General features: G+C 61.6%; 2 protein-coding genes across 6 annotated transcripts; both read left to right on the plus strand.

Annotated features, from left to right (window-relative positions):
• Positions 1 to 5,707: 5,707 nt before the first annotated feature.
• On the plus strand, positions 5,708 to 48,108 carry SDK2 (sidekick cell adhesion molecule 2). The gene is made up of 45 exons (XM_030461982.1): positions 5,708 to 5,786; positions 22,096 to 22,255; positions 29,577 to 29,683; positions 30,423 to 30,570; positions 31,319 to 31,452; positions 32,412 to 32,523; positions 32,721 to 32,911; positions 33,063 to 33,146; positions 33,214 to 33,408; positions 33,590 to 33,706; positions 33,853 to 34,020; positions 34,314 to 34,416; positions 34,653 to 34,829; positions 34,920 to 35,056; positions 35,206 to 35,353; positions 35,431 to 35,571; positions 35,661 to 35,842; positions 36,117 to 36,232; positions 36,892 to 37,087; positions 37,298 to 37,396; positions 37,622 to 37,813; positions 37,890 to 38,011; positions 38,082 to 38,191; positions 38,306 to 38,456; positions 38,610 to 38,847; positions 38,931 to 39,046; positions 39,179 to 39,368; positions 39,551 to 39,649; positions 39,914 to 40,108; positions 40,276 to 40,477; positions 40,656 to 40,759; positions 40,873 to 40,943; positions 41,057 to 41,177; positions 41,818 to 41,874; positions 42,072 to 42,173; positions 42,360 to 42,475; positions 42,929 to 43,115; positions 43,551 to 43,688; positions 43,775 to 43,936; positions 44,082 to 44,207; positions 44,830 to 44,994; positions 45,298 to 45,438; positions 46,039 to 46,177; positions 46,482 to 46,608; positions 47,689 to 48,108. Exons 1-45 carry the CDS (start codon positions 5,708 to 5,710, stop codon positions 48,040 to 48,042), a joined length of 6,519 nt encoding a protein of 2,172 aa, XP_030317842.1. The 3' UTR covers positions 48,043 to 48,108.
• A 5,194-nt stretch (positions 48,109 to 53,302) lies between these two features.
• On the plus strand, positions 53,303 to 60,310 carry CDC42EP4 (CDC42 effector protein 4). Of its 5 annotated transcripts, none has more exons than XM_030461990.1 (2): positions 53,303 to 53,392; positions 58,479 to 60,310. In XM_030461990.1, the coding sequence occupies exon 2, from the start codon at positions 58,614 to 58,616 to the stop codon at positions 59,478 to 59,480; it is 867 nt and encodes a 288-aa protein (XP_030317850.1). In that variant the 5' UTR covers positions 53,303 to 53,392; positions 58,479 to 58,613; the 3' UTR covers positions 59,481 to 60,310. The 5 variants fall into 5 exon arrangements, with proteins under 5 accessions (XP_030317850.1, XP_030317852.1, XP_030317851.1 ...); XM_030461992.1 differs by lacking the exon at positions 53,303 to 53,392 and adding an exon at positions 53,467 to 53,484; XM_030461991.1 differs by lacking the exon at positions 53,303 to 53,392 and adding an exon at positions 53,496 to 53,516.
• Positions 60,311 to 60,948: the final 638 nt, after the last annotated feature.

Consider the following 60,948-nt stretch of genomic DNA (forward strand, 5'->3'; position numbering starts at 1 on the left):
CTTCGCTCCCGGCCAGCCTGGTGGTGGCACAAACCACTTGTCAAAGGCTCCAGGTGATCCCACACCGGTCCCCAGCTCCCCAGCACACAGTGACAGCTGTGGGACATCACCCAGCTGAGGGCTGCCAGCCCTGGGGAAACTGAGGCACAAAGGGTGCTTTGTCTGCAGGGCTGGGCTGGGCACGTCCCGTTGTGGCCCATGAGGTGGGAAGAGCTGCCCTGTCCTGCTCCCCAGCAGCATCCCCTTGTTGTTCATGAGTCAGCAGCTCCCACGCAGCCACCCCCCTGCCCCACAGGGTGATGGTTGGGAGCCAGTCCCATCCTCAGCTCCTTATTGACTGGAATTACTCAGCAGGAACCACAGGATCCATTTCCCCGGCATCTCCACACTCCTCAGCCCCCCCAGGGTAAGGTGGGGAGATGCTGGGGGTGCAGCCATGCTGAGGGCACAGCTGTGACCCTCAGGGTGCTGTGGGACCCCTCTCCCTCCATGCCAACCCCAACACTAATTCCTGCCCCCCAGCAGGCAGGACTTCACTGGGAGGTTTTGCTGTTGCTCTCAGGGCTGGTGACTGCACCTCCCTAAAATGTCCCTGGAGCTTTGTGGGCACTCAGGCTGGGCAGTGAATGGCTGATGTGTGTGTGGGGACAGGAAGGGGAGCCCTACAGAACCCCTCAGCCCCTTCCCCACTGGCTCCCACTCCCCTTTGCTGGCTCAGTACTGCAGTCAGCTCTGCAGTCTCCTGAGCAGCCCCACCTCAGTGCTATTCATTATGCACATCTGTAAATATATTATTTACTATTTCCCCTATTATTATCCATTATTTATCACCCAGTCCTGTCGTGCTGGAAATCAGCACAGCACCTGAAGCCCCCCCAGTGCTGGAACACTGCCCCAGGGATGATGGAAACCCCCAAGTGGGTATGGAGAGGCTGGGGTGTGTGGGGTGAGGATGTGGGGGTGGCCTCTGCCCCCCTCCTGGGGGCCCAGGGGAGCAGCTGTGACTCTGGGGCTTTCCCTGCAGCTTCCTAATGATGTCCCACCAGGGAGCAGTGTGTGCTGCAGATCCTGCCCTGCTTTGAGCTGGGGCTGCCCCCTCCCCCCTAACAGCTGGGAAGCTGGGGGGCTGCAGTCACTCCCCCCCACACCTGGAGGGGTTTAACTTGGAGGTGGATTAAAATCACTGGCTTAATGAAGAGGGGTTAAATAAGCCTGAAAGGGCAGAGCTGGGGGGTTTGGTGTCTTCTCTAAGATCCTGGAGAGTTTGGGATTGCCATGGCAAGGAGGTGCTGGAGCTGCCCCTCTCCATGAGGGAGGAGTCAGGAGCAATGGCTGCTGGGGACAGGGACAGGTAAGGGGGGATTTGGGCTCTGCTGGTTTTGTGGGGACCCTGAGCTGTGAGATGTGGGTGCTGGGGCTGCCATGGGTGCAGTGTGTGTGTGTTTCAGTGCAGTGAGTGTGAAGGAGGAGGGGGCTGTGAGATGGGTGCTCCTCAAACTGAGCTCCCTTGGCTTTTAGGTCTGGGGTGTCCAGCAAACCCCCCTTCTCTGAGCAGCAAGTACTGTGGGGAGCTGGGGGTCAGAGAGGGGCTCAGTGTGGGTGCTCTGGACAAGGGGAGCAGAGCTGGGGGGCTCCTGGTGTCCCTATCTCATCCTTGGCCTCTTGGGGGGGTGTCCAACCCATGAAAACCCCAAATCCTGGAAGTTTGAGTAAGTGAGAGTCTGGAACTTGGTGCCTTGCAACCCCGGCTGCTCCCCAGCTGCTGGTCTGGGGATGTGCTCAGGACTTTGGCCTTTAAATGTTAAGAAATCCTGTGAAAACAAGCCAGAGCCTTAGTTGAAATTTCTAATCTGATGAAAAAAAAATAATCAGCTGGGATGGCTGCTGCTGAGAGGCTGTTTCTGTGCTGGTGGTCCTGGGGTTCTGGGGTCAGCACTGAGCTCCTTGCAGAGCAGAGAAGATCCAGCTTTCCCTCTGGCCCATCCCCAGGGCTCCTCTTGGCTCTTTCCAACCAGCAGAAAAAGCCAAACTCAGCTTTGTGACTGTGGTAGAAGAAGATCCCCGCAGCCCAGGGGTGTCCATCCCATCCCACAGTTCTCCTGGGGAGAAGGGATCTGGCCTAAACCCAGTTTAAGGAGAGGAGTTCAGAGATCACAGGGGTTGCTTGTGGCTTCCACCACTACCTTGCATCAGCTCCTCCTGGAGAGCAGATGCTTCTGGAGGAATTAAAATGCCCCTTCCAATCTGAATTATATGAAAAAATAAGTATTGGGGGAGCCTTGCTGCATCCAGGTAATGATCCCCACTGTGTCCCTTATTGTCAGTCTGGGGAGGTCTGGCTGCAGCTTCTGGCTGTGGGAGCTTGTTATACCTCTGCAAGGCTGCAGAGCCTCCCTTAGCCCAGTTCCTTCTGCTCCATGCTGGTGCTGGCAGCCTCTGGTTCCGTCTGCCTCCTCTCCCCCTTCCACAGCAGAAAATGAGTGAGCTCCTGGAGCCTCTCAACCCCGGGCAACACTTCCAGCCTTGTCTCTCCTTCCACTTCCCAGACCAGGGAGCTCAGAGGGGGCACGGTGCTCCCCATGGGACGCTGCTCTGGTGCTTGGGGACCAGGGCTGCTGCTGAGAAAGGGCCAGGGGCTCAGCTGAGGAAGATGAGGGATGCTGAGGGTGGCTGAAGGAAGCTCTTGGCTGTTGTCCTGTAGCCTTTGGATAGCTCTGTCCCCAAAGCGTCTGACATCCCAGCAGAGACTTTTACATTTCAAATAGAGCCTTGATCTTTTTTTGGAGCTTGCCTTGGTTTCAGACAAGAGTTTTTAATTCGAGCCCAGCGACGTATTTTTGGGTTTGACTTTGATGCGCCCTCTTCAAGCAAGAGGCAAAATAACAGCTTTGAAATCTGCAAATAGGCCTGAAGTGGATTTCTGCTGCCCACGGGGCCTGGCTGGCAGCTCTGCAAGGCCAACCCCTCATTAGCTGAGGTCTCCAGCAGCAGCCAAAGGATGAGCTGCTGCTGTTTTGGGGTCTGAGACCCCCGCGTTGGGGGAGGCAGAGGAGAGCTCGAAAGCCTCAACTCAACCCCGATGTGCACTTGGAGACCTGCAGCATCTTCCAGAAGAGTCTGGGAGAGGTGAGAGTCATGCAGCACAGCTTGCAGCTGCTCTGTGTGTGTCGTTGTGATTCTTGGTGTAATTACCAGTGATGCTGCCCCAAACCACAGCTCAGAGCAGGGATTCACCATAAACCATGGGATGCTGCTGGAGGATGGGGCCTGAACTCATGGGAGATGGAGACATGGGGTGACCCAATAGCATGTGGGGCCCACAGCCTCCCAGCTGGGCATCACCTGGTGACCCTGAGGACGTGCCAGGGTGCCACCAGAGCCTGCTGCCTTCTCTGATCCCTGGGATGTGCCAACGCTGTGCAGGGCATCTCTTGGTTCTTCCACCTGTATCTGTTGTTGCATGCTAGAGCTTGTTCCTGCCTGGATGGATTTGGGCAGGGGAGAGGTGGTTATGGAATGAGTGGAGCTGGGAGGGAGGACCTGCTCTGCTGGGAGCATTGCTCTGAGATCAAAACTCAACCAGGCTGCCTGGGTGACTGTGGGGAGCCAGGTACCTGCACAAGTGGGTAATGAACGGCTCACACCTCGGCAAGATTAATTGTAATAACTGTAAATCAGCACAGGCACCAGGAGCAGGCACTGAATTTATGGCCCTGAAGACAGGAATTCCTGTTCTCTGTGGATCAAAGCTGTGATCCCGCTGGGGCTTGGGATTGTGCTGAGCTTTCTCAGGGCTGCTCCCCGCTGGAGCAAGTGTGTCAGCACCTGGGGAGCGGGGCCCAAGCCCCCCTCGTGGGCTGAGCTCACCCCCTGGCAGAGCAACCTCTCTGCCTCTGCTTGTTCCAGCCCGTACTGGGAAACACCTCCTCGAGGGGCGAGCCAGGATTGCAGCCTCCCACAGCATCGATCCCCGTCATCTCGGTTGAGAATGCCAGCCACGGAGCTGATTAATGCCGGGGTGGGCAAGTGCTGGGTTATTGTTCAGTCTCTCTTCAAGAGGTCGATGGGAAATTTGGCAGTAGCTCTTCAAAGAGGCGGTGTGAGCACAGGCATTGTCCCCCCGAGGACTCTGCATGATTTACACACATAATGTAGTGGAAATGCACACCGGTGCCAGGGCATTAATGCACACGGTTGTACTGAGGCTCGTGGAGAATGATCCCTCTGTCCCTGCCCTGGTTTGACCTGGTGGTGCTGGGCCTGGCTTCAGGATAAGCTGCTCACGCTTTCGTTTCACCCGGATCCTTGTAGGTTCCTTGGCTCAGAGGCAGCTCAGGAGTCTGATCCAGCATTCAGGCTGGATATTTCCTTCTGTGCAGATGGTGCAGGTCCTTGGGTGCTAATGCTCGGTAGCAGCCGTGACTGAGCTGTTCTTCCTCACCAAACGCGAGGCTCTGTACTGGCACGGAACACAAACATCTTTGAAGGACGTGCGTTAACAGCCTGATCCCGTTGGGAGATCTGGCCTTGAGGAACTGCAGGATCGGGCCTGAAGAAGTGGTATCATTCATTATCTGGGAGGTGCCGTTGGCTCACGTCTGAGGCTAGGGGCTAGGGCTTTCATTTCTTAGAGCCCCAAAATATTTGCTTTGATGATCTTGCGGCAGTGAGTTGAGCTCTGCTTTGGAGCTGCCTCAGGGACACGCTGTGTCCCCTTTCCGGCGACAGAGCGCCGATGCTCTGACTGCTGCCGGAGGGGCTGGGAGCAGCGTGGGGTGGGAGGCGGCTCCAGCCTCTTGGAGAAGTGAAAGCTGCAAGGGGACCTACAGCTCCCACAGCCCGGCGAGCGGGGGACGGACTCGCACGAACCGGGGGCGGCCGAGGGGACGCGCCCGCTCCCCCCGCGGCTCCGTGCTCAGCCACTGGGTAGCGCTCGGAGCCGCGCCGTCTCCCCGCCTCCCCGGCTCGGGCTGCCCCCGGTTCCGCCGAACCTCGCCGCTGCAGCTCACTCCGCCGCCGCGCCGTGCAGGAGGAGCAGAGCAGAGCAGGCGGCCAGAGCTCCGAAAGGGGTCGGCGCGGCGCCTCCAGCCCGCCCGCCGCGCATCACCGGCGGCACCCAGCGGGACCCCGCACCGCTCAGCGCCGCCGCCGCACTTTCCCCCGTTCCCCGCGGGTGCCGGGGTGCAAAGGGGGGAAAAACCTCCCCCGCAGCCCCGAGCCGCCGAGCCGGGGATGTCCCCAGGCAGCAGCTGAGCTCTGGGGAGGGGCACCCTGCTGGCCCCTGCCCCCGGAACCCAAACTTTTCAGCGGCTGCGGGGCGCTCGGTTCTGGGAGCGGCGGGGATCCGGCCCCCATGGTGCCCGGGCGGGCAGGAGGGGCCGGGGGGGCTCAGCCCTGCCCTTCCCGTTCCCTTCCCTGACGCGGGGCGCAACGCTTGGGGAGGGGCTCGGCTGCCGGCCCCGCTCCGGACCGGGGGGGTTCCGGCTCCACACGTCCTTTAGGAAGTTGCACATGGTGGGGACCTGCCTGCGGATCCCCCTACCCCGCGACAAGCCTTCCACCCCATCGTCTTTGCCTCCCTCCGAGCAACGCTGCTGCGGGGGTCCCTGCGTCGGATCCCGCAGGACGCCAGCGGGGACTCTCGCCGCATCCGCCCGGATTATAAAGTCGGGGAAGTTGCCCCTCTCGTCCTCGTCTCGGTGGTGCCATGGCTCGGCTCGGGAGCTGGGGGCTGCTGTTCTTCGCGGTGCTCGCCCTGCCCGGCCCCCCGGGAGCCGGTGCCCAAGGTAAGGGGATGTGGGGGGGGGGGGCACCCTCCAGCTCCGACTTAGATGCTGGAGATGGATCGCGGCGGGTTGGGGAGGGGGGTCCCTTTAGCTGAACTCCCACCCTCCCGGGCCGGGGAAGCTTTATGCTAGCTGGGCGGTCGGGTACCGAGGCGTCCCCGGAGCCCCTGCCAAAGGGGGGGACACACACAAACAGTACGGATGGTGGTCAAGCCGCTCCGGAGCTGGGGTCCTGGGTCACCCTGTGCCACAGGCAGGGGGTGTCCTGGAAGGTTCGGCGGGGGCAAGGAGCACATTTAACTCTGCCGCCTTCTCCATGCCCCACAACTGCCCTGGGGCTGGGGCGGGGGGGAAATATTGGTCTGAGCATGGGACGAAGACTGCCCTGAACCACTTTGGAGAGGCTGAGCATTCCCTGGAATTGGCAGGGTTGAAGGCACCCATTTCACCCCCCTCCGGGCGGATCCCCCAGCACCACAAGACCTGGGGCGCAAGTTTGAGGAGCTCCCAGGGAACAGCTTTTGCCCTGGGGTCTCCCCCATCGCCCTCCAGGTTCTGGATCAGACCGGGCAGGATGCTGGGGCTGGAGGGGGTCTGCAGCCCTTGAGCCCCCGTGGGTGCCCGGGGCTCCCTGTGCACCCAGCGGGCCTTCCTTGCTCCTCGCCTCCACGCCTCCGGTACCGTGCGGTTTGTTTTTAGCTGCTCCTCTACCCAAGAAGGATGTAGAAATAGTTTGCGGCCCCTGGGGGTGCGGCGGGGTTCAGGGGTGCCAGGGGGGGCCCTGGGGTCCCTCCCCAGCAGCGAAGCTCCAGGCAGGGCTGCAGAGAAGGCTTCTGGCTGGCAGAGCTGCAGCGCAGCCGCCTCCGTCCCCGCTGCTTGGACCGAGCGGATCCAGGCTGTGAAATGGGGAGGGGGCAGCACACACGCAGCGGGGCGCAGCGCCGGGGTCCTCACCCGTGACATTTCTTGCCCTTGTTTGCGGCAGCAAACGGAGCCAGAAGTCCCCGTGCGCTCCCGTCCTCCTGCTCCCCCTGAGCCTCCCCCAGCGCTGCTATAATTTCTCCGTAATTAAGTTCAGAACATAACATCTAAAGCGGCAGTATATTATCCGGGCAGGCCCTGTGTGGGGAGCTGTGAAGGTCTCTTTGATTGATTCACTCCCTTGCCGAGTTTCTCTTCTCCGGGCTGGCGTCTCCTCCCGGCGGGTCCCCCGTGGTCCGTTTGTTCCCCGCCTGCGGGACGGGCTCCCGGTGGAACCAGTTGTCCGTGGGACTCCGGGGTCTCGCTGTGGGGTGGGAGATATGGGGCTGGCTGTGCCTCAGCCTCCCCCCGAAGGGTGGAGAAGGGGCTTTGCTCCCCTCTCCTGGTGCAGGAGCAGAGCTTTGCTGCTTCAGCTCCCTGTAGCCCGTGTCACGTCCTCACGAGTGGCTGTGACATTGCTCGGGGCTGGCCCTGGCGCTGCGTGGCAGGCGGTAGCCACGGGCAAGCGTGGCTGCCCACGGGAGGGGAGGAGGAGGCATTGCTAAAGCTTGGCGTGTGCCCGTGTCCTCTGCCTTGGCCAGCACAGGGGACACAAACCAGCAGGGTCACCTCCCTGCCTGCTGCCACTTCGGGCCACGCTGCTTTGTTCCGCCGCTATTGATTCCGGGAGCCAAAGAATATGGGATCAATAGAGAAGGGGAGGAGGAGGGGGAGGAGGGGAGGTGTGAGACCTCCGGGGCGGGGGGGCTCCCCGGGCTGAAGCACTTTGATACCTGCAGTGGGGAAAACAAAAGGTCCCCGAGCTGCCCGGGAGAGGAGGGGATGGAAGTTTAATTACAGTCCGGCATGGGCTGTGTAATTATTAATTACCCACGGCAAAAAAATAACTTATTGATTAGGGGCCTTGCGCTAATCACCTGGAGCCGACTGCGGTGCTGGTGGGAGGATAATCCCTCAGCACTGCCCGGACAGGAGCTGTGTCGCAGTGCGACCTGTGCTGCTGCCACATCGGGGGGGCTGTGCCCCAGCTGGGGGGGGCACGGGCAGCCCACGCCTAAAGGTGCCTTTAGCTTCTTAAGACAATAAAAGGAATAAAAGGCTCCCTGGCAGCTGGGGATGGACGGACTGAGGTTTCTGAGGGGGAGTCCAAGCTGCTCCTCTTCACTTTTTGTCAGTCGGGACCCTCAGGGATGTGGTTTCCCCCATCCAGAGCTGGGGGCACAGCCCAGGACCCCCTGTGTTGGCCCAGCACCTCTAATGGGATTGAGGAGGCTGTGGCCAGTCCCAGGAGGGATTTGGGAGGCTTAAGGTTCCAGATGGGATTTGGGGCAGGGCCTGAGATGGGCAGCTTCCACCAAAGAGGCTTATTAGGGGCTGGAGCAGGGGGGTTCCAGCACCTTCTGGCACCCAGGCCTGGTGCCTGGGCACGTCCACATGCGTGGGGCTGAGCAGGAGGGGGCTGAGCCCCTGCTCCCTGCTGGGATGTGATGCTGGTGCCAGGCTCAGGCCAGGACTGCTCTGCGGGGTGATGCTGGTGGCAGTGGGGAAGGGATGGCTGAGTGTGGGTGTCCCCTGCCCCATCTCCCCCCTTCCCTGTGAGCGTGGCAGGCGTGCTGGCCCATGGCCTCGTGCAAAGCTCCAGCTCAGGAAGGAAAAGTGGCTTTTAGGGTAGAGGAAGATTAAAATTTGATGTTTCTTGTGAAGCCATTAGTGACCAGGCACAGAGATGAAATTTTGATGACCTGATAACCATAAGGGGAAGTGGGGGATGCGTTCTGATGCTGAGCAGCCCTTGTCCCTGTACCCCAGTGCTGTGCTGGGTGCCCTGGCTGGTCCCCAAAGGTTTGGGGTGACAGCACTCCTTGCTGAAGCCACAGCAGGGCACGTTGTGATGGTGCCCATGGGAAGCAGGTCCCAGGGGGAGGACAGGGAGGACTGCTGGGTTCTCCCCAGCACTTCTGGGCAGGTGTCAGTGAGCTGGGGGCAGCCAGGTGCTCCCTGCCCAGCAGGACCATCCAGGGTGGCAGCATCAAGTGCTGCTCATCCCTTAGCACTGGGAAATAGGCTGCAGTGACATTTCTGCTCAGCGGGAGCAAATGAAGGAGCTGGAAGAGAGAGGGAAGGAGGGAGGATGCAGGTTGCTTGTGAACCTGGGAAATGCTGATAATTAAACCTGGGAGGAGGGCAGCTGGCTGGCCCTGGGGGTGGTGTGTGATGAGGAGTGACCCTGAATCTGCTTTTGCAGGTCTTTACGTGTCCTTGACCCCAGCCCCTTGCCTGGATAGCCCAATGAGGCTTGTTCCTGCCTCAGGATGTGCTCCAGCCACCACACACGTTACTGTAGGCCCTACACAAACTGTTTGGGGCTGCAGCATTGTGCTTTTCTGGCACAATTGCAGGTTGTTACCTGGGGTAAATAAGGCCCTGCTCAGGCGAGGGTGCTGGGTCCCAGCTGGGGTGTGTGTGCTGTGGCCTCTAAACCCTCATTACCTCCCCCAGCTTGTTAGCAAGCTGCGTGTGGCTGGGTGAGAAATGGTCAGTACCGGGCCAGTAATAAATATGCTGCTGTCAGTGGTGATGTGATCGTGCTAATGAAGGGTGATCACAAACCCCACAGTGCCCGGGGTCTTGCTGGGGCTGGTGTGTGGGCACAGAGTGATGCAGAGGTGCTGGTGGCTGTGCTGGTGCCACGCTGCTTCTGTGTGTGACACCAGACCTGAGTCTTCCAAAGCACCCAGAGGGCTCCGGCAGCCTCATGTGGCTGGGCTGGCTCAGGGTGGTGGGTGCTGGGGGCAAAGGGGATGTCCTGGGAGCTCCTGAGGGATGGGATATCACTCTTCTGTGCAGGAGAGCATGGCATGGAGCTGCTGGAGGAGACAGGGTGCCAGGGTCACTCGGAGGGAATGGAGATGTGGTGGTGATGCCAGGAACCTCCCTCACCCCTGTTGCTGTTCTGATTTGGGGTTCCCATCCTCTGCATCCCTAGAGCCATCCAGGGAGATAGATGGATGAGATCTGGACTTGAGGAGCATTCCTGATACCCTTTTCCCCTGCCAGCCGGCAGGAATGTGCAGGAGCAGCTCCCTGCCTTGGCATCCCACACACCCTGTCCAGGCTGGTGCTGCCGTGGGTATGGGCACAGCCCTGGGTGTCCTCCGTGGGGCTGGGTTGGCAGCATGTGTCCTGCTCCCAGAGATGCTCTGGGGGTGCATCCCGTTCTTAGCGATGTTTCACCTTCCTCCTCCCCCCCTGCCTGTCGCCGACCCCCCGCCTGAGCTCGGTGGGGGGGCCGGGGGCCCTCTCGGAAGCCCCCTCCCCTTGCCCCCAGCCCCGCGGGGTACAGGAATGCCTCTGCCTGCAGAGCCGTGCCGGGCTCGGGTTGCCTGGGAACTGGGTAACCTGATCCCTGGGAGCGGGGCCGGGGGCAGGGGACATTCCCGGGCTGCAGCTGGTCCCCCGGCCCCCTTTGTCTCCCTGCTCTGCTGGGGAGGCTGCGCCCCCCGCCCTTCCCCCCCCAGGAATGGAGAATTGGGGTGCGGGGGGCTCTAGAGCAGCCCTGGGGACGCCGGGACCGGCAGCTGCTCCGGATTGTCACCTCCCCGCCTGTATCAGTGTCACCTCCTGGCCGGCAGCCACCACGGGCACCAGGACCAGCCAGCAGCTGGGCATCCCGGCCGGCAGCAGGGACAGCCCGGGGGCAATTTCAGGAATGCCGGGGCCCCCAGTGCCAAAGCCACCATCCCTCCCCTCCCCGCCAGCAGTCATCGTCTCCATCATCATCCAACTTGGGGCATGGCAGCTCCCCCCGTCCCGAGCCTCCCCGGGACAGCTGGGGGTAAACTGAGGCACCGAGCAGAAGTGTGGAGGGGATGGGGATGAAGTGCTGGCTGGTGTCCTGGTGCCCAGCAGCTCCGTCATCTCTCATCCATCTCCTGCATCCCAGGCGGAGGTGCCGAGGCCCCCGGTGGAGGGAAGCCTTGATGAGTTTGACCATTAGCAGAAAGAAACCGCTGAGCTAATTTTAGTTAATTGGTTTTTGCAGTGCTGGGTGAGATGACAGCCTGAGAGCCTCCGTGTGTAACCTTCAGCCCTGGGCAGCAGCGATGCCAGGGTGAGGAGTGGGATGTGGATTTGTTTGGAAGTGGCTGGTGGTCTCTGGAGGGGTTTCTCCAGGACACTGGGGGCTGTGTGTGAAGCTGGCAGGTGTTGGGGTGCCTGCACCCCTGGTTTGCAAGGAGAAGTGTCCCTCTGGGGATTGGGGACGTGTGGCATGGAGGGTGACTCTGGCTGTTCCCCGAGGCCAGCGGGTGATCCCAGCCCATGGGAGACCGGGGTGTTTGGAGAAGCCCCCAACCCTCAGTGGTTGTGTTTGTGGCTCACAACAAGCTGGTGAAGGGAAACACTGTTTGTAGGATCCCTACATTGATCAGGACGTGTGCCTGCTCCTGGGTGTGTGGATTGCTTGTCCTGGAGGCCCATTTCCCTGGGAAAGCAGGGCTGGGAACCTGTTTGCTCCCATATCCTCAGGGCTGGGGTGTGCTTACCAGGATGGTTGGAAGAGCCTGTCCCTCTGTCCCCATCCTGCCCTGGAATGGCCCTGCTGTGCTCCTTGGGGCCAGATCTGGGCTCATCTGCAGCTGCTGGGTGAGGGAACCAGCTTGAATCTAGGGCACTAACTCGAGTTTTATGGGGTCATTTATGTTCTTTACTCATTGCCCTTCTTCTGGGAGCCATCGAGTGCTGGGCTGTCCCTGGGGCTCAGCTGGATCCCATGGATCTCAGCACAGTGGGATCCTCAGTGCTTCCCTTTCTCCACGGGGTCTGAGTGGGAGCTTGGGGTCAGATGGAGGGGAGTGGGTCCTGTGTAGCTCTGGCATCCCCATCTCTGGGCACTTCACCAAGATCTGGTGGGGAATGGTGCTGGGGTGGGGATGTGCTGCTGGTGCCTGGCCCGGCGTGACATGGATGGATGGGTGGATGGATGGGTGGGTGGATAGGTGGATGGATGGAGGGGGCTGGGGCACAGCGGACACAATAGCTCGGGTTTCAGCGGCCCGCCTCCTGCATGCCTGAAAAACAGCTGATGGCCGTGAAGGGGGATGAAATGGGATTAGCTGCTGTTCCCAAAGGGAGCGAGTCCAGCCCGGCCAGACAATGCCCCTGCTGCACGCCTGGGGGTGTGGAGAGGGGCTCAGTGCTGGCTCCCCAGGGCCAGACGGGGGGGCCTCCTGCCCTGGCTGTCCCCGGGGGAGTCTGCCAAGCCCCCAGTGCTCCAGCCCTGGGTGCAGGACAGGCTTCAGAGGGATGAAGCCCTTGGGGCAGGGTGAGGGCTTCTTGCCCCACAGTAGTGCCAAGGGGGTCCCTGGTGCAGATGAAAAGGAGAAGCAAAGCTTCACGGGGTGAGGGGCTTTGCCTCTCACCCCCTGTTGGTGCTGGGGAGGGGGTGCAGAGGGGTCCCATGGTGTGTCTTGGGGCGGGAGCCGTGTGCGGCCCCAGCTGCGGTGCTGGCGGGGGGTGTGCGTGTGTGCTCAGTGGAGTGAATTGATGTTTATTTTGATAATGAGTTCTTGATGCATTCGCAAACTAATAAAATCAACTCATTAGGGTGGTGTGTTTAATTCAGAGCTCTGCCGTTGGGAGAAGCCCTCTCCTCTGGCTGAGCACCGGCAAGCGCTGAGCACCCAGTCCCTGCCTGCACGCAGGGGGTGCCAGGGGATGGAGGTGATGGGTGCCTCCATCTCCCCGTTTTCTTCATTTTCCTCTCCTGCACGGTGGGAAGAAGGGCTGGGAGGGCAGCGGAGCTGTGCAGAGGAGGGTGGAAACAAGGCAGGAGCAGAGCCAGCGAGCTACCGGAGCGCTTCACCTGGGGCGATGCTGGAGCTTTGCTCGCTTGGCTTCTCCCCAGAAGCTTCACGTCAGGCTGGGCAGCAGTGCTGCCTTCCCACTGGAATTGCTGGCCTGGCATCACAGGGTTGGCTGGAAAAGCCCCTCTGGCTGAGAAAGCCACAAGTGTGTAAAGAAGTGCAATGACCGGAGTTTGCTTTCCTAGCCTGGAAACTCAGGGCTGTGGTGGAGGGATGGAGGGATGGATGGATGGATGGGGTGAGGGGGTGATTGCCAGGCTGGGAGTTATTCATGTTCCCCATCTGCAAACGGGTGTGTGGGAAGGAGAAGCTTTGGAAATGGTGCTTTTTTTGTTTGTTTGTTTGTTTGTTTTCCCCTAGGAAAACTCCTGTTTGCTGTCATGCTACAGCTATTTGTGTTTCAAGTGAGCAATGCAATGACTAATTAATACTTTGGAAAAAGGATGTCTGGGCAACACCCCACTAAATTGGCAAGGCTCAGGGCTGTGTAACAGGGAGGGGGACTGTGGCCACCAGCACCTTCGTCCTGCAAGGCATGGGGGGCAGGGAGCTGAGGAAGTGTTTTCCATCCCTCAGGGCTGGCGACTTAATTGCGTCAGCGCCATGGGAAAGGCTGAGTGGGGTTTTTCTTGTGGTTTCTCTCTGCTGTTTTTCTTTCCCCGCCGTATTTTTTCAGTTGGGATGTGCCGCCTGGTTGAGATTCTTGCAGGCAGCCTGGAAAGCAGCTGTCTGTCTGTCTGTCTGTCTGGAAGGATGGTTGCAGGCTGAGGGCCATGCTCAGCATCCCGTTGGGCTGGGGGGTGGCAGGATGGGGACACTGAGGCTGGGAGATGGATGCCCCTTGCAGCAGTGATGTCCCAGGTGCTCTCAGGGCTCTGTTGGTGGCTTTGTTTTTCTCAGACCTCCTTAGCTGTGGTTGCCATCCAGGAATATCTGAAGGATAAGCTCAAAATGCGCCTCCCCCAGGGCCATATCCAGACTGGAGCTGCTGTTATGTGCCATCCATCCCACCCAGCGTGGGACCACCCTGAGGGTGGGGTGCCAGGGCTGTCGGGATCCCCACCTTGCTCTGCAGTGGGGTGTGGAACTGGTTCCTCATGAAGAATGCCCAATCCTGGCTGCTAAGCCTTGGGGGCAGGGGCTGGGAAGGGTCCCCCATATCCCTCTGAGGCTGTGGGGAGGGGGATGTGTGTTCTCCTTCTCAGAGTGTCTTGCTGGCGGCTGTGCAGGGTCTGGAGGTGATGTCTGTCTGTCCTTCCCCTCCTCACAGTTTTGGAGTCTTTCCTGGGAAAACTGGCGTCAGGATCCAGCCCCTCTCTGGCAGAGCCCTGGTGGCATTGAGTCACTCCTCGGGGCGGGGGGGCGGTGGGGGTGGCTGGGGGTGACTCACAGCACTGACCCAGATTCGGCAGAGCTGCGGAATCGCGGGGTCGGGAGGATTCGTGGCATCACCGGGAGTTTGCTGGGGAGGGAGCTGCAGCCGGAGCCTGGAGCTCATTAAACAACCCCGGCTGGGGACGAGGCTGTGTCCGGCTTGGGGACACACTTGGTGTCACTGTGATGTCTGGCTGTGATGGGGACGGGAGCACCCCAGTGCTCCTGGTCCCTCCCCAGGAGCATCGCGTGGCCCCTTTGCTGGGGGTCCCACAGATCCGGGTGTTTATGTCCCCCCCACCCCGTCCTGGGATCTGTGGGCATGGGGACACGTCTGGACCTGTGGTCTGTGTGCTCGGAGCCAGGCATGGAGGGGTCCACAGGGGCTGCAGGATGCTTGGCAACACAAAGCTCTGCTTGTCGGGCCCCCTCGGGCTGGGAACACCCAGCGCTCCGTGTCTGCGGGGTTCCTTGCAAAGGGAAATGTTTTTTTTTCCAGCCGCAGGGTCGGGCAGCGGGGTTGGGCAGGCAGGGCAGGCAGGAACGGGCCGGCACACAGCCCCATTCTGTTCCCCAGGCCTCGGGGCTGAATGAGATGCTGTTCCCCGGCCAGGGCTGGCGGCTCTCCCTTGGCTCTGGGAGCAGCTCCAGCCTTACCTGGCTCCTTGGCACCGGGGTGGGTTCCTGGTGCCACTGGGGCTGGAGGTGGGCTCCCTGGGCAAAAGTATTGGAGCTGAGAAGGGATGATGCTCAATGGGCAGAGGTCGGGGGTCAGCCTCAACGTTTGGGACCCTCGGATGGACGGGATTGCCAGGATGAGGCCGCAAATGGAGGTGGATTCATCCCCAGCATCGCTGCGGGGAGAAGACCGGAGCAGGCGCCGCGGTGCTGCCGAGCTCCGTGTCCCTTTCTGCAAAACACCCCTTGTCCTGGGGGAGGGGGGGGGCTGCGGTCACCCCTCCCCGTGTCCCCTGTCCCTGGGGGGGCTCAGCCAGGCGTGGCGAGGCTGCCGGCTCAGCCGATGGCTCGCTGAGCCCTCCGAGAGCCCGGCTGCGGAAAAGGAGCTTGTTATGGAGCCATCCTGCTTTTAATTAACAAATTAAAATCCTAGTTAACAATCCAGCCCCAGGGCTGTTGGAGGCTGGGAGAAGCTGGAGCGTTTGTTATGGAAACAGCAGTTAATTAACAAATAAATAAATAACGATAGGCCTGGAGACAGATCCGGGAGGAGGAAGAGGAGATGGCAGTGCGGTCTGAGTGTCCCGCCGGCCTGGGGAGGGGGGAGGGTGTCCGTCAGTCCATCTGTCTGTCCTGGGGGGTGCTACGGCCCGGGTGGGCAGTGCCAACCATTCTTGGGGTACAAGGGGCTGGGTCCTGCTTCGTGCTGGCCGTGTCACAGCAGATCTGGCCACGTACCACGCCGGGACCACCTCGCTCGGGTTCGGTGCTCCTGCTCTCTGCCTGGGTTTTGCCGCTGGCGCTGGGAGCATCTCCCGGTGCCTCAAGCCCTCCCCCCTTGCCCCGAGGCCTCGGGAAGAGCCGCGGCAGAGATCCGGCAGAGATGGATGAAGCGTGACACCAGCAAAACTGCCGTGCAGTTCGCAGGTGGCACCGGTGCTGGGCTGGGGACAGCGGGAGGAGGTGGGGGACGTCCGTGCCGCACCACTCCCCGCATCCCGGGAGGATGGGATCGCTGCTGTCCCCATCCGTGTCCCCTTTGGGCTGGGCTGGGGGGTTTGGGTAGCTCCCTAGCTGGGGAGGGGATGCTGAGGCCGTGCCCTCCTCCCCCCCGGCCGTGCCCTGCAGTGGTCACCTTCCATTAAGCGCTGGGCTGTCACCCGGAGCCGGTGCCTGCTGCCCGCGGGGATTATCGCCGCGGGGGCTCGGGGTCACCGTGCTGCCACCCGAGGCGGTGCCGTGTCACCCTGGGCAGGGGTGTCCTGCGTGGGGATGTGCTGTGCTGCTGCTGGGGTGCCCTGCAGGTATTTTGCAAGGGGGGGGGGAAAGGAAGGAGGAAGGAGCGAGGAGAAGGTAGGGGCCCTGTCCCTCCCTCAGCTCCACCTTTCCGAAGGCTTAAAAGGAAGAAAATCAGTTGAAAAGCCGGCTCTGCAAATCCTGCCAGCCTCAGCCGGGCAGAGCAGCTCTGCCAGGTCCGCAGCACTCAGCCTCTCACCTAATCCAGTTACCACACCTCTGCAATCAGCTTACGGCGTGTAAGAAACCCCAAATCTCCTCCGGGGGGGGGGGGGGGGGGGGCACAGGGGAACGGGGCCGTGGTGCCGGTGCTGTGTGCTCCATCGGGTCCAGCCTGGCAGTGCCAGATCCCTCTCCTTGGCCAGACCCCTCAGGTGAGGTGCACACACACACACACAAACACTCCCCAAGCTGGGCCCTCTGTCCTCAGGGCTCCCCCACCACCCAGAAAACTTTTTCCTCTGCTAAAGCAATGGCACAAACACGTGGAGGGCCCGAGGGAGGTGGAAAGGTGTTCAGCTCTGTCTTATATCTCCCTGGTGTGGGGACAGGAACTGTGCCTATAAAAGGGGCATCGTGGCCTCTGCTGTGTCAGGACAGGAGGTTCCTGTGCTCCAAGCAGTCTGATGGGTTCAGTTGGAAGCCTGAGAACAAAGATGGGTGATTTTTTTGGCAATGAGATTGTTGGGGGCTTTGTACATGGCTGGGGGGCACAGTGCATCCCCAGGGGGCTGCTGGAGCAATCTCTTCATGATGCAAATGATTTTCTCTGGGGCTCCTGGACGCATCTCCCTCATCCTTCTGATGCTCAGGACTTGGCTTGGACTGTGGTGCTTTGTGTAGGGGGGTCCCGAGCTGAATCCCCCCCTTGCCTGCCCCAGACCATTGGGGAGAAATCACAGGAAAATCACAGTCAGGTTTCTGAGCAAGGCTGTAATGGAGCAGTGAGGGAAGGGAGACCTGGGGGGACAGGGATGGGGGACCAGAGGGATGATGCTCTCCAGCTTGTAGGTCCAAGAGCATCACTCTTGGCCAACTCCCCCCCATCCCCGAGAAGCTGCACCCCCTCCCCCAGCAGGAGGATTTCCCAGGGTTGCTCTCGCAGCTTCATGCAGCCTTCAAGCACCGAACCTTCCCCCCCACCCCCGCCCCGGTTCGGGCTGTGCCCTCTAAATAATGCAAGCCGACGAGTACCGTCCGCGGGGGCTGCGGATAAATGCGGTAAATGGCTGAGAAATGGAGCGTGTCTTTTGGGAGCCACCTCCGCGGTTACTGGGCCGGGCTGCGGGCCGGGGCGGTGCTGCCGGGCCGGCCCAGGTCCGGGCAGGGAGGAGAGGAGATGGAGTGGAGCTGCCGAGTCCATCGGAGCATTGGAAATTGCATTTCATGGCCGAGCGGATTGGGATACCAACCCCAGCGCCGGGTGCTCAGAGAGGAGATAAGATTTGATTAAGAAGGCCGCTCTTAATTTATGGCAAGTACACTCCCGATAGCAGAGAGGTTGGTTTTAATTAATAGCCAGAAGGAGAGTTTTAAAGCTCTTGGTCTCAGTAGGGGGAGAAGCAGAGGGAGGGGAAAAGTGGGGAAGGAAGGGAACAAAGTAAGTTGCAAGGATTAACAGATGCATCTGCACTTACAAGTATTTTTCTGAGTAAAAGCAAATTTTTGAAAAAGAAAAAGATCAGAACTCAAGGCATAGGAGGGGGGTGTTGGGCAGGACTGTACCAGGTGCCTTTGGCACTGCCAGCAGGGACTGAGGCCAGCCTGTGGCACCCCATGGCCACCAGCCCAACCTGGGGAAAAGATGGGAAGCTGGGATGTCCCCTGTGACTGCTCCTGTAGAGCAGATGGACCCCCCCCGAGGTTCTTATTTGGGGGGGTCTGTGCTTGGTGGTGCAAATGCTTTGGTCCCCACTGAGGGAGGGCAAATGGGACTTGGTGAGGATGCCCACCAAGGATGCTTCATCCTTGGCATCCCCTGGGGATGTCAGGGGTCCCTCTGTGTCCCTGCTGGGCAGCACGTTGTGCTCCGTGGCTTCCCGGCTGCCAGGAGCATTCGGCATTTCTGTTCCGTGTTCGGTTTTTTTTCCAGAGGGGATGAAGCTTTGTCTCAGGAATACTAATGGCTCTGGCTGTGTGAGAGCACTGCTAATCCCCACCCCCTCCCCAACCTGCCGCCCACCTGCCCTGACCCTCCCCCAGTGGCAGTGCCTCCTGTCCCCATGTCCCCGCCGTGTCCCGGCCGTGTCCCCGCTGCCCACGGGGACGTGTGCCATTTAATCACCCGGATGATTTTACCAAGGGCCACTGAAAAATTGATGCCTCCCACCTGCCACGCTGGTGTGTGACAAGCAGGAAGTGTAACGTAGCCAAGGGATGGCATCTCGGGGGCTTCACCTGTCCCCAGCCGTGTCCCTCAGCGTGGGGACACTGTGCCATGGCCAGGATGGGTGCCCTGGGCGTTGCACCCAACCAGAGCTGTGACCCCAGCAGGGTGCAGGGGGATGTGTCGCCCGTGGGTGCTGTGTCTGGGGGCCACAGGGGCTCCCCAGGGAGGGATGTTAACCCCTGCCAGGCCAGTACAGGCCTCCTTGTCTTCTGCTGTGGCACCGGGGAGCTGCGCCACGAATATGTTACCCAAATGAATAACAAAAACAAAGGAAAATTACCCTCTTTATTGAAGCCCATTTTATGAATAAAACAATTATTCTGGTAATTGAAAAAATGTGTCGTTAAATTAAATGCAGTGGTTCCTATTAAAATTTTAGTGGATTTCTTCTTCTCTCTTTCTTTTTCCCTTCCCTCCCTCCCTGCCTGCCTCTGCTGGCAGCTAAAGGCTGGTAATTATAGCAGAGGGTTTTGCTTTCTCTTTATTGTTTTTTAATCTCTTCGTGCTGTGGAGCACCAGTGATAGTCTGATGCAGGGGAGATTTACTCCGTGCTGGGGGACAGACGGGGGGGCTGGAGTGGCACTGGGGGGCTGCTTGGTGGCAGTGCCAGGTGGCTGTGCCACTGGGCTGGTCAGCTTGCCACGAGAGAGCTGGGGAGGGGTGAGATGTCACCTGTGTCCCCAGGGTGGTGACTCTGTGCTGAACGAGTGCTGGAGGACAGGGGGACCGTGTTGTCACTGTGTCACTGTGCCAAGCAGGACAGGACGTAGGATCCTGGGGGAAGCAGAGATGGGAGAAGGACCCTGGTGTCCCACCACCTGCTGGTTCTTTCTGGGGGGACCCATGAGCCCCTTTCCTCCATTTTGTCTCCACTTGCTGGGGTTTGCTGAGCATGAGGAGGGGGGGTCACACCCTCGTCCATCCTCTCCCCCCCCCCTGCATCAGCAGCTGCCCAGCAGAGCCCTGCCCCTGGCAGGCATTTGGGGATTCCTCTGGGCTTAAAACTCCCCATCCCTTCCCATCAAGAGGGATTTAAAGCTGGGGAGAGGGGAGCTTAATTCCCGGCTCACCCATTACACCCAGGAATTAGGATCCATTACTGCTCTCTCGGTGAGACGGGGCCCCCTGCCCTACATCCCAACACTCCCCCCACACTAATGCACCGGGCTCAGCCCCAGCTCCTGGCAGCCCTGATGTAAATAAAGTGCAGGGGCAAAGATTTTGATCCCATTAGGCAGGATTAGTGCTGTGGGAGGCCCTGGCATTAAATGTCATCAGCGACAGAGGGAGAGAGGTGGCCTTGTCCCCTTTCCCATCCCCTTCCCGTGTTCCTGGCACTTGGCATCCCATTTATCCCATCCGGCACTGCCAGCAGCAGTTGGTGGCATGGTTTGGTGGCACTTTTCTACACGGAAGGGACAATACTGGGCTGGAAGGGACAATGGCCTGGCTGGTGGCTGTGGGGGACTCAGCACCGGCCCCCACAGCTGCCAGATGTGCAGATGTTCCCTGGGACGCCTCTCCCTGCCGCCTGGGTTTGGGAAGTGATGAATTTCTGCAGCAACTAATTAGACTCTAATTAGCAAGTGGAGGGTAAACAGTCACAACAGATGGGGGAGAGGCGGAATTAGCAGTAATGACCCTTCGTTTGGGGGGGGGCTGTCACGCACCCAGAAACCTCTCTCTGGGCCCAGGAGTGGGGGAGTTGAAGCCCCCGTTGGTGCTGGCTCCGTGGTGGGGGTGAGGTGATGGGCACCCCCGGGCACCCGTGGGTGGGAGCCGTGGCCTGTTCTGCTGCTGGGCTGGGGGGCGAGAGGAGCTCCCCTTGGTCTGCTGGGAGCACAACTGAGATGCCAGGGAGGGAAACTGAGGCAGGGAGGGCTTGGGGGTAGGTGAAGCACTGCTCAGCATCAGGACTCCCCCCAAACTTCTCCCCATCGTGGGTGCCAGAGCTGGGTGCCACCTTCCCCCCCTGTAAGAGACACCCAGGACCCCCAGCCCCGCTGTCCCCCTGGGGGGGTTTCGGTGCTCCCAGGGGATCAGAGGAGCCAGTGCGGGGGGACAAAGGGACCCGGGAACCGCTGGGTCCGAGGCGGCTGCCGTGACCTTGTCGGGTGGATAACGACAGCACGATCAATAGTGGCATTAGGAGCTGCCTCTCCTCCTCTGCGCCGTTTTTCACCCCTTAATGCAGAACAGATGGCTCGGGCGCTTCAAAGTGAGATGAGCCTTAGCTGCTTAAAATCAAATTAGGATGTGTGCAAACCGCAGGCGGGCCCGGGGGAAGGTGTGCCCGGAGCACCCTGCACACCTCCCAAACTCCTCCTGAGCACCGGGCTCAGCCTTGGCAGAGGCACCAAAACCACTTCCCTACACGGCCCCTGTGTGTGGCATCCCCCCCGGGCTGGGGATCGGCCCCTTGGGGGGGGGGGGGTCCTCATATGTCCATGGCTCCTGGACTGGTTTTGTGCAGGTGCAGCCCCCGGGGGCTGCAGGAATCCCACAGGCCTACAGCCAGGCTTGGGTGAAGCCCCCAGGGCTGCAGATCCAGGTCCTGCTCTACCATGGTTGGGACAGAATCCCAGACTGCTTTGGGTTGGAGGGACCCTACGGACAATCCTGTGATCCCCCCATCCTCCCCTCCCACCAGCCCAGGTTGCTCCAAGGGTAAACCTCCCCTCCAACCTGGCCTGGAACATTTCCAGGGATGGGGCAGCCACGGCTTCTTTGGGCAACGTGGGCCACAGGGGCTTGCTGGGGAGCAGGTCTGCAGTGGGGTTCAGCCCTGGAGCTTTGTGGGGTGTCCTGATGCCCACCCAGATCCAGCCTGGACTTGGGGCAGGAGCAGCAGGATAAGGTGCTGAAGGTCAGAGAGGAGGATTAGATGGAGGAGCTGGGAGCTGCTGCTGCCTGGCCCTGGGGACAGGGTGTAAATCAGAGTGACATTTGTGACATTTCCACACGGGTGCAGCAAGTTTGCACCCTCAGGGCGTGCAGGAGCTGGGCACTGCTGGGTGGAGTGAATAGAAGGGACACCCAGTGTGGGGCTGGTGGTCTCTGGGTGCCTCTGAGCTCTTGCAAACTCGTGACAGTCCCCCCCAAAGGGCTATGGGGCAGCAGGGGCAGAATGAGCCCAGCGGTTTGGGAACTGCTGTGGTGGTGGCTGCTGGTGGGGTGGAGAGACATGGACAGGAATTCAGCTCATGCACACAAGCAAGCAGAGCCCTACCCCAAAGAAAAAAAACCCAAAAGCCGTGATTGAAAGCGCACTTGAAAGCTGCTGGGGAATATGAATGTGTCTTTGAAGTAAAAGGGCTTCCATTTGTTAAGCAGAAAATGGAGCTGTGTGTTTCGATTTATAGTTTTACTTAGCAAATAAAACAGGAGAGGAGTAAGTGTTTATGCCTCGCTCTGCTCCCAGCCCCTCCGCCCCTTTCACCCCCCGAGTTAAAAGCTCGGTGCTTCTGAAACACTACAAAGGCAGGAGGGAATAAAGCAAAGCAAGCAGCTTAGAGGAGCCCGCGCTGGGCTAAGCCTTGTCGATAGGCTTGTGAAATGGCTCACGCAGGGGGGGCAAAGGCCACCGGAGGGGTCTGAAGGTCCCGGCTGGGACAGGGGGGATGGGGAGGTCACCATCAGCCTCCCCCTGCCCATGTGCTGCTGCTGGGGGGGCAGGTGTGGGGCCGGGCACATCCCTCACCCCCTTTCCCTCCTCTCTCCCTGCAGACGATGTCTCCCCGTACTTTAAGACGGAGCCGGTGAGGAGCCAGGTCCACCTGGAGGGGAACCGCCTGGTCCTTACCTGCATGGCTGAGGGCAGCTGGCCCCTCGAGTTCAAGTGGCTGCACAACAGCCAGGAGCTCACCAAGTTCTCCCTGGAATACCGGTGAGTGTGTGTCCCCCCACGGGCACCGAGCATCAGGGGTGAATCCCCCCCCCTGCCCAGCACCGTGGGGGCTCTGTGGTTGTCATGCCGGGAGCTGCCGCGCTGTTTGCAGAGCAAACGTTGGGTTTAAGCAGCTCAGCCCCGGGGAGAGGGCGTTTGCACAAGAAGGATTAACACCCGCTGCAGCTCACGGCCAGCTCCTGCCTCTCTGAGAAGGGCTCCACCATGGGAAGCAGAGAGAAAAGGGCCGTGGGAGAGATGGCCCCGAGTCTGGGCATCCCACCCTGGGCATCCAGCCCCACCTCACTGCCCACACAGGAGCTCAGCTCTAAATCAGGCCCAGCACCTCTCACTGTCTGCTCCTGTGTGTGTGTGTGTGTCACCCGCTCTGTATTAATCAATAATTCAGCCCGAGACAATCCAGTCCCCATTTAAAGGCATTGAATCCAAAGGCTTCGTGTTGCTGTAGCAACGCGGGGCTGCTCTGGGATGCCAGGAACGCAGACAATGTGGTTGGGTGACGTCCCCTCCACGCCTGATGGGTGCTGGGTCCCCTCCCTGTCACTGTGTGCTCTGCCGGGTCCCCTCCCCGTTACCATGTGCCATGCTGGAGCAGTGGCCATCCCTGGGGACAATGGGTGCTGTCCCACACCAAACCACGGTGGCTGCAGCTCAGTGATGTCCCCACTGTCCCCAGTGTTGGCACCAGTGCCAGGTGCCCACGGGGTGGTTCTCCTGTCCCTAGCCCTGGTGTCGAAGCTCAAAGACCTGTTGAATGCTGCAGCTCCTGCATGCTGGGAGCCACACTGGCTGCAAAATGTCAGCTCTTAAATGGGACTGAGGGGACAGTGGTGACAGCAGGGTGGGGGGATGCAGAGCCAGTGCAGGGGCTCCTCTGGGGCAGCCACTGAACAGGAGAAAAACCTCAGGACACTGTCCTGGGCTCTGCCCCATCCTCAGAGTGGCTTGGGGTGCCTGGTGGGCACCTCTAGATCCAGACCAGGGCTTTCTGGCTTCCTCCCATGGCTTTGCTCCGTGTCTCAGTTTACCCTTCAGTAGGGAAGGGGCCAGCACCCATGGCTCTGCTCTGGGGTGCTCAGCAGCTCTGGAGCCCCGTGTCCCTGTGTCCTCATACCAGAGTGACTCCCTTTCCCCTTCTCCCTTGGCTTCCCCACCTCCATTTCCAGCTTCTAGCCAGAAAGGATTAGAGAAGGAAGCAGAAAACCAAAACAAAAAAACAAACATGTGGGGAAGCCCCAAACAAGCCTCATGTGGCTAATGAAGCCAAAAACCTCTCTGCAAACCCGTGCCTGGCTGTCACCTGGCCTCGTGGCAGCAGGGACACGTCCTGCCAGCACCAGTGTGGCTCCTGCTGCCCGTGCCCGGGTGCCCCACGAGGGATTTTGTGTGTCAAGATGAGGGTTTGGACACTTTTGTCTGGCATGGAAAGCTGCTGGTAGTGAGGAAGGAGAAGCACCAAAATTAGTTATGATGGGCAGAAATTGAATTTTAATAGAGATGTCGGTGGCAGGGAGCCAGCCTGCTCAGGCAGTGGGAAGGTAGTAATTAAAAGTTAACGAGTTTAGAAACAGGGTAATCCTTGGAGAGGGGAGGACTGGGGCTGGTGGTTGGAGAGGCCCTGGGATGCTCCTGTCCGGGCAGGGGCTGGGAATGGCTGTGGGTGCATGTGCAGCAGGGCTGAGAGATGCAGGGTGCAGCCTGACAGCAGGGACCTTCTCTGGGCTCTGGCCGTGCCTGTGACGGGATGCACGGTGCTTTGCAGCAGGACCATGGGCTGCAGGGAGCCCTTGCCTGGGGGAACCAGGTGGACATGGGGACATCACCTCATGGTTCTCAGCCATGGACACGGTTTTGTCCTCGGCATCCTCCCTCCTCCTCCCCAAACCTCTCCCCAGAGCCGACACTGCCGGCTGCTCTCACCCTTGTGCATCTCCCCCGTTTTGGGGGGCTGCAGGCTGGGGCTCGCACCCCTCGGCCCTGCTCTCCCCACCAGCCTCCCCTGATGGTCAGAGGAGCTCCCGGCGGGTTTAAGGGAAGGAGCCGCTCTCCCAGTTTGGCAGCGGGTTTCCATGGCGACCGCCCTTTCCTTCCCTTCCCGCAGCGCTTCAGCCGCCAGCTTGCCGGCGGAGCGGGGAGAGGCAGGTGGGGAACGGGCTCGGCGGGGCCTCGGCCACGGGCCAGCCAGAGCCAAGGTGGTCCCGCTGCGAGCAGGGGGGGCCGAACCCTGGGAAGCATCCCTGGGGACCAGGGACCAGGTTGGCTCCGTGTCCGTGAGGAGCTGTCCCCACTCCAAGGTGTCCTTAGGGACCAGCCTGGCTCTGTGTGCGAAGTCACCTCCCTCGGGAGCACCCCTAGGGAATCAGGGATCAGCATGGCTCTGGGGACACACACAGAGCCACATCCCATTGGGACCATCCCTGGGGACCATCAAGGGACTGGGGACCAGCCTGGCTCTGGGGGTGCACAGGGATCCAGCCCTCCTGAGACCATCCCTGGGGACCCTGGTGGGATCAGTGCTCATTCCAGCTTCCTCCACCTGCTGGCATGGGAAGCAGCATGGAGATGGCTCTCCCATGGAACCCCCCTCTGCCTCCCACGCTGGGAGTCCCTCACCCAGCCCCCATCCCCCCTCCAATTCCTCTGGTGACCTCGGTTAAGGTGACATCGATGGGTTTGGTGGCAGTTTGCAGCCCTGCTCTGCTCCTGTGCCCCGGCACGCCGGCTCTGCCCTCTCCAGGGCCAGCTCTGTTTTCCTGTGCATAATCTCGGTGGTGCCGGGCTCTCCAGAGCCTGACTTCTTCTGGTACGAGGAATCATAACATGCAAATCAGGCAGCTTGATGTCTTTAATGAAATCCTCTGAAGGAAAAAGCGCTTCTCTGGTGAATTGAGGATATTTATTTCTCGTACAAGAAATTTAACATGCAGATTAGTTGGGGCTGGTAATTTATCACATGAGATTGTCCTATTAAGGGCTTCAGCGAGTCCCGCTGCCTTTGGAAATTACCTTACACATAGATTACCTCTGGACAGACTCCCATCCATAGAGATGCATCTTGTGTCTACTAAATCAGCCCTTTTTCCTCTCCCCACATCCCTCCACAGCTGGTGTGGGAGCCCAGCAGCTACTGAAGGATCCCTCGCCTCTTCCCAAGAGCCCAAATCCCATTTCCTGGGAGCTGGGAGCCCGGGAAAGTGTAATTACATCTCCAGCACTGCCTGGCTTTGCTCCCTGCTCCTCCCCCCAGCACAACAGGGGCTGCATCTCTGAGCATCCCACAAAGAGCAGCCACCAGCCCTGGGGTTGGGGACTTCCCCCCATCCCCAGCTGTTTCCACCTGTGGGGAGGGTTGGCAGGAGCTGCCCTGTGTGGCCTCACCCAGGAGGGGCAGATTTGGTGTTGATTTGACCCCCCCTCACTGAGGATATGTTTGTGTTTGTGCCCCAAGGATGCTGCACACGTGGGACCCCACGGAGCCTTCAAGGCCTTTTGAGGACCCAAGATGTTTGGTGCCTGTACTTTGTTCCCCAAATTATGTAAATATGGAGCCAGGACTTCCTCAGACACACAGACCTGGGGGTAAATGGGGGCTGGGTTACTGTCAGCTCCCTGCTGGGACCCCGACCTTGCCAGCCCAGGTGTGCAGCCCAGCCCTGCTCCCCCCCTGGCAGCTGATTGCCCTTCAATAATATCATTAACAGGAGGTGATAAATATCAGGGGGGTTGCAGAGAGTTTTTGGTGCTGGTGGCTCCAGCCTGGCTGGCTTTGTGTTTGGCTTTGCCGTGTGTGGCTGAGGAAGTGCCCAGGCCAGCTTGGGGTGGGGGTTGGTGGCTGTGCTCTGGCTGTGAAGGCTCCGAGGCTCTCCCTGTGCCTTGTTGGGTTTGGAGAGGGGAGCACGGGGGGGTTTGGTGCGAGGAAGTGGCAAGGATGGCTGGGAGCAGGGCAGGAGGCACGCAGGGGGAAAGTGATGGGGGGATCTCCTGGCTGGGACCTTGGTAGAAGGTGGATAAGGGTCCTCAGACTCGAAGCTGGTACCGAGAAGGAGATGGAGGAGGCTCCTCAGGCTTGAAGTTGCTAAGGGGTGACCAAACTCCAGGTGAGGGCCATGCTGGAGCCTTTCTGATGCTGCGACACAGATTGGAGTTTGTGCCCTTGCTCCCCACTCCCTGCTTGGCGAGGAGGTGGTGGGTTACTAGGTGGGTATTAATTCTGAATCGGGTCACTGGTCTGGGGGGGCCAATCCAGGTGGGGATTCCCAGTGCCCGCAGAATTACCCCGAGGGAAGGAAAAGGCTCCTGGCAAGCAGGGAGGTGGCAGCTCCGGCCGGCTGCTTCCAACCAGAGCCTTTTGCAATCAGGAGCTAATTGAGATCCGATAATCCAGTTACCGGGGGCTGGGGAAATACCGGGGGGGTGATTTAAAAACATATTGAGCGGCATCCCAGCGCCGCGGGAGGAGCGGGGACGCGTGGCTCGGATGCTGGGAGTCGTTAAACCTTTGCTAAGTGTGTTTTAATGCTCACTTGACATTTCATTATCACGCGGTAACTACTCAAATACACGTCCCCTCTAGAATTAATTAGTCGTTACACAGGATATTAATCAAATGGGACTGTGCCAATGTGCTTATAGCCAAAATCCGATCCAGCTGTTGCCGCTACTGGGCGGCACTGGGAGAACCACACGGATTTTTTGCACTCTTCTGCTTTTCGGTTTGATGGAGCAAATCCTTTGGCTGATGTTTTGGTTTTTCTGTCTTTTTTTTCCTTCTTTTTCCCCAGCCCCTTTCCACCCCCTCAATCTAATAATAATTTGGCAGCGTCAGCCCCACGCTTCTCAGCAACCCTACAATAACAGAGCTGGGAGAGTCAGGCAGGGCTGGGCCATGGCTTGGCCTCACAGCTCCCTGCCTGACCCTACAATAACAAAGCAGTGCAGCTGGGGGTGCCAGGGCCTTGCCAGGGTTGCAGGGCAAGGGAGGGAGGATGGATGGATGATGATGAGGAGGAGAACATTGTTCCCTATGCACTCCCCATCCATATGACAAGCTCCCCCGTGCCAAAGCCTTTGGCAAACCCACTGCTCCCCTGGCATGGGGCTCCTGACCCCAGGTCTGAACATGGCACAGCTGCTTCCTGACCCAGCCTGCAGACAGCTCCTGATTTCCATCGATGCTGGGTTGGTTTTTTTGAAGCGTGGGTCAGTGCTCACTTTGGAAGTGCAGTTCCCCCCAGACCGTGCCCTGTCAACCCTTTGTCTTAGCAAACAAACCAAATGAGTTCCTAAAACTGTGGAGTCAGCAGCCAGGGAGTGCAGCCAGATCTCCATCCTGGCTGGAGCAGTGCAGAATGTGTCTCTGGGATGATGGGTGAGCAGAGTGACCCTGCTGGATCAGTCCTGAGCTGAAAACCCAGGAGCTCCAGGCCATGGAGGAGCAGCTGTGGCTGTAGCCATGGCTCATGGCTGCTCAAACTGGGGTAGGATTTGGGTCTGCACGCTTCATCCCTCCTCCTGCCCCACAGCACATCCCCCAGCCAGAGGGTGCAGTGGGGTCACTGTCCCCTTGCAGCCAGGTGTGATGAGAGGGAAGGAATTCAAAACCCAAGCAATCTTGGTTAAAAGCCTCCGTGGCAGCTGAGCAGCAGAGAACAAAGTCTCTGCTCATGGGGCCAGGCTGTGCCTGGGAATTGATTTCCTTTCTGCAGGCAATTTTCAGCTGCTCAGTTGTGTGCAAGATCTCAGCTCCTGGAGAGCTGCTCCAGTGGTGTGGGGACCAGGTTCCAGTAATTGGGTACTGTGGGAGTGTCCCCAACAGGGGGTGAGGGCTCCCTGTGCCCCCCAAGGTGTCCCAGTCCCCGGGGCTGTGCAGCAGTGTGTGAGGCCCAAGGGTGGGGGGTGTTTGGGTCCCACTGGGTGGCTTTGCACTGGGGTGGGGGTTTGGAGGGGTCATGGCAGGGGGGTGCACAGGGGGCTGTGTGGGGACCCTGTGTGCAGGTGAGCAGCATCGGTGTCTGTGTGTCCATCCATCTCTGGGGTGTGTTTAGGAGTCCTGGTGCGTGCGTGCGTGTGATTTATTCACGAGGACACCACAAGGAGAGCAGGGCCATTACTCCTGGTGCCCGCATCAGTTCCTGACAGCTCCCTGGAATTGAAATATCTTATTTAAAGCCTCTAGGGATCATTTTTAAATATCAGCCCTGACACTCAAGGACTCGTTCCCAAAGGGCATCCTCCCATCTCTGGCAGGGATGGGTGACCCTCAGCATACGGGGTGGGTTTGGTGCCCACCAGGTGAGGTGGGAACCCCGTGTCCCCAGCCCCGTGTCCCAAGCACTAGGGAGGGGGGGCAGGAGGTGGGGACGTGCTCCTCGTGTCTTATGAAAGTTTAATTTACACTCAGTTATCAGAGGAACAAACAAAGCTCTGCCGAAACCACTCGTGGCGTGGTTTAATGTGAGATTAGATTTTGGGCAAGGAGGGCTGAGCTGGCTGGTTTATTCTCTTTCTGCTTTATCTCGGAGCTGTCCCCATGGGCAAGGTGATGCTGCCTCACCTGCACCCTCCCACCCCTTCCAGGATCTCCCGTCTGTGAGGCTGGAGGGGAGGTCCAGCCTGATGGGGGGGTCTGTGTGATGGAGGGGGAGCAGCTGCGTCCCTCCTGGCGGTGGGGACAGGTGTGGTGGCAGCGAGGTCCGGCTTGGGGACCGCAGGGGTGTTCCGGGGGTGGTGGATGAATCGAGAAGTGGTTATTTCTTTTATCTGCTTATCGGCTGCCGGCGGCTGATAAGAGCAGCGTCTGGGTGTGATAAGACGGCTCAGCCCCGGGTAATGGGAGCGGGGCTGGGCTGGCTGCGTGCGAGGTGACACCAGCAGCCCCTGGCGGCCCTTTGCTTGGGCAGGGGTCAGGACAGCGGGTGCAAGGTCCCTGGCAGCCACCTCCTCCTTTTGACAGCTCAAAGCCACTCGTCCACTCCGGCTGGTGGCCGTGAGTCACCATCCACCCCCGGCGCTGCTGGCAGGCGGTGGCCACCAGCTCACGCGTGGGGTGGTGAGAGCACGGCGTGTGTGTGGTCAGCAGTCCCTCTGTGGGGACACACGGGTGTGTGCACACGTACACATCTGTACAAACACACACACACGTGCACACCCCCCCCCACCCCATCCTCCGTGGAGAAAGGGCTGGGACCTGGCACAGGGGCAGCCAGCCAGGGGGTTGTGGAGGAGCTGTGGCCTCTCCCAGGGGCTGTGAGGGTCACTGGGGTGTTCCCCCCACCCCTGTGGTGGCTCCTCTCCCCCACAGGTACATGATCACCTCTCTGGACCGCACGCACGCCGGCTTCTACCGCTGCATCGTCCGCAACCGCATGGGAGCTCTGCTGCAGCGCCAGACCGAGGTGCAGGTGGCCTGTAAGTGACAGCCCTGGAGGGGACACTCTGGGGACACCCAGCCCCGGGGTGCTGTGGGAGGGCTGGGGTGCTCAGGGGATGGCTTTGGGGCAAGCTCACGGCCAGCACACACGTGGCTGAAGTGATGCTGGCAGGGACATGGCTACTGCTGCCTTGGCTGCCCCTTTCTGTCACCCCGTCCCCTCTGGGATGGCCCCAGTCCTGTCCCCTCAAACCCCTTCCGAGGAGCTGTGACAAATCAGGAAGCTAATGAGAAATTAATAAGGCTGCTGCACTAACAACTAATGATAATGGCAAAGTCTTTAAAAAAAGATTCTTTACATGTTTTTAATTACAACAATTAAGGGAAGTCAATAAAGCCCTCCCCCTTGCTCCCCCCTTCTCCCTGCACCCTGCTTCCCTCGGCTTCCCTCAGCTGCTGTGAGCTTACAGCTGGGAAAATGCTGGGGAAGAGTGAGGCAGCGGGTGCCCCAACCTTGTCTGTGGAGCCACAGTCCTGCCAGGATGCTCTGAGGCATGGAGAGGGACAGGGACACATGCTGGGGACTGAGCCCTCCTGCTGTGGCTGCACCCCACTCTTGGTGGGGGCAACACATGGGTGGGGGTCCCCGTAATGCATCCCTGTGCCAGCTGAGGAGGGAGAGGAGGGTGGGGGCAGGGAGCAGACCCCAGGGCATCCCCCGCTCCATCCCCCAGGGATGGGGGAGCCCCTGCCATGGTTGTCCCCCCACTTCTGCAGACATGGGGAGCTTCGAGGACAGTGAGAGGCAGCAGAGCGTGTCCCATGGGGAGGCAGCTGTCATCCCTGCCCCCCGCATTGCCAGCTTCCCCCAGCCCCAGGTCACCTGGTTTCGTGATGGACGGAAGATCTCCCCCAACAGCCGCATGTGAGTACCCCCCAAACCCCCTCTCCCCTTCCCTCAGCATTCGGGGGGGTCTCGGTGTCCCTTGGCTGCCGTTGTCCCTGCCATCGGGATGCTGAACAGACATCCTGAGCAAGGAGACAGGCAGGGGCCTCACGGCTCTGCTTGGCAGGGGGAAATGAATTAAGGAGGAAAAGAAGAAGAAGAAAAAGAACCTGAAAAAAGAGAGGGAAGGGGATAAAAGGGGCGCAGCAGGTGCTGGGGCAGCAGGCGATGTGACAGGGGCAGGCATGGCACAGGCGGTTGTGCCGAGTGTCCCCGCGGGGCTGCGCCAGCCCCGGCACTGCCTGCGGGAATTGGATTTGTAACCCCCATTATGCAGGGATTGAACTGGTCCTTTCTGTTTGCAAAGCAGGACCGGAGAGATAAAACTCCTTTATCTCATATTTAATGGTTAAAAAAAATGTATTTCCCAAAACCATTTTATGTTTCCAGCAGATTAGATCGTTCTGTACATATATAAAAAAAAAAAATAAGAAATCCTATTAATCTGTGCTCGGGGCTCAGTCCTGGCACGATCCCAGCTCCTGCCTGGGGACAGTGCCTGAGCTGAGCCCCTGTCTGGGTGCCAGGGGCAGGGGGAGGAAGTCAAGGAGGGGTCCATCCGTGTGGGTGCCCCGGGGCTGGTGTGGGTGCTGGGTGGCAGAGCAGCGTTCCCCACGACCTGCGTGGGTTTGCATCCCCATCTCCTGCTGCCCGCTGGTCCCTGCAGAGCCATCACGCTGGAGAACACCCTCGTCATCCTCTCCACGGTGGCCCCGGACGCGGGACGTTACTACGTGCAGGCTGTGAATGACAAGAACGGGGACAACAAGACGAGCCAGCCCATCACACTGACAGTGGCCAGTGAGTGCAGGGGGGGGAGGGAAGCAGCAGACCCCCCCCAGCCCCGCTCCCCCCGCTCTGCCTGGCTCCCCCCCAAGTTTAATTTGCAGTAAATCTCTTCGGAGGCTCCGGATTCTGCTGACTCAGCAGTTCAGCTGCCTCAACATTTATTTTGGTGCTCGGGGCTGTGCTGCAGGCACTGGTCAGGTCCCTGCAGAGCCTCCTGCTCCACCCCTGCCCCTGGGCTGGACCCAGCTGTGTCCTGGGGCTGGGCTGCAGGATGGGATGGTGCTATAGAGCCCCAAGTGGAGCAGCTTTGCCTGACTCCTGCCCTTGTTCCTCTCATCAGTCGGCCCCTTCCTGGGTGTCCCTATCCCTCTGGTCCTCTTGGAGCCTTCAGGACTCAGCCAGAGGTCCCCCAGCCCCTGTTGGTGACAGCTCATCCTGGGGAAGATGCCCCAAAATGGCATCAGTCCTTCTGGTGCCCTCATCCCATCTCCCCTCCAGCTCTTTATGGTGGGGTTTATCCTTTCCTGGGGGTGCTCTGCCTGTCCCCCTTCCCCTTCTGCCCCCTTAATCCATTTTTCCATCCCTGGGAGTCCCGGTGCACAATGAACCACCTGGAGTTCCTGCTCAGGGATTCAGCTCTCTCAGCAGCTTGCAAGATGTTGGTGTTTTTACAGCTCCTACACGAGGGTTTTTTATTGTTGCAATAATTTCACTTTATGTACTCCCCTCCTCCCTGCTGGGAAGGCTGGAGCCGAGCTGTGCCGTGGGGTGATGCCAGGGTGATGGGCTGGACCTGCCCATCCTTCCTGCAGGAGAGCAGAGCAGAGCCTGTGGCCCTTTGGCCACTGCCACCTTTGTCACCTCCATGCCAGGCAGAGCAGAGGCTTTGGGTGCCCCATCAGCCTCAGTGGGGTGCCACAGGGGTGAGCGTGGGGTGCTGATGGGTGTCCTTCTGGCCTCCTTCTCCCCAGATGTGGGTGGCCCGGCTGATCCCATTGCACCCACCATCATTGTCCCACCCAGGAACACCAGTGTGGTGGCTGGGACCTCGGAGGTGACCATGGAGTGTGTGGCCAACGCCCGGTGAGTGGGGTGGGAGCAGATGGGATGGGGTTGGGGATGGGGATCACCCCACCGGCCCTACCCCTGGGTGCCACCAGGTCCCTTCCCACCAGGACCAACCTCTGGGTCCTGTGTGTTGGTGGGAGGTGGGGATTTGGCAGGGTGCAGGGGGGCTGGGGCTGGCTCTTGATGTTCTCCCACGCCCCTCACCTCCCCAGACCTCTGATGAAGCTGCACATCATCTGGAGGAAGGACGGGGTGCCCCTCTCCAGTGGCATCAGTGACTACAGCCGCCGCCTCACCATCCTGCACCCCACCCTGAGTGACAGTGGCTTCTACGAGTGTCAGGCCGTGCTCCGCAGCAGCAGTGTCCCCGCCGTGGCTCAGGGTGCCTTCCTCTCTGTCCTGGGTGAGGCAGCCCAAACCACACATGCAACAAGTCGGGGCGGTCTCAGCCCTGAGTGCCGAGATGGGGAATGGCAGGAGAGAGTCCCCAGGAGGTGGTTTGGGTGGTGGGTCCTGAGAACCTCTCGTGCCCACTGCTGGGCTTCCCTCTGCAGAGCCACCACAGTTCATCAAGGAGCCGGAGAGGCACATCACAGCTGAGATGGAGAAGGTGGTGGCCATCCCCTGCCAGGCCAGAGGTCAGCATCTCCCCAGCTGCCTTCCCCATGTCCCCGCAGCCCCGTCCCTGACGTGACACCCTTGCAGGTGTGCCCCCTCCTGAGATGGCCTGGTACAAGGACGCTGCCCTCCTCCACCTGGAGAAACTGTCCCGCTTCCAGCTCCTGGCTGATGGCAGCCTGCAGATCAGTGCCTTGGTGCCCGATGACACTGGAATGTTCCAGTGCTTTGCACGCAACCCGGCCGGCGAGGTGCAGACCACCACGTACCTGGCTGTCACCAGTAGGTGCCCACCCCACCCCCCAAACACCTGAGCTGTGGGTGCCCTGCTTGGATAGCGGGTGGGATGTGCCTGGGCTCCACTGGGGACTCCAGGATGGGAATCCCCCTGGAGCGGGTCAGCTCCAGGCTGGGCAGCAGGAAGGGCTTCAGGGGTGGCTGTGTGTCTGTCTGTCCCCCCCAGGCATCGCCCCCAACATCACCAGGGGCCCTCAGGACAGCACGGTGATCGATGGCATGTCTGTGATCCTCAACTGTGAGACCTCAGGGGCCCCACGCCCGGCCATCACCTGGCAGAAAGGTAAAAAGGAGGGTCTGGGGGGGAGCCCGGGGGTGGGCAAGGCCACCCCGCCCATCCCTGCTCACCCGCAGCACCCCAGGGTGAGCTCTGTGGCCACCAGGCCTGGCCAGGGCACCGGGAGCTGATGGTGTCCCCGTGTCACCCAGGGGAGCGTGTCCTGGCCAGTGGCTCAGTGCAGCTCCCACGCTTCACCCTGCTGGAGTCGGGCAGTCTGCTCCTCAGCCCCGCACACCTCGAGGATGCTGGCACCTACACCTGCCTGGCCACCAACTCCCGTGGCGTGGACGAGGCAGCTGCTGACCTGGTTGTCTGGGGTAAGGGACACATCAGTGGTGCCAGGCTCTGCCTCCTGCCCTGCCTCCTGCCCTGTCTGATTCCCTCCCTCCTGCCCTGCCTGCCTGCTTGGTGTGGGATGGACCCTGCCCATCCCCACGGTGCTGCCTCCCACCACATGTGGTGCAGGTTGGAGCTCTCTGGGGACACCAAGGATGGGGACAAGCAGCATGTGGCTTGTTGGTTTGCATGGGTACACACCTGGGCTGTGTCCCCTGCTGATGCCACCCCTCCAGGCAGTGCTGGGGATTCACCTTGTCCCCCCCTCCTGCAGCAAGGACACGCATCACCGACCCGCCACAGGACCAGAGTGTCATCAAAGGGACCAAAGCTGCCATGACCTGCGGGGTCACCCACGACCCCAGCGTGAATGTCAGGTCCGTGTGATGGTGCTGGGCAGGTTGGGGGGGCCAGAGCACCCCCAAGCTGCTTGGGAAGGAGCGGAGAGATGTTGGAGGGTGCCACCGTCCCCAGCCCCATGCTGCTGGTCCTGCAGTGCCACCTGGTGCCCTGCTCACGGGGAGCCCAGCACACCAGAGGGACCCCTGCTCCTTCCTCTCCTCCCTGTGGGGGGCTGCAGGGTGCCACACACCTGTGTTCCCCCCTGGCACAGGTACATCTGGGAGAAGGACGGGGCCCCGCTGAGCCCTGAGAGCGGCCCACGGGTGCGTCTGGATGAGATGGGCACCCTCCACATCTCCCAGACATGGTCGGGTGACATTGGGACCTACACCTGCAAGGTGCTCTCAGCCGGGGGCAACGACTCCCGCAGTGCCCACCTCCGTGTCCGGTGAGACCCCCTCCCCCTCACCCCCAGCAGCACCCTGCACCCCGGGCTGTGCCTCCTCTTTAACAGCCCCTCCCTGACCCCCCTGTCCAGGCAGCTCCCCCACGCTCCTGAGAGCCCCGTGGCCACTTTGAGCCCTCTGGAGAAGCGGGCCATCAACCTGACCTGGGCCAAGCCCTTCGATGGCAACAGCCCCCTGCTCCACTACGTGGTGGAGGTCTCAGAGAACAGTTAAGGGGCTGCTCCTCCCCCCAGCACCGCTGGACCCGGGAAAAAACTGGGCTCTGGTGCCACCTGGGGACCTTGGGACTCATTAGTTGAGCCACGGACCCCGGTGTCCTGCAGGATGGGTCCTCCATCCCTCTCTTCCCCCCAGCAGATGCCCCCTGGACCGTGCTGCTGGCCAGCGTGGACCCCGAGGTGACATCGGTGACAGTGAGGGGCTTGGTCCCCGCTCGCTCCTACCAGTTCCGCTTGTGTGCTGTGAACGACGTGGGCAGGGGACAGTTCAGCAAGGACACGGAGAGGTGAGGTGTGGCTGGGGGGTCCCTGGGGGGCTGGCAAGCCGTGGGTGCTTGCTCACCCCCTGCCTTGTTCCCTGCAGGCTGTCCCTGCCGGAGGAGCCCCCCTCTGCCCCTCCTCAGAACGTCATCGCCAGCGGCCGCACCAACCAGTCCATCATGATCCAGTGGCAGCCACCCCCTGAGAGCCACCAGAACGGGGTCCTCAAGGGCTACATCATCCGGTAGGTGCCAGTGGGGGGGAGCACAGATACCCCACCTCCGGTATCTCAGGGTGCTGCTGGGGACATCTCTGACAGTCCCTTGTCTTCAGCTACTGCCTGGCTGGGCTACCTGTGGGCTACCAGTTCAAGAACATCACCAACGCTGAGGTCAACAACCTCCTCCTGGAGGACCTCATCATCTGGACCAACTACGAGATCGAGGTGGCAGCGTACAACAGTGCTGGCCTGGGGGTGTACAGCATGAAGGTGACAGAGTGGACACTGCAGGGAGGTAGGCAGGGGGGGGACAGGGACTTGGTGTTGGCCCCAGCAGTGACAGGCTGTGCCACTGGGGTGACAGGAGGATGGGTGTGGGTGTCCCAAGGGGTGTGGGACGTGTTGGGGAGGGGTGAGCAAGGGCTGCAGAGCCAGGTCAGAGCGGGACCGACCAGGGGCACCCCCATGGGTGCTCAGGGTCCTTCCCTGCTGCTCATCTCTGTGCTCCTGGGGGGCTGGTGCCCAGCTGATGGAGGGGATGTCTGCAAGCTGTCCCTTCCTCCCGGCAGTCCCCACCGTGCCCCCGGGGAACGTGCAGGCTGAGGCCACCAACTCCACCACCATCCGCTTCACCTGGAACCCCCCCAGCCCCCAGTTCATCAATGGCATCAACCAGGGGTACAAGGTGAGGGGTGATTCCCAGGCCTCCCCAAAATCCGAGCAGGGGAAGCTCCTTGGCTGACTTTCACAAACCTTGGCTCCACTCCTCCCTGCAGAACCTCGGCTTCTTTAATTGATTCCAGCCTGGATGTTAAAATAGTATTTGTTGAGATTTAACACTTGCATGGGCTCAGAGTCTCCCATTGTAATTAATTCCGAATTGCAATTAATTCAAATTTCCATTAATTAAATTGAACTAAAACATTAAACTTGTTTCTTAATCCACTCAGAAGAAGTTCAGCAACGTTATTGGTGCTGAATGAGATAACCGGAGCGAGCAGGATACTTAATGCCACTTAGTATTTTTGATTAGTATTTTTTAGGGCCTAATTAGTATTTAATTAAGTTGCTATAGGCTATCTTGCACAATACCAATTAAATACCCAAACATCCCTCCTGAAGGCAGCTGATTTCTCCCCGTTATCAGCGGGAGTTAATCACAAAGTGTGAGCACTCCGGGCCGGCTCGCAGGGGGGAACACACCGGGCAAGGTCTCCGGTGCTCCCCACGCCCCTTAATTGATTTTTAATCAACTCCAAACGAATCCGGAGACGCCCAGAGGGTGGCAGTGGTGAGGACACCGCTCCCCCGAGGTGTTGTCCCCAGCTCCTGCTTTCCCCGCAGCTCATCGCCTGGGAGCCGGAGCAGGAGGAGGAGGCGACGGTGGTGACGGTTCGGCCGAACTTCCAGGACAGCGTCCATGTGGGATACGTGGCAGGGCTGCGGAAATTCGCCGAGTACTTCACCTCGGTGCTGTGCTTCACCACGCCTGGGGACGGCCCACGCAGCCCCCCCCAGCTGGTGCGCACCCACGAGGACGGTACGGGGACCCTGCCCCTGCAGCAAGCTGGGGAGGGTGGTGGGAGAAGGGTTTGGGTCCCACTGGTGCTGCTGGTGGGGATGTGGAAGGAGGGAGGGAGGTGTCACCAAGCCCTGGGAAGCACCATCCATGGGGAGTCTCAGCCACGCTCTCTCTTTGCGGGGGTTTTGGGGGTGCTTAGGGTTCCCACCCTTGGGTGTCTTTGAGCAGTGCCTGGCCCCGTGGGACATCTCAGCTTCAGTGACATCTTGGACACCTCCCTGAAGGTCAGCTGGCAGGAGCCACTGGAGAAGAATGGCATCCTGACAGGTAAGGGAGCTCCTGCACCAGCCCCCTGCCCACCCTGCAGCATCTCCCACCCTGCCACCTCTCCCTCTGTTCCCCTTCCCACCCAACTGCAGCTCCACTTGGTCCCCTTCCCACCCCACCACCTTTCCCCCTACTCCTCTTCCCACCCTGCAGCATTTCCCCCAAACCCCACTCAACTCCTGGGGGTGGGTGACGATGGGGCTGATGCCACGGGGCACGTTTCAGGCTACCGGATCTCCTGGGAGGAGTACAACCGCACCAACACCCGGGTCACCCATTACCTGCCCAACGTCACCCTGGAGTACCGCGTCACCGGCCTCACTGCCCTCACCACCTACACCATCGAGGTGGCTGCCATGACCTCCAAGGGCCAGGGCCAGCTCTCTTCCTCCACCATCTCCTCAGGGGTGCCACCAGGTGAGTGTGGCAGCACGGGGATGCTGTCAGGCTGTGCCAGAAGGCCGGTGTCACCCACCCTGCCCTCTCCCCACAGAGCTCCCTGGGGCCCCCACCCACCTGGGCATCTCCAACATCGGACCCCGCTCCATCACCCTCCAGTTTCGCCCGGGTTATGATGGCAAAACCTCCATCTCCCGCTGGCAGGTGGAGGCACAGGTAGGGCGTGACACGGAGTGGGGGGTGAGGGGGTGCTGAGGGGGCAGCTCACCCCACTCCCACCCCACAGGTAGGTCAGAGCGGTGAGGCCGGGGAGTGGGGGCTCATCCATCAGCTCGCCAACGAGCCTGACGCCCGCTCCATGGAGGTGCCCAACCTGAAGCCCTACACCTACTACAGGTTTGTGGTTAGGATGGTGCTGTGACATCCTCCCTGAGTCCTCCTGGGAACATCTGTGACATCCTCCACCCTCCTAACGAGCCCACCGTGACCCCCACCCATCTCCTCTCTCAGTTTCCGCATGCGGCAAGTGAACATCGTGGGCACCAGCCCCCCCAGCCTGCCCTCCCGGAGGATCCAGACACTGCAGGCACCTCCAGACATGGCCCCTGCCAATGTCACCCTGAGGACAGCCAGTGAGACCAGCCTGTGGCTGCGCTGGATGGTGAGGAGGGGACAGTGGCTCTGGGAGGGGGGAGTCTGTACCCATGGGAACGAGGATCCAGGGGTGAGAAGCTTTGGGGGAATGGGGGGACGGAGCTGTGGTGGCTGTGGGAGCTCAGGGGTGATGGTGTCCATCTGTGCGGGCTGGGGTCAGCCCCTCCTGGAGCAGGAGTACAACGGGAACCCCGACTCGGTGGGCTACAAGATCCGGTACGTGCGCTCAGATGGGCGAGGACAGGCGGCCGTGCACGTTGTCCCCAACCGTGTGGAGAGGGAGTACACCATCGAGGACCTGGAGGAGTGGACTGAGTACAGGGTGCAGGTCCAGGCCTTCAACGCCATCGGCTTGGGGCCCTGGAGCCCCTCGGTGGTGGGACGCACCCGGGAGTCAGGTACCCCTGCCCACCCTGAGGCACTGGGCACCCTCCCTTGTTGGACCCCCCCAGACTGACATCCCCCCTCATCCTCCTCCCAGTGCCCTCCTCTGGCCCCAGCAACGTCTCAGCAGTGGCCACCAGCTCCAGCAGCATGCTGGTCCAGTGGAATGGCATCCCCGAGGCAGACTGCAACGGCCTCATCCTGGGCTACAAGGTGAGCTCCTGCTCGTGGCTTTCCCTGGAGGAAAAATCACCCTCCTGGCTGTGCCACCTACAGGAGTTTGGTGTCTGTGCCTGCATTTGCCACGCTGCTCCATCCAGGCTGTGTCCCCGGGCTCTGTTGCAGGTGATGTACAAGGAGAAGGACTCGGAGGCTCGTGCCCAGTTCTGGCTGGCAGAGGGCAATGCCTCCCACAGCACCCAGCTGAGCGGGCTGGGCAAATACACCCTGTATGAGCTCCGTGTGCTGGCCTTCACCAGGATGGGTGATGGTGTGCCCAGCCAGCCCCCCGTCCTCCAGAGGACACTGGATGATGGTGGGTAACAGCACTGGGGTGGGCAGAGAGACCTGAGTGGGCTGGGGGGGTTCCTCTGGGTGCCCAATCCCATCCCATCCCTGTTCCCTGGGGCATTCCTCCTTCCCCCTGATTAGGGTTCCCAGTTAGGGGAACTGTTTCTTTGCATGCCCTTGGTGAACACCCTCTTCTCCCCTCTCCAGTGCCCGGTCCCCCTGTGGGAATTCTCTTCCCTGAGGTCAGGACCACCTCGGTGAGGCTCATCTGGCAACCACCCGCAGCACCCAATGGAATCATCTTGGGTAGGTGGGGAACCATCCCCGTTGTGCCCTGCTGGGTGGTCTGCAGAGCTCCTGTAGGAGCAGGGATCGGTTCTGGGACCAGCACCCCGAGGTCCCCTGAGCATCTCAGAGCCTGTTGCCCCCAGGGCTGCCTCCTTAGTTGTGTCATGAGCCAAACCCCCCTTGCTGGTAGCCCAGTGCTTCGGCAGGGATGGAGGAAGGAGATGAGCAGAGTAGAACCAGGATGATGTCCCGTTCATTAGCCCCACTGTCCCTTTCCCACAGCATACCAGGTCACCCACTGCCTCAACACCACTGCAGCCACAGGGGCCACCACGGAGGTGCTGGAGCCCAGCACCAGGCAGTACACAGCCACGGGGCTGCAGCCCGAGGCCATTTACCTCTTCCGCATCGCGGCTCAGACCCGCAAGGGCTGGGGGGAGGCGGCTGAAGCCCTGGTGGTGACCACGGAGAAGAGAGGTAATGGGGAGGGGGCCCAGCTGGTGGCTGGGGATGGGGCTCTGTGGGCCCACTGTGTGCCCGTGGTGGTCCCAGCTCCTCTCTGTCTCCCTCTCCGTCTCCCTCTCGGTCTCTCTCTCCTTCCCCTCTCCTTCCCCTCTCCTTCCCCTCTCCTTCCCCTCTCCCAGACCGCCCGCAGCCCCCCGGGAAGCCCCTGGCCCAGCAGGAGGAGGTTGGGGCCCGCAGCGTGCTGCTCTCCTGGGAGCCAGGCAGCGATGGGCTCTCCCCGGTCCGGTACTACACGGTGCAGAGCCGGCAGCTGCCTGACGGGGAGTGGGCGCTGCATTCCGCCTCCATCAGCCGCAACGCCACCGCTTTTGTGGTGGAGAGGTGAGGGAGAGGCTGGCCCAGAGCTGGGCTGGGGAAGCGACGGGCTCGGCTTTGCCCCGTGCCTCGGTTTCCCCAGCCCACGAGAAGGACTTGCAACAATCGCAGTGGGAGGGAGGGAAGGTGGCTCGTGGGGTCACCCCTGGCTCCGCCATCCCCGTCCCGCTCTGCTCCCACCCAGGCTGAAGCCCTTCACCTCCTACAAGTTCCGCGTGAAGGCGACAAACGACATCGGGGACAGCGAGTACAGCGAGGAGTCGGAGTCGCTCACCACCCTGCAGGCAGGTCAGCACAGGCTGCACGTCCTGGGGCAGGAGAGGCTGCATGTCCTGTCCCTGGACATCCCTCCCCACGCCCAGGTCACCTGCAGAACCTCACTGCCCACTTCTCCCCCGCAGCCCCCGAGGAAGCCCCCACCGTCCTCTCCGTCACCCCGCACACCACCACCTCAGTGCTCATCCGCTGGCAGGTACCGTCCCCTCGGCCACCAGCCCGGCCACCAGCCCCCCCCGGGGAGCTGACATCAGGGACGGCCGTATCGGGGTGCTGGGGTCAGGGTAGCCCCTCACTTTCCCCCCGCAGCCCCCAGCTGAGGAGAAGATCAACGGGATCCTGCTGGGTTTCCGCCTCCGTTACCGCCAGCTGCCGTACGAGGGTCTGCGCGGCATCGCCCACCCTGGGGCCACCTGGGCACAGCTCACCCGTGAGTGTGGTGACCCCACCTGTGGCCAGCGGGTGACCCAGGGGTGGTGGGTGGAGGATGGAGCAGCATACAGCACTCCATGGGATCTCCTGGGTATCAGGATGGGGTTGTCAGGGTCAGGCTGTGTCCCATGGAGCTGTCACCAGTCCCCTCATGCCACCACATGTCCCCTCATGCCACCACGTCTGTTGTCCCCAACATTCTTTGCTGTGCTGTTGCTGGCTCAGTCCCACTGTGCTCAGCCCCTGTCCCTGAGGTGTGGGTGTCTGTGTGACACACTGCTGTGCGTGTCTGGGTGTGCTGCCACCCTCAGACCCTAAAGGGAACAAGGCTCACATCTGCTCTGGGGACAGCAGGGACACAAGTGACAAAAACAGAGCTCAAGACTGTACCTTGCCCCATCCACCACTCTCAGGTGCAGTTAGACCCCTGTGGAGACCCCACTGCTCCAACCTGGCTCATGCCACTTGTGGGATGGGGCTGGAAGGCTCCTGGGTGTTGTGACAGCCCTGCTGTCACCTGGGGGGGGTGACAAGGCCTTAGCAGAGGTCTGCTGTCCCACTGCTGGTGGGTGCTGGGAGCCTCCCCGTGCTGTGCTGGGGATTGACCTGCTGCCTGCTCTCCCTGTCCCTGTCACCAGCTGTCTACACCGTGCAGAACCTCAGCGAGGTCACCCTCACCCAGTACGAGCTGGGCAGTAAGTCACTGCTCCCCCTGCCACCCAGCATGTCCCTGCTGCCACCCCCCTCTCTGTCCCTCCCCTCTGCTCCCTCTGCTCTGCCTGTGCCCTGGGTGCCCTGGGGACACCTCTGCCTGCTGCTCCCCATCCAGGGGGGCTCTTCCAGGTCCCCCGGGGCCGGTGGGATCTCTCACCCTTTCTGTCCCCCCTCCCAGACCTGAGCAAGCACCGGCGCTATGAGATCCGCATGAGTGTCTACAATGCTGTGGGGGAGGGACCCCCCAGCCCCCCCAAGGAGGTCTTTGTGGGTGAAGCGGGTGAGTCCAGGGCATGGCCCTGCCTGGAGGGGGAGGCTGTGGGGAGGGGATCTGACCCCACACTCAGGTCAAGACAAGACAGGACAGTGCATCCCCTGCATCAAGGAGGGCGGGGGGGGGGTCAGGCAGGGCTTTCCCCTCCCCGGTCCCAGCTGAGCTGTGACACTGTCCCCTCCTTTGGCACAGTTCCCACTGGTGCCCCACAGAAGGTGGCAGTGCAGGCAGCCACGGCCACCCAGCTGGATGTCACCTGGGAGCCACCACCCCCCGAGAGCCAGAACGGGGACATCCAGGGATACAAGGTACCCGGGAGCTGGCTCTGAGCTGGGACTTGGGGACAACGGTGCCAGGTGTCCCAGGGAGATGCTTGGGACATTCTGAGTGTGCAGGGGAGATGCTGGGGAAGGGATGCTGGGGTGTAAGTGTTCCAGAGGGGATGCCACGGACATTCCAGGTGTCCTGGTGAGATGTTGAGTGTTCTGAGAAGACTCCATGGAGATGCTGGGTGTCCTTAGGAGGGTGCCGGGGGGATACTGGGTGTCACAGAAAGATGCTGGGGAGAAGCTGAGGGATGCCGAGTGTTTGGAGAGTCTCCGGGTGTCCCATCCTGGTGTCAAATGGTCGAATGGCAGCAGGCGGCGCTCTCAGCCCTGGGATGCAGCCGGGATGCAGCTGGGATGCAGCCGGGATGCAGCCGGACCCGCACCCGTGCACCCCGCAGCTCTCCTTGCCCCCTTCTCCTCCTCCTCCTACAGATCTATTTCTGGGAGGCTCAGCGGCAGAACGAGAGCAGGAGGGTGAGGACGCTGTTCCTGCCAGAGACGGGAGTGAAGCTGAAGAACCTGACAGGATACACCTCCTACTGGGTCACTGTGGCTGCCTTCAATGCTGCAGGAGATGGACCCCGCAGCCCCCCGGTCCAGGGGAGGACGCAGCAGGCAGGTGGGGACCGTGGCAGGGTCGTCCCCGGCCCTTTGCTGCCCAGGGTGGCATCCAGACCCTCCTGTCCCTGGCCTCTGTGGGGAGAGGTCTCCATGGCTCCAGCTCCAGGGGTGTCTGGTTGATGTCCCTTCATCCCAGCTGCATCCCAACTCCTGCTCCCTTCAGAGGGTTTGTGGGATGGGGGCACGTGGAGATGAAGGTCTTGGGAGGAGAGACAAGGAGACTTCTCTCCTTCCCCCAGCTGTGTGAGGTGGCTTGGCCAGGTCTGTGCTGCAGTGGGAGTGGGGACACAGGGAGGTGACACCAGGGTGGTGTGAGCTGGTGCTAACGAGTACCCCAACCCCATTAGTGTGGATGCAGGGAGAGAGGCCAGCTCGGTGCTGGGGGCATCCCCTGGGAGTGCTGAGCTGGTCCTGAGCCCCCCACTCCTCTCAGCCCCCAGTGCCCCCGGGTCCATCCGGTTCAGCGAGCTGACCACCACCTCGGTCAACGTCTCCTGGGAGCCACCACCCCTGCCCAATGGCATCCTGGAGGGCTACAGGCTGGTTTATGAGCCCTGCATGCCTGTGGACGGTGAGGGCACGGCGGGGGCTCCGGGGGGCGTTGGGGGGACCTGGGAGAGCTGCAGGGAGGCCCCAGCTCAGCCTCCATCCCTGTAGGTGTCAGTAAGATCGTGACGGTGGACGTGAAGGGGAACAGCCCGCTGTGGCTGAAGGTGAAGGACCTGGCTGAGGGGGTGACCTACCGGTTCCGGATCCGGGCCAAAACCTTTGCCTATGGGCCAGACGTTGAGGCAAACATCACCACAGGGCCCGGGGAAGGTAAGGGGGGGATGTTCAGATTGGAGTGCCAGGGTGAGGGAGGAGACATGGTGGGGAGAAATCCCTCTGGTGCCATTGGGACTGGCACAGCCACGTGCCACCGGGCTGCTCCAGACCCAACTCCAGCTCTGCTCTGGGTCTCCAGGTGCCCCTGGTCCCCCCGGTGAGCCCTTCATCTCCCGCTATGGCTCAGCCATCACCATCCACTGGTCAAGCGGGGACCCTGGCCAAGGACCCATCACCAGATATGTTATTGAGGCCCGTCCTTCAGGTACTGCAGCTCCTCCCTGCTCTCCACCCCCACCTCGATACCAACAGTGCCTTGGGTTCTGGAGAAAGGGAAACTGGGGCAGGAAGTGCTGACCTCTCCCAGGCCACCCGACAGGTGGGGTTGGGGATTAGGACCTGGGTGTTTGGGTGGTTGGACACACGCTGGTCCATGAGGATGACACTGCCAAGCAGGTGCTGAGCAGGGACCAATGGAAAGGGACTGGAGAGCTGTGGGGCAGCACCCGGTGATGCTGCTGCCCCGAGGTGATGATCTCTCCCTGCAGCTCAAGTGACCTAATCGATCACTAATGGGGTCAGGACCACCCCTGTGCTGGGAGCATCACCCAGGAGGGAAACCCCTCACTCCTCTGGGGCTGCTGGGGGTGTCTGGGAGGGCAGCAGGTCCTCACGGTCCTGGTCCTGTCTTTGGCCACGAGCAGGGCAGGTGATGGATCAGCCACGTGCATCTCCATGGCTTTGGAATCATGTTGGAGTGAGCTGGCTGAGTGCCTGGGGGTGCTGGGAAGTCTGGGCAGATTCTGGATGGAGGGAGATCAGCCTTTCCCCCTGGGGAGTCCCACAGAGCCTATCCCTCCCCTTCCCAGGCCTCTTCTCTTTTGCAGATGAGGGGCTCTGGGACATCCTCATCAAGGACATCCCCAAGGAGGTGACCTCCTACACCTTCAGCATGGACATCCTCAAACAGGGGGTCAGCTACGACTTCCGTGTCATCGCTGTGAATGACTACGGCTACGGGACCCCCAGCACACCTTCCCCCTCTGTGTCAGGTAGCTGGTGGGGACAGCATGTGGGTGTCCCCAGGGGGATGCTGTCACCCCTGTGCTGGAGGGAGAGTCCCAAGGTTGCTCTGGGATCAGTCTCCCCATCTGCCATGTTCCTGCAGAGCCCCAGATCCCACCTCACTCCCCTTGCAAAGCCGCCTCCTCTCCCCCTCTAACCCGCTCCCTCGCGTGGATCCAGGTCTCACCAAGTTCCCCCGGGTGACCCCATGTCCTGCAGTGGGCTCTCCCCATCCAGACTGGTTTGTCCCCTGTGCCTGTCCCCCTCTGATCCTCCTCGCTGTGCCCCAGCCCAGAAAGCCAACCCCTTCTACGAGGAGTGGTGGTTCCTGGTGGTCATCGCCCTGGTGGGGCTCATCTTCATCCTCCTGCTTGTCTTCGTGCTCATCATCCGTGGGCAGAGCAAGAAGTATGCCAAGAAGTCAGACTCAGGTGAGGTCTGGGGGGTGCTGAGGGGACCCTCTGGGGTGCCAGTGGTGGGGTACAGAGCCCTGACCCCATAGGAGTCTCTCTGGGGCTGTCTTTGGGGTCTGAACGGGTGGGTGGGAGCCTCAGGGCCCAGCTCCTCCAGGGACCTGGTGACATGGGATAAAGATGCTCTGGGCTTCCCAGAGAGCCCTGGGAGCTGAAGATGAAATAAGCGACTTGTCTGGCTGTCAGCTGCAGAGGCAGGGCAGCCCAGGGGCTGAGGAGAGGTCATGGGATTAGTCAAACACAGATCTGTTTTCTTAGCTCTATCAAGGGCTCAAATTGTGGGGAAAATCCAGACCTCCCCGCTAAGCAAACAGAGGGGCTGAGCCAGGAGCTGTGGGGCAGGTCAGGGGGTGAGGTGGGCACGGGGCTGTGTCACAACCACTGCCCCAGGACCGTCCCCTCCCGGGCACCCCCAGGAGGAGAGCCTGAGCCTCATCTCAGGATCTCCGACCACGGAGCTGGCACAACCCTCCCTGAACCCTTCCCCCAGGGTCCGGGTACTTCCCCGCTGTGCTGCCCGGGGAGGGTCTGGGGGAGGCTGAGCATCCCATCCCGCAGGGAACGGCTCCAAGGGGACTGCCCTGAGCCACGGGGAGATGGTGAGCCTGGATGAGGGCAGCTTCCCTGCCCTGGAGCTCAACAACCGCCGCCTCTCCGTCAAGAATTCCTTCTGCAGGAAGAACGGCATCTACACCCGGTAGGGACCCCCCCCCCCAGCCCCCTCCCCTCCGAGGCTGTGCCCTTTCCTGCATCACGGGGGATGGGGAGGGCTGGCACCCTGCGGGGTGTCCCTGTTCTGCCCCGTGTTGTCCCCCCCCCATCAGCTGGAGCAGCCTGGAAAGCTGGGAATGGCTGAGAGCTCATGGACCACGGGCAGGGTCTTTGGGGAGGGGGCTTGGGGGGCTCTGCACTTTGGGGTGGTCCCAGGGGCCATCTGGGCTCATCCTTGTGTGGCACAGTCCCGATGAGGGACCCACGCTCAGCACCCACCTCTCCCCGAGGTCCCCACCCCGGCCCAGCCCTGGAAGCCTCCACTACTCGGATGAGGATGTCACTAAATACAACGACCTGATCCCTGCCGAGAGCAGCAGCCTCACCGAGAAACCCTCCGAGGTCTCTGACTCTCAGGTGACCACCAGGGGCTGGGGCTGGGGACCTGGGGCAGGGGGACAGAGGGACAGGATGGGGGGTGCTGACCCCAAGCATCCCTCCCACTCGCTGCCCACCATGGTGTGGGTCCTGGGGCACATTTGGGGAAAGCAGTGCCAGTCCCACTGCCCCACCCCCTCCCACTTTTAGGCCATGGGATGCCCCGTGGATTTGTGACACAGATGCAGCACAAAGCTGGCACAGCCCCCAGCCCTTGTGCTGGGGATGTGGCACTGCAGGGGGGGCTCCCAGCACTGCCAGGGACAGGGGACGGGAGGGCAGCGGGGTTGGGGACTGTCCTCCTGTGCCTGGTCACTGGTGGCAACGGCCACGGCTCTGCCAGCCCTGCAGAATGGCAGCTTTGTCCCCTCCTGGGGAACAGGGCAGGAACGTGGCCACGGGCAGCTCCTTGGGGAGAGAGAGCCCCCAGGAGCATCGGCCCCAGAAGGGATGCTGGGTGGCACCTGAAAAGATGAGGGTGAATCCCAAGGTGGGGGGATGGAAGGTCCTGGGGGTCCCCACAGCTGTCCCAAAGTGTAAGGGGGGGGGAGCATCCCCTGGCTCCCCCCATTGCTGCCTGCTCTGGTTGCTTCTTTTGCCTTTGCACAGCAGATGCCAGCTCGGCTCCCTCTTGCCTCTGCGGGGCTCGAGTGGCTTTTGAGGAGCTGTGAAGAGCAGCAGGAGCTGGAGCTGGCTCAGAGCAGCTTCCCCAGCCCTCAATGGGCCCTTTGTGCGTGGCCCAGGGAAGCTGAATCCAATTACCAGCAGCGGGGAGGCAGTGCTGTCAGCACTCCCTGCCCAAAAACACCCATCACAGCCCCCGTGGGCCCCAGGACCCCGCAACCCTTTTGCAGAAGGTTTTATTATGCTTTAGCAAGAGGGAAAAAAACAAAACAAAACAAAAGGAAGAACAGCCCAGTGGTGCTGCAGCCATGGGGATGTGCTCTCCAGCATCCCTAAAAAGAGGCCTGGGAAGGCTCAACCTTATTTTGGGGCTTGGGGGTGGGTGGTGGGGGTGATGCTGCCCCTCCCTCTGCTCACTCCCATCTCGTTCTTTAGGGCAGTGACAGCGAGTACGAGGTGGACCCCGGCCACCAGAAAGCCCACTCCTTTGTCAACCACTACATCAGTGACCCCACCTACTACAACTCCTGGCGGCGGCAGCAGAAGGGCATCTCCCGGGCACAGGCTTACAGCTACACTGAGAGTGACTCGGGGGAGCCCGACCACACTCCCCTCTCCAACAGCACCTCCACCCAGCAGGGCAGCCTCTTCCGCCCCAAAGCCAGCAGGACTCCCACCCCACAGACCCCTGGCAACCCCCCCAGCCAGCCCGGTACCCTCTATCGCCCACCCAGCAGCCTGGCCCCTGGCTCCAGAGCTCCCATCGCTGGGTTCTCTTCTTTCGTTTGATATTTAAGCAGAAGGAAAAAAACCAAACAGGAGGAAAAAAACCAACAAGCAAACAACCAAACAAAGGAACAAACAAAAAAAAAAAGAGAGGAAAAAAAAAAAAAAGCAAACAAATTTACAAAACCAAACCAAACCCAAACAGAAAAACCCCAAGAAATTAAGAAATAAGCAGCCTGGGGGAGAAGAGGAGGAGGAAGAAGCAGAGCAAGCCTCTGCCTGTGTCTCCCCCAGGACATGGGGACAATCGGTGACATGGAGACCCCCCCCAACTTCCAGAGGGGAAGAGGAGCTCTACTGACCTGACAACCTCTGGACCCCCCCAGCCTTTGGAAGAAGGAGGCAGCTGCTGTGCCAGGAACCCAGGGAGCAATTATTCCTCGCCTCCTTTGTGCCTGCCCCAGCACAGAGCCCCCCAAGAGACCCCAAAACTTTAAACCCCAGGAGAGCCCCCCCGGGGTGCAATCGGTGCTGATGTCCCCCCTGATTTTGCACCCCAGGGCTGGTGAGGACAGGGACAGGGTGCTGTGGTGACTGTGGCCACCTGCATTTTCTGGTGGTTTGGGGGTTTTTGTTTTGTTTTTTTTTATTTTAATGGGGTTTTGTGCAGAGACCTGGGACCATAAGGAGGAGCAGGTGGGGGTGATGATGCCCGAGGGTCTCCAGGGCCATTCTGGTGGTCTCTGCACAGCAAACCCCTGCAGTGCCTACTGGTGAGCCAGGCACCAGCCTGGTGGGGCCGTGGTGCCAGGGCTGAGCCAAGGGAGATGCCAATAAACAGCCTGAGGATCAGCTTGTGTCACCTCTCTGTCACCCTGCTGAGGAGGGACCAGGGGGAGGTGTCTGTCTGTCCTGCTGCCCCAGCTGGGCTTCTGTCAACCCTGTGGCACCACAGTGGTGCCAGGAATAGTCCCTGCAGGTCTCCCCCCCCCAGAGCTGTGGGGTCTGTGGCTGAAGGGACTGGGGACCCTGCTGCACCAGGTGCTTTTGGCATTGCTGGCACTGGGGTGGTTTGCAGCCCCCCTTGCTGTCTGCTCTTATCTTTCAGCCCTGGCAGGAAAATCCATGTGATGGCCTTGGGTTTCCATGCCAGTCACCCCCTGGCAGTAAGGAGTGGGGGGCTAAGGGGGGCTGAGCCTCCCCACAGCACCAGCACCTCCATCCTTGGCCAAGGGCTGCTTCCTGGCAGGGATAACAGGGTCGAGGGGCTGTGGGGTCTTCAGGACCCTGCTGCTGACAGGGCAGAGGCTCAGAGCCCCTTGCAGGCTCCTGTCAGGACCCTGACCCTGGTGTGTGTGAGGGTCTGGGGCTGCTGGAGGGAGCTTTTTGCAGGTGCTGCATTTGGGAGGCACTTGGAGTTGTGTGTGTGTGTGTGTCCCAGTGCTGCAGCTGCCTTCCCATTCCTTGGGCTGGGAAGAAACTGGAGACATTGGTGGCATTGCTGCCAAGCCAGGGCCACCAGTGGAAGTGTCATTCCCAGCTCTGCGTGTCACCATGTCCCCAGAGCCATCGAGAAGCTGACTGGCGGGTGATTCATCTGACCTACTTGGGAGCTGGCACCAAAGGGAGCACAGCCCCAGGGGTGTCTGTCCCCTCCCCGGGCAAAGAAGCAAGGCCTGACCCCCCTCCTGGGGGAGATGTTGGGCTGGGGACAGAGGGGACCTGGGGGTCTGGGTTTGCCTGGACAAATCCTGCCCCTTGTTTGCAGCCTGGCTCCAGCCCCAGGCACCCCGGCTTGTGCAAGAGAGGCTGTGCTGCCACGGGGGCTGGGACACGGGGCAGAGCAGGTCTGGGGAGTCGAGCAACACAGACAGGATCCCCGTGCAAGGGAAGATCCCTGTGCAAGGCACACTTGTGGTGCAAGGGACGTTGTGCAAAGCACTACTCCTCACACGGGGGATGCTCCTCTCCCTGCCAGCCCCTGTGAGCACCCAGGTGTTCCCTGGCCACGTCCCCCATAGCAGGGACAGCAGGGTGCAGGTGCCAGCACCCAGGGAGCAGAGCCCAGGCCCTGCTTGCCCAGCTCATCCCTGGCCATGGGGAGGAGGAGCCAGAGGGTGCAGCAACAACCACAGCAGGTTTAGGGCTGGCACCGTGCTGGGAGGGGAAGCTGCTGGTGTGGCTGTGGCTGGAGCTCCTGGGGGTGGTGGTCAGGCCTTTCTTCTGGTGGTTCCCCAGGGCTGAGGGATGCTGCACCCCAGGAAGTGGCAGATCCCACATCCCACCCTGCTGGCACGTTCACCCTCTGCTCCCCAGGGAACCTCCCTGGGATGGTCCAGGAACCACACGGAGACCAAATCCCAGTGTGGGCACAGCAGAGATGGGCTGGGTGCCAGCGGCACTAGCGGGAGCTCTCACTCATCGTGCTGCCTCAGTTTCCCCCCCAGCACAGATGCTACAGGACCAGCCGGGCTCACAGGGGGAAGGCAGGGTGCTCCCAGCTGAGCACAGCCACCTCTCTCCCACCTCAGCTTTCACCACCACAAACAGCTTTTTCCAGAACTCCCTCCTGCTGCCCCGACCCCTCCAGGCAGCTCTGGGCTGCCCGTGCTCGGCTCTGCTCCGTGAGCTGTCGGCACCACTCAGCCCCCGGGGACCGAATCTGCCCTGACACATCTCCCGACCCGCGGGTCTGCCCAGGGCAGAGCTCTGCTCGCTCGTCAGGGCTGGCGAGTCGGAGCAGGGCAGGGGGCAGGAGCTGCACCCCCAAACCTCGCTGTGCAGACAGGGTGGCACCCGAGTGGTACCAGCTCCCGGGGCAGAGCTGTGTCCCCACCTTCCCCTCGCTGTGGGGACAAGGACAGCCCCTCCTGCCATGCCGGGGGGGAGGTGGGACTCGGCGCATCCTCAGAGCCCTACCTGCCCCAGGCCACGCTGTCTCCGGGGCCGTGCCGGGAGCTGAGGAGCTGAGCACGGCGGGGATGGCAGCGGAGCCAGGAGAGCAGCGGAGAGGACGGCCCCAGGTCTGTGCACCCTGTCCTGCAGGAGTGGGTGCCAGCCGTGGTACCCCAGCTAACGGGGTGGCAGGACACGGGGTTCCCGTGGGTGCTGCCAGCCGTGGGGTTGGGGGGGTGGTCCCCGCAGCAGCCAGGCTCCAGGTGGGATCTCCCAGGGGGAAGCTGTGGAGGCTGTAGCAGGGCTTGGCGATGGGTTGCTGGGTGGGTGGTGGGTGGTGTGAGCCCATTTCCTGTCTCTGCTTGTCCTGGTGCTCACCCGTGCACCCGTGGGTGGTGAGGTGCCAGTGCTGGGAGTGCTGGGGTGCACTGGTTAGCAGGATAACCACTCACCCCTGGACGAAGGGCACGGAGAATGGATGAAACCCCACGTCTGTGGCTGCAAGCTGGTGTCTGTGGGTTTGCTGGGGCTGCTGGGGAGGGTTTTGGCAGCTGCCAGCTCAGGGCTCTGGTGCTGGAGAGATCTGGGGGGGCTGTGGGAGCAATGCCCCATTCCCCGCTGGCAATGCCCACACCCTTCTGCAGAAATGGGCTCGGGAAAAGCACCCGGCTGGCTCGGCAGCATCTCCTGCCCGGCCAAGGCTGTGCCGGCAGACAGAACTGGCAGGCGCTGGCAGCAGGAGGAGGGGACGGGGCTGCTGGGAAACTCGGGTGCTTCTCCATGCCCTGCTTCACAAAGTGCTTTTCAGTCCTTTCCTTTCTTTATTTTTTTTTTCTTTTTCTCCGCGTTCAAAAGCTGCTGAGAAGCAGTTATAGGGTGGGGGATTCAGGGGGGGCCGGAGTGATGCAGCCACCCCCTCCATGCTCCTGAGCCTCCTCGGCCTCCTCTCCATCTCCCCAGGGCCGGATCCAGTCCCAGGCAGTTTTTTGAGTCTACTGAGTGTCTGCTTTTGCCAACCAGAGCCAGACCACCCCACGGGCTCCCACCACCACCCCACAGGCTCCCACCACGCAGCTGATGTTAATCCCTCCTGACTGTGCTGTCTCTGCCAGCCCTGTGCTCCCATGACAGTGTCAGGTAAGGTGAGCAGCACCTTGCTGGTGCTGTGCTGGCCTTGGATTAACACACTCTGGCCTCACACGAGTGGGTAGAGCTGCTGGCTGGGGGTCTTGCAGACCCTCCTCCTCACCTACCAACAAACCACAGCTGCATCCAGCAGTGGCTCCTAGGGGACCCCTGCTCAGCTGCTGCCACGGGGCTCTGCCTCCAGCCTCAGTTTCCCCATATGGAAAACAAGGAAAATAAAATTTGCCAAACAAAGCTGCTATGAAAATAGCACTGGTGTGAACTGGGGGAGCAGCACGGCCTGGGAAGGAGGGAAGAGTCTGCTCCAGACGAGCCACCAACCACCAGGTGCTGCCCAGCCCTGCTGCAGCCACAGCCACGGCTCCCAGGATGGTGTCACTGAGGGGGGAGTGGAGCTCCTTGCACCCAGGACATGAGAAATCTTCATCCCCCCGCAGCATCGTGCCCCAGTACCGAAACCTCCAGGGCTGCATGGCCGGAGCACCCTGGGACCCCCCTCGCCACCCCATCCCCCTCACTGGCTCCCTCCCTCCACACTCCAGACGCTCCGGAATACACAGGAATCGCTGCACGAGGCAGCTTCGGGATAATCTGGGCTCTCCCGCCCTTTTTCTCCCACAAAGGTCTCTCCTTAATCCCCGAGAGCGGCTCTGCAGCGCTGCACTCTCCCTTTCAGAGCCGGGAGGGGCTCCGGGGTGTCCCCGCCATCACATCTCAGCCATGGACCCCCCTCCCCGACTGCCCCAGGGGCTGGAGGGGGCTGAGATCCCCCCAAAGGGGATGGAGCAGCGGGGCTGGATGGGGACAGGGGGATGGGGGATGGTGGAGGGCGAATGTGAGTGCTGCAGCCTCGTGAGTGTCACGGTCGTGAGTGGAACCCCCCCACTCCCTATGGGTGCTGCCCTGCAGCTGAACCTCATGGTGGCTTTTAATTGCCCTTAGTTAGTTACTGTCTCGCACGCCCACCGTCTGCCGGGGGTGCAGCCAGCCCCTTGCTCAGCCCGAGGGACCCCACTGAAGACCCCCCGAGCCGTCTGGGACTCCCCTCCCGCCTCGGATCCCTGCACCCCACCCACGGAGGGGCCTGGGGACCCCCTCGAGACCCCGCCCGGGGACATCCCCCCCCGCAGGACACCCCGGGGACCCCCTACGGGCGGAGCCGCGCTTTGGACAAGGGGTGACCACCCCCTATCCCCCCCGCCCCACTCGGGTTTGAATGGAGGGTGTGGGGCTGCCCCGTGACGTCTTCCCACGCCATTGGTCCGGGCGGGACGATGACATCATGCCCGAGGGGGGGGGGGGGGGGCGGTTTCGCTCCGGCTCGGCTCGGCTCGGCGCGGCCATGGGCCGGCAGCGGGTCCCGGGCGCGCAGGTACAGAGCGGGAGGAGGGGGGGGGTTCCGGGCTACGCTGTGGTCCGGGTCAGCCCAGCTCAGCCCGGTTCGGCTCGGCTCGGCGCGGAGGGGTACATCCGGGCGCCGGCTCAGCTATTGTCCGGTGGGCGGGCGGGGTCCCCGGGGTTGCCCCCAGCCCCACTCCGGTAGCGGGTTGGGGGCTGTGGTGCCCCCCACCACACACGCCCAGATAGCGGGGCGTGGGGCCGGTTCGCGTCGCGGGTGGGCGAAGGGGTTAACAGGATGAGGAGCCGTGTTTGCCCGGCGCGGGATACCGGCCCGGCCCGGCTCACCCCGCCCCGCTGGCGGTAGCCACCGGCGACCGTTCGCCCGCGGCTCCTCGGCTCTCCCGAGCCCAACAGGAGGTTGGCGATGGCCCGAGCTGGCGGTGACCGGGGCTGGGGCGGTGGCTGCCCGCGGCCCTGCTCGGAAAGGTTGATCCTCCCCGCTCTGGAGCGGGTCCAGCAGCACCCCTGGGCCGGACGGGGCTGGGCACAGGAGGGTGCTGAGTCAGAGCCGCCCGAAATCCCCCTCCAGCCCTTCCTGGGAACTTGGGACAGGGTCAAGGGCTTCCCGGCTGCCCCCCCCAGGCTGCTCGCTGTCCCTGGGAATCACACGCCGGCGCCCACGAGTGCCCCGGGGTGCGGGGAACTGCCCGGTTCTGCGAGCCCTGGACATGGGGGTGGCTCGCAAAGTCGGTCCGGTGGCTAGCGAGCGGGGGCTGGTGGGCAGTGACCGCCCGTGGGGAGCTGGACACTGCCCATGCCGCCCTGGTTTGACCCCAGCAGTAGCAGCGTGAAGTATGGATGTTTCCAAGTGCCGAATTTATAGATCAGGGAGGTTGTTCTAAAGGGAGCTGTGATCGTTAGTGGTCTGGGGGAGAAACTGAGGCAGCACAAGGTCTGTGCGTCCCGGGACGGGGCTTTCTCCCTAGCAGGGTGCACAGGAAACCCTTCTGTTTTGGACACAGCTCCCTCGGAGACCGTGGAGCGAATCCAGCTGAGGTTTAGCACCCAGGAGGTTCAGTGGGTTTGGGTCCCGGGGGGGTGGGCGGTGGCAGAAGAGCAAGGCTGGCCTGAATCCCCATCAGAGGGGCCATCCGACTGTCCCTGTGACACGGGACTCCCTGGGTGACCCCAAGGGACAGCCACAGCGTTGTGCTGACCGCGGCGGTCTCTGCCTTTGTTCCCCGGGGTTTTGTTGTGAGCACAAACAACCACGGCGGTTCCGGGCCCCCCGAGCCGGGGTGCAGGAGGCTGCTGGGTCCCTCTGGCAGGTAGGGTGCTGCAGCCAAGCCATGGGAAGCCTGCCTGTTTACTTCCCGTCCACCCCAGCGAAACCGCAGGAATTCGGAGCCCGGCGGAGGTCGGGAGGTCTGTTTAGCCCCGATATCCTGTGGGACCCCAGCCAGGCCTTGTTGTTGCGAGGGATGGAGCTGGGGCCAGCGAGGAGACGATAACCTTTCCCCCCGGAAACTTCCCCTCCTCGCCCCGAGAGCCTCGGGTTGGTTCGTGGCCCCCTTGCAGGAGGATTTATGGTCCTTTGCGTGTTCTGGCGTGTCCTGCCAAGAGTTCCTCGCTGAACTCTGGCTGGTTCCCGGTTGTTGGCAGTCCCTCGGGGAGTGCTGCTCTGCTTTTGGCACCGGCGTGCTGGGGCGGTGAGCTCCCCAGCTTGGCGCTGCTTGGCGTGCCGATAGCCCTGGCCAGAGCCAGAGCCGAGCTTTGCCTCCAGCCCTGGCGAGCTGTCCGGTGGCCCCCAGCTCCCATGCTCGCTGCCTTTCTGCTTCCAGAAGCGCTGCTGGGGCTGCTCCACACATCCCGTGGCTCAACTTGCAGCAGCGTCCCGGTGCCAAGGACAGGACCAGACCTGTCACCCGTTCCGGGGAAGAGACGGTCACCGGGGCGCCGGGGCTGCCCGCACCGACAGGACTGGCTGCCCCGGGGCCCTGGGGAGACTCCCTGGAGAGCCCGACGCGAGGGTGTGACAGCGGGCTGGTCCCCTCCCGGGGCCGGTGGTGGCAGGGTGTGATCGGTGCCATCTCTCCGGCAGCTGTCTGCCAGGCAGCAACATCAAAAGGTCTCCCGAGCCGGATCCCCGAGGGGCAGCGCACCAGAAAGTGGGGCTGAGCAGCTGGAGTGTCCTCCCTGCCCGGCTTCTCCCTGGCCCTGGGCAACACGAGGGACCCGACCGGTCCAGCACAGCCCCTGTCCCAGCGCCTGGCAGGGTGGGGAGAGGATCCTCTCATCTTTTGGCTGGAGGGTGCTGCCTGGGGTGCTCTGCGTGGCAGAGCTGGGGAGGCTCGTTTGGAGCTGGATGGGCCGGCCGGGATGCTTTCCCCCTCCGTGGGTTTGGCTCTCCCAGCCCTTGAGCAGGACAGGCAGGGGGTGGACTTGGTTGTGTCCCTGTGTGCACCCATGCACCCTCTTTGCTTGAGCCACTGGTGCTGAGCAGAAGGTGGAAGCCTTCACCATCAGGGCGTGTGGTCCCACTGCCTGCCCTGCTGCTGGGAGCCTGGGGGCTGTCTCACCCTCCCTGCTGCCTGCAGGACCCCCCTGTCCTGCAAAGAGCCAGCCACTCACAGGGCAAATCGTGTCCCCAGGGACCTGAGGCTCCTGTTCCTCAGAGCTCGTGGTCCCCAAGGCCTGGGAGGGCAGGTGGGAAGCAGTGCACGCTCTGTCGGTTCACTTCATTCCTCTTGTCCTCTGCTCTGCTCTGGCTTGCAGGTCCTGTCCCCTCCCCTTTCCCCAAGGCCCTGCTGTGACTTGGCCATGCCCTGGGCTCCTTGCCCCAGGATGGGCAGTGCTGCCTGCCAGCCTGCCTGCCTGCAAAGTCTCTCCGGTTACAGAGCAGCTTTCCCTGGTGGGGAGCTGGAGAGGCAGCCCTGGCCTGGTTTCCTTTGTGAGAGCACCGGCAGTGGGAATGTCACAGGATCCCTTCTCCTCTCCCTGAGTGAGAAGAGAGAAAAAAAAGGGCTCTGTATCCTGCTCCCCCTTGGGCAGGACGGGGCCGGCAGCCTGGCTGGGCGGGCAGCAGCATCCTGCCGTGCTGCCTCACCTCTTGGGATGAGCTGGGAGCAAAGTGTTGAGGGATGGGAGAGGCTTTGGCTGCCACTAAAAGGCTTCGTGGGCAGGAGCACTGGTGGAGGGGGGACACAGGAGCTCGTCTGGAGGCTGTGAGGGTGGTGCAGAGCTGCTGGATGGGGTGGCTGCCACGGCGTGCTGGCTCCAGCCTCCTGGTGGCCCCTTTGCCGAGGCTTGCAAAGTATCTCACAAATGCTGAACTTGGCCCCCGAAATCTAAATACAAGGGAGGGACAGTCCCCAGATGGCCTAAATCAGCAGCACGGTTGCCTGGCCCAGCTGGGGAGCTCGCCGGGAGTGTTTGTTTTATGTAAAACCAAAGGCTGGAGGAATGCCTGCCTGGAAGGAGCTGCTGGGAGGGGGAAACGTCTGTGCCATGCACGGGCACATGGGCTCTGCTGGGCCTGCCAGAGAGCCTGGTGAGGAGCTCCAGAGAGCTGCTTGTCTGCAGGATAGGACAAGGAGGCGAGAATTCTGCTCAGCTTCTGGTTTGGGGGTGCAGAGAAGGTGCTGTGGCTGCCCCAGCCCTTCCCTGGGCTGCTGGGGTTGAATCGTAGCTTCCCCTGAGCAGAGCACCCCCACCATGTGTGATCACATCCCCAGGGCTCCGCCACAGCAGGGTCGGGCAGTTACTGTGCCCAGGTGTGGGGTGGGTAGGAGCCTGGCCGTGTGCTGGTGGCGTGGGGCTGGTCCCACACAGGAGCTGTGCAGGGAGTGCCAGGCACTGGGACTTTGCACTTGCGTGGGGTCAGAGTCCATCCTGCCTGCAGGGAACAGGCCGTGCCACAGCCTTTCTGAGACCCCTCTGCCACTGTGAGGGATGGGCAGGCAGGTTTGGGGTGGGTTTGGGGGCAGGAGAACTCCCCAGCAGTGCTGGGAGCAGTGGGGCAGATGCTGTGCCTACTTGGTGTCCAGCTGTGCCCAGGTCGTGCAGGGCCCACACTGCCATTGCTGCCCGTGGGCTGTGGGGTCAGGGGTGGCTCCAGCCCGACCCCCCCCAGGGCTGGGTGACCAACGGGGATGTGGTGGCCCCCTCTCTGAGCCTTGCTCAGAGGACAGACGTCCATCCCTTCCCGTGCACGTCACGGGGCCGCGGTGTCGCCGGCGGTGCCCGGCGGGAGGAAGGGGATGGCCACGGGACCTTCCGTCCCAGCAGCCTCTCCCGGGACCACCTGGGGGCTCCTGGCGCCAGGGCAAGTGTGGGACTTCGTGACGTTGGTCACTGTCCTTGTCTCCTCCCGCTGGGCTGGATGGGGTGACCGCTGGCACCCAGGTGACCACGGGAAGGAGGAACATGGCTCCTCGCATCCCGGCCCTCGTCATCTCTGCCACTCCTGAGTCACAACGGTGACAATGAGGTGGCTGAGGGGAGGGGGGTTGGGTGGGTGGGCATGGTCCCACGTGGGCTTCAGGGTGCTCAAGGACATGTTTCCCTGTGTCCATCCTGCTGAGCTGGGCACGGAGGGGCTCCTGCAGGGACGCCCATCCCGGTTTTCCCCGTCCTGCTCCTTGCCTGGCGGTGCCTCCCGGAGGCTCTGTGTGCTCCTCACACACTTCCTGCCGTCTGTTTCCAATTCCTCCTGGCGTCTGTTCCTCCCTGCTTTCTTCCAATTAAAAAAAAAAATAAAAAAATCCCAGGCATCTTCTCGATGTACAGCTCCCAGAGGCTCGAGTGCTGCCGTGCCCCACTCCTTCAGGCTGGGAGGGGACAGCGGGTGCCCCGTGTCCCTCTTTGTCCCTGTTCACGTGGGGCACGGCGCTGGGGACCGTCCTGCAGCCCCCCTGTGCTCAGGTCTTTCTTCTGTGGTCCTTTCTGCATGATTCCTCCATGAATGGGGTCTGGGATCCGATTGTCTGGAGGATGTGGGGAGCTTGGAGGTGTCTGGGGACCCGTCCTGCATGGTGGCTGTTCCCTGGGAGAGCGGGGTGGTGGCTGGTGTGCCCATCCGTGTCCTCAGAGCCTGACCGTGTCCTTCTGTCCCCTAGGAGTGAGCTGTTGGTGACACCGGTGGGAGCAGCAGCTGCGAGCACGGGTTGGGACGTGGGGCTCCCTCTTGGCCACCACGAGCAGCTCCTTGGAGCCCCCGGCAGCGTGGCACCAGCCCTTCCCTCCCCGCAGCAATGCCCATCCTCAAGCAACTCGTCTCCAACTCTGCCCACTCCAAGAGGCGCTCGCGGGCTGACCTGACGGCCGAGATGATCAGCGCGCCCTTGGGGGATTTCCGCCACACCATGCACGTGGGCCGGGCAGGGGACGCCTTTGGGGACACCTCCTTCCTCACCAGCAAGGCTGGGGAGCCGGGGCCGGAGGTGGGCGAGGAGCTGGGCACCTCCAAACCCAGCCTGCTGTCCCGCCGCTTCCGCAGCAGCAAGCGCTCGCAGTCGGTGACGCGGGGGGACCGTCGGGACATGCTGGGCTCCCTGAGGGACTCGGCGCTCTTCGTCAAGAACGCCGTCTCCCTGCCCCAGCTCAACGAGAAGGAGGTGGACAGGAGCACGGGGCAGCTGCCCAAGAGCCTCTCCTCCAGCCCTGTCAAGAAGCTGCCCGAGGAGGGGAGCCTGGAAGAGCAGCAGCAGCGCCCAAACGGGGCGGCCGCGGGGCCGCTGAGCCCCGGCTTGGATGAGCGCGACTTCGGGGACATCACGGAGCTGCCTGTCGTGGTGGCCAAGAGCGGGGCGGGCATGAAGCACGCGGAGTCCATCATGTCCTTCCACATCGACCTGGGGCCCTCCATGCTCGGGGACGTCCTGAGCATCATGGATAAGGAGCAGTGGGAGCAGGACGAAGACCCCGAGGCGGAGGAGAGCTGCGAGGAGGAGGCGGATGCCGCCCTGCCCGGCTCCCCGGTGGCCGTGGCAGCCCTGCAGATCCAGAGCCCCTCCCGTGGCACTGGTGGGCGCTCCCCCAGGGACAGCACTTTGGTGTCCATCTCCAGCCCCGTCCCTGGGCCGCTGAGCCAGCGGGGGGGGGCCCCTGAAACGCCCTGACAAAGAGTTCTCCTTCGCCGACGAGGATGACGACGAAATCCGAGTATAAAAGGCGAGCGGCCGAGCCAAGGGCTCTGGTTCTTGTTTGTGGTTTCTTGGACACGGAGACAAATATCCCGGTGCTACAATGGGTGCACCAGGGGAGACTCAGCTCCTCCCTCTTCCCTCTCCCCACCCAGCAGTGGGTGCCCCACGGCAGGACAGAGCTCTGCTCCTGGGGCTCTCAGCACCCAGAGAGCTCCAGCACAACCCGGGAGGGGAAGCAGACTGGATTTTGGTTCTTTCTGTTGAACTTTGGATATTAGCTCCCTTCCCCTTCACCCACGTAAAGCAATATAGGATCCAACAAGTCGAGGCTTTGAAAGTTTAGCCCCTTTAGTAATATATATCTATTTTTTTCCCCGCCGTATGGTTTTTACTGCTCTCTGATTTGTACTTAACTTTCTTTACTCTCGCTTTCGGTTTTAATGGAGGGGAGATTTCTCATGAGGAAGGGCTTGACTCTGGAGCTCAGAGGGGGTCCCCAGGACTGTGGGCAGCTCCAACTCCCTGGCCTTTCTTGGGGACCTTCTGCAGACCAGGAGCCCCCAGCCCCATGCTGCAGGCTCACTCCCCATCCCTCGGATGGATGGACCCATCCCAGCTCCCCTCCAAGCAGACCAGGGATGCTGATGGGAGGGTGGCTCTGAGGGACAGAGCCAGGGTGGCCCCAGTGTCCCCGGGTGGCTTCAGGGCCATGCTCACACTGGCCTGGTGCAGGCAGGGGGTCTTGGGGGGGTTTTGTACCATGTATGTACCAATGTGAAGAATAAAAGGAAACGGTAGTGACAGCAGTGGCCTGAGTTCCTGGGGCACGTGGGGGTGTGGGTGTTTGCACCCTGCTGCACAGGTGGGGACTGACTTTCTCCATGCTGCCACTGTCCCCAGAGCCTGTCCTGCTGCCTGGTCCCCTGCCTGGTGGCTGGTCCCCTGCCCGGTGTTTCAGCCCCTGCAGTGGCCGGAGGAAGCAGCAGAGCTCCCGCTGGCCGGATCTGGCTCCAGGCTGGGACCCTCTGGCCAGGCTGGTTCCTGCCAAGGGTCAGCTCTGCCAAGGCTCTGCTCTGCTCCCTGCCAGCCAGGGAGGAAGGGAAGGTGATGGCGGGGCAGGAGTGGCTGTCAGTGGGACAGGACTGGCTGTCCCCACTCCTGGGGGCTGGAGACCTTCCCTGAGCAGGTGGAGAGGCCTGGGAGGACCATCCAGGCTCTCCTCACTGGTGCTGGGGGGGACACGAAAGGATTTGGCCTTTCCAGCACCTCCTGGTCCTAGGAGATGCCCCTGATCTCTGGAAGGATCTCCCTGAGGGGAGCAGGAGAGTGCAGGGACACAGCAGGGACACAATGGGGTCCTGTGCGTGCGCCAGGGCCAACACAACACCCCGTGGCGTGGGGACATGGGGACATTGGGCCATTGTCCGGGATGGGGAGAACA

Source organism: Calypte anna, chromosome 18, assembly GCF_003957555.1.
Source record: "Calypte anna isolate BGI_N300 chromosome 18, bCalAnn1_v1.p, whole genome shotgun sequence".
NCBI classification, from domain to species: domain Eukaryota; kingdom Metazoa; phylum Chordata; class Aves; order Apodiformes; family Trochilidae; genus Calypte; species Calypte anna.

What these genes read in the sequence shown, in the direction of transcription:
- SDK2 (XM_030461982.1), top strand. Translation starts at nt 5,708, where the DNA reads ATGGCTCGGCTCGGGAGCTGGGGGCTGCTGTTCTTCGCGGTGCTCGCC. An exon ending in GAGTGTGTGGCCAACGCCCG is followed by an intron (nt 32,524 to 32,720) that starts GTGAGTGGGGTG and finishes TCACCTCCCCAG; the next exon opens with ACCTCTGATGAAGCTGCACA. An exon ending in GGCCATCACCTGGCAGAAAG is followed by an intron (nt 33,707 to 33,852) that starts GTAAAAAGGAGG and finishes CGTGTCACCCAG; the next exon opens with GGGAGCGTGTCCTGGCCAGT.
- CDC42EP4 (XM_030461990.1), top strand. Translation starts at nt 58,614, where the DNA reads ATGCCCATCCTCAAGCAACTCGTCTCCAACTCTGCCCACTCCAAGAGG.